The sequence below is a fragment of the Hevea brasiliensis genome, chromosome 17, assembly GCF_030052815.1.
Source record: "Hevea brasiliensis isolate MT/VB/25A 57/8 chromosome 17, ASM3005281v1, whole genome shotgun sequence".
NCBI classification, from domain to species: Eukaryota; Viridiplantae; Streptophyta; class Magnoliopsida; order Malpighiales; family Euphorbiaceae; genus Hevea; species Hevea brasiliensis.
Window position 1 is genome coordinate 24625006 of NC_079509.1, and position 72089 is coordinate 24697094.

The 72089-nt window shown below is 35.1% G+C and overlaps 1 non-coding gene across 1 annotated transcript; it reads left to right on the top strand.

Annotated features, from left to right (window-relative positions):
• The first annotated feature begins 31626 nt into the window (after window positions 1-31626).
• LOC131175774 (small nucleolar RNA R71) lies at window positions 31627-31731 on the top strand. The gene has a single exon (XR_009145964.1). It is a non-coding gene; the product is annotated as a small nucleolar RNA R71 (small nucleolar RNA).
• Window positions 31732-72089: the final 40358 nt, after the last annotated feature.

Below are 72089 nucleotides of genomic sequence, written 5' to 3' on the forward strand. Positions count from 1 at the left end.
TTATTTGAGCAGTTGTATAAAAACTCTTGTAAAATATTTTGGTATGTAATTAAATGCAAATCATTGTAATATAAATTTGAGATTTTATTTACCTGTATAGTTTTGTAATATTAATTTTTGAGTTTTGTAATTAATGAAATGTTTCTTTTATAATTTGATTATTGAGATTTGAATTGGAGGTGAAATGAAGTTTATTGGAGTTGTATTTGAGAAAACATATTGGGAGTGTTTTCTTTTTCAGGTTTGAAGAACTGTTTTCTCAAAACATAGCCGGCACTTTACCGAAATTTTGAAAAAATTTTTGTAACACCAGATTTTAATCGATGATTTAAATTTCATGAAAATTGTTTTAAAATCTCTTATAGTATATCTAATGGGTTATCGGTAGGTAAAGTACGGTAATTCATTAGGTGTACTACAGGATCATGTTACATCTTACAGAGGAGTAGGGTGTGACAGTTATTGTGTACAAACCTGATGTGAGTCACCTCTAGGCCTTGACTCAGTTTGCCCTATCATTTTCCAGGTCTTTTTCAGCTGAAACACGCAATTTAAAGTGTTTTAGTATCTTATCTCATAACAAATCCAATAATTTATTTATATATACTTAATTCTAGCCCCAATATGCTTAAACTAACGTTCTTAGAAATTTTCATTTCGGGGTTACTATTCATGTCAATATGTTGACTTTCTTATGTTTAATAGGTATGGGAAATTCAATTATACCCACATACCACATTTTGGGTGCCAAATTTGTTGATTTTGATTGTTTCTTCAAATTTTAGGTCTCTTAGGTACAATTTCAAAATTTCTAGATTTGATGTCCTGTATTTTACTATTTCATTGGTCATGTTACTGTGGGAATTTGGCAAGTGTTCTTCATAAAACTTGTTCCTTATTGTCTTAAATTTACTGCCCTTTTTGAATTACTCCATTTGGAGTTTTGTAGCCCAAGATATGGCTACTTGAACATGGTTGGTCGGATTGGTTTAACCCAGATTTCTGGGCACCTAATTTGGTTATGGCAGTTTTAGACCACTAGGCAAAATGACTGGGTTATGGATAGAATTTGGGTTGGTGTTCTTCATGAAAGTTATAGTGCTATGTCATACCTTTCCAATGCCACAAAAATTAGGTCATTTGGACCTGTATAGCCCAAGTTATGGCCAAATGAACAAACACTGTTTATTCGGTCATTTTGGTACAGTGGCAGTGCACTACACCCGGGTTTGACCTAATTGTTCACTATGTTATGGTCATTTTCTGGGCATGATTCCTAAATGAAAAATATGCCATTATATGTCTATTTTCATTCCCAATTGGCCTCACACCAATTCGGTTAGTAAATTTTTAGTTTTGGTCCCTGAAAGGGACCTAGGTCAAGCTGCCAGAATATGAACACTAACCAATCCGAATTGAAATCTCATTCTACCAATTCACACACACCACCAATGGTCCCAATTGATCATTTCTCAACTCAAGTAAGGTCAATTGCATCAATTGACTAATTCTCTAAATTTTTCCCAATTTTCAAAATGTTTAAGAACCCTAATTACATAAATTTAATATCTAATGAAATCAAAGTATATATCCATGGTCTACATACATAATTCAACCTAAACAACCATTCAAATGCATCAAATTTATTCAATTCCAACTCCACCTTTGGCTGGCTGAAATCCCAATCAATCCCCCATAGGTGTTTTCTTTTGATTTTTAAGTTGAGTTCTAAATTAATTGAACTAAACACACACACAATAAACTAAAATTTTCAAATTAAATTGCTTACCTTCGCTTGACTTTCAATGCTTCACTTTTTTCCTTTTCTTCTTTTCGTTCCTCTTCTAAAGCCTGCTCAAGTGAAGAAAACAAGTTTTTATGGATTAATTTTGGGAAATTTAGGGTTTTGTTAAGTGAAATCAAGCTTGTATTCAAGCTTTAATGGAGTTCATCAATGGTGGAGAGAAGTGGAGCAAGCAGGCCAACATATGGAGAAGACAAGAAATGAATTTTTTTTTTCCTTTTTTTGGTTATTTTAGGTGTTTAATAATTCGCTTTGACTTAGTCAATAATTGGGGAAAAAATAAAATTAATTTTGACTTCACCCATGTTGTCATCCAAGTGATATAATAACACTTTTTCTTTTCTTTTTTTTTCATTAGTTCTTTAATTTAATTCTCAATCCCAAAATTTTCAATTTACCAATTTTATTGGACAGTTAGGTCAGGAGTCAGCTCTAGGGGTGAATTGACCAAATTGCCCCTCACTGATTCAATCCGGTTAGCAAATTATTTGATATTTCTTCTGAATCCCTAACCTAATTATTTGACCTGCTTAAAAATTCTTTTTCATGATTTTCTCTTTTCCACTGTGTTCGCAATAGTCATAAGAACCGCGGTGCCACATTTTTCGATTCAAAATTCTGGTTAAGAATGACCTTGCAGTTACTTCCCGGGAAGGTCACCCATCGCTGTGACTCCCGGCTCATTTAACCTTTTATGTTCTATTTTTCTTATTTATACTTATCTATCAAGTAGTCACTATTTATTTGCATTCAGGGATTATCTAGGTGTCTCAGATGTGGTTCTAATCCCCTTAATTGTCCGGACCGACACCGGTCACTGGAACAGTAACATATACCAGGCTATGCAAATAGGGATGTTACAACTTTAGCCAAATACTAGATCTATCTAGACATTCAACTTCTGATATACCAAGAGCCTCTATGCAAAGCCTCAATTTTACTACAATTATCTCGAAGCCTATTTATTCCACCCTTGAAGAACAACCTAGACCTACATCTCCACTTTCTCCTCTGTTACTGAGAATGTAGATGCTGAAATCAATGTTCTTTAAAAGGATTTTCAAGTTGACAAAGCTTATTTTAAAAAAGATTTTTACACTCCTCATAATGATAAGAAAAAACTTTGGTTTTTTAAGAATTTTCTAAATCAAAGTCATCAAATCCAAGAAAAGTTTTATGCATTTATTCATGAGCACCAAGCACACATTTTCTTTTTTGATTAGTTTGAAATTTATGCCTCTAAAAACAATTTTGGAATATCCTTTTGCAAAATCCCTAAACTTAATCTTTGATATACCTTCCTAGTAAACCCAAAAGAATGAATGGATTCAGTATGTTCATCCACCCCTTAGAGAACTCTAGTTCAAATACCACAAAGCCACCCTTATTGCTTCACCATTTAAAGTCAAAAGTGAGAAAGATGTGAATAGAGATCATGAGAATATCATCCAACAAAATAACTAGGCCAATAACCACCTCCATACTATTGGAAACCAGTTAAATGACATCCAAAAGCAAATCCAGCACCCCATTATGATCACTTCATCCCCTGAAACAAAAATGAAAGCCCCGGTCTTTAAGCCCTTTGAAGTCTCAAAGACTAATCTATCTCAGTTCCAAAAGAAAAATAAAGAAGAATTTCTACAAGCTATTCAAGATTGCTTGAATCAACTTGGCCCTTCAACTTCCACGAAGTTAAATATTGTGGTCCTAGATACTCCTGAAGCCTCTATCAATGTAATAGAACTATCTTCTAATGAAAAAAATGCTTTCCATGAAAGCTCTTTAGCAGAAATTAACAAAGTCTATTGGCAGAATCCCCAGTAGCTTTACTATCCAAGAGCCACAATACTGGTAATTGACCTTGAGGATAAGCCTAGTGCTATTTCATAAAGCCAATACAATGCTACTTCTGTCTATGAATGGAACATAGATGGAATGTCTGAATACAACATCCTGAATATCTTTCAGCGGATGATTATGGCAGCTAACATCTATTGAACCCAGATAGGCACTTCAGACTGGGCCATTGCTGAACTTCTTTTAGTAGGATTTTTAGGACAACTCAAAGGATGGTGGGATTATTAATAGAAGTTAGAAATTTTAAAGTAGTAGAACTTGATGAAGACCAAGAATTGATTCTTGATGAAAATGGTAGACCAATTTAGAATGTTATTGTTACATTTATCCTTTCACTTACTCTTCACTTTGTTGGAGATCCATCGCACCTCAAAGACAAAAAAGCTGAACTCCTTTCAAAACTTAGGTGTAAGAAGCTTAGTGATTTTAAGTGGTATAAAGACACTTTTTTTACAAGGGTTATGATTTGTGAGGACTTAAACCAACACTTTTGAAAGAAAGATTCCTTGCTTGTCTTCCTCCTCTCCTTAGAGAAAAGGTTTAGAGTAAAAGTAAAGAACAATACAATGAGCAGATTCCTTATGCTCTGTTAACTTATGGCAAGCTCATCAGTTATATGCAAAAGGAAGGCTTAAAAATTTGTCAATGTAACACCCTCCCTGTAGCAACTCCGTACATTCTACTGTTTCAGTGACCAGTGTCGGTCTGGACAGCTAGAACGTCCAGAAAAATATTTAAACTAAAGTGAGAAACCATAATTAACTCAAATATTAATAAGAAAAATTTAGAAAAAATTTTAGAAATAAAATACAACCAAGTTAAATGAGCCGGTGCCCTAGCGATGGGTAAACCAGTAGGAAGTTGCGGTTCTCGCAACTAGGATCCCTAGACCCAGGGGAAAATTCATAAAATAATTTTTGAGACTTTAGAGAAGGGTCATTGAGGTTTCTATGGCATTAGAATGCCAAGAAAAGGTTTAGAAAAATTTTTAAATCGGTACAGACAATTTTAGTCTGTTAAGCAAAACGGAGGGCATTTTGGTCATTTCGTCTTCAGAGATGATTTTTGGCTGTCTTGTCCAGTTAAGTAAATAATTATTATGACATAAAATGTGAATAAATATTGCTAAAAATTAAATTGAAATTTAGTATACAAGAAAAAGGAAAGAAAATTAAAGAATTAGAATTATGACATCATTATGATGTCATTAAAAATCCTCCCACCCAATCAAACTTTGACACATGGTATTAACTTATTTAAAATGACTTAATGGGAAGAAAAAAAGAAAGAAAAATCAGTTGCTTCTTCAACCTTTGGGGCAGCCAAAAACGTGGAGAGAGAGAGAGAGAGAGAGAGAAAGGAAAACTCCATTAAAGCTCACCTAAGCTCCCAACCTCACCAAATCTCACTCCAAAACCCTAGCCTTCTTCACAAAAAATTAACCTAGCACTTTGAGAAAGCTTTGGGCAGCAAAAAGAAAGAAAAATCAAGAAGTTTTCTAAGCTAGGGAAACTCTCCAACAAAGGTTAGTGTCAATTAATTCTTTAAACTTGTATATGCATCATTAGGAGTATGAATTGATCCATTGATTGTATGTGTTAGAAAAATTGAAATGGTAGAGTTAGGGTTTGGACCCAAAATTGAGATGTTGATCATGTAATGGTGAAATTAAGTTTTAATGGTCAATTAGTGACCATTTGGTTATGTGTGAATGAGAAATGAAGTGGTTTATGTAGTGGGAAATGAAGTTGGTGTGGCTGCCCTTGGTGACTTGCAGGGCTGGGCATGAGTCTAGCAGGTTTGGGCAGTAATAACTTGAATTGTAGAGGTTCAATTGGTGCAAGGCCAATTGGACATGAAACTAGACACATAATGGCACAACTTTGGCGAAGAAACCATGCCCAAAAAACCAAACCAAGTTGACCAAAAGTTTGCCCTAATCCGAGTGACCTGCAGTCTGCCTGGGCAAAATGACAAAATGAATAATATTTGGTCATTTGGCCATAACTCAGTGTAGAAAGGTCCAATTGACCTAAAATTTTACCAGCAACAAGCTGAGCCTAACCCAAATTATGACCAGAACATATTCAAAAAGTGAGTAGCAGTCACTATTCCTAACACTGTAGATTTGGTCAGTCCAGAAATTTTAGAAAAATTTCAATCCGGCCAGTTGTGGTTTTTAGGCCATAACTTAAGTTACAAAACTCCAAATGGAGTGATTCAAAAAAAGAAATTCAACTAGACAAAATAAGGAACAACTTTCATGTTGATCATTTTGCCAAATTTCCACTACAAAAATGACCAATGGAACAGCAAAAACAAAGCATAAAAACTGAAAATTCTGCCCAATTAACATTAAGCTTAGAAATGGTATTGGCAACCAATATCAACAAATTTTGAATGCAAAATGTGGTATGTTGGGAGTATTAGAACCAATGTGTCTATTACCTATGCAAAAGTCAACATTTTTTTTGACTAATGAATGGAATAGTAACACTAAAACTTAAATTCCAAAAATTGTGAAACTTAAAAGTGTTAAATGCCCTAGTAGGCCTAATGTGATTGGTTTGGATAGGTTGGCATGCCAATAGGGTTCAGTTAGCAGTACTGCACATGGCATTATGCCATTCTGTGATTTCATGGCTTTTAGCCATTCTGACATTGTGTTGATATTTGGCCTTGTGCCTATTGTTATTACAGCTTATTAGCTGTTTTGTTGCACACCGGGAGATGCATATGTGACCGATGGTGTGACGGCCCGAGGTACTAGATACCCAATGCCAGTTTACCCATTTATCCAGTCCAATCATCCAGTATAGGTTACTTGGGCACCCAAAAATGAAAGTGAACAAATTTAATGAAATAATGAATAGAACAAGTACATAATAAATAAGATTACCAATAATGATAAAAAAAATTGTCTGCATAAGACATCAAAACATGCACTGCATATTTACTTCCTGTTATTTCTTTTTATTTTATTATTGGTACCACTAAGCATTATTGCTTAGCGCGTTGCTTTTGCCATGCGTAGGTTCTGGAGATACTGACCGAGAGCCCAGTAGACCACAGACTGGGTGAGACCTCCTGCAGCTCTGCATAGTGTCCGTGTCACCTCACCATCTTCAGTGCATTGGTAGGACACTAGGTTTCATTTTGGTATTTTGTAACTAACTTTTATTTTCTCTTGTGTAATTGAGACTTATATAATGTATTTTGATGTTAATGTAAATAGTGGAAATTGTGTTTATGAATGGAAAATTGAGTATTTGTTTATTGCTTATATATGAATACCATGAGAAATGAATGATTGAGAAATGGAAATGTTGTTGAAAAATATTGAGATTTTGATAATTATTGGAGTTTGAGAATGATTGGAAATGATTATTGGAAGTGTTTTTCACAGGTTCCGAAGAACTATTTTCTCCATTTTTAGCCGATACTCTGCCGGATTTTCTATAAAATTTTCAGAACCTCAAATAAATTATAATTTCAATAAATGACTTAAATGAATTATATTTCACAAATTATATTCAAAACTATGATAAAAATAAATTAAGAAAGAATAAAAATGATTGAGATAAAATAGAGTGTTCCGGTACACTGTGTGACATATCTTACTCGGATATACTGTAGACGGGTAAGGGGTGTCACATTTAGTGGTATCAGAGCATGGTTTAGGCGTTTCTGGGCCTAGATTGAGTCCATGCCATGCATTGCATTTGTAAGAGTCGAGGTGACACTAATGCAGATCTGTTTGTCTTTGTTATTTTGAATAGGATATGGACCCTACATCTCAGAGGGCAGTTGAGGAGGAAGTGGAGAGTCATGCTCCACCTGCAGCACTGAGGCGGGGGTAGGGAAAACTCGCTCACGACTCATGCGAGCACCTGCTCGACCTCCGCAGGCCATGTTCCAGCAAATGGCCGAATTCTTCAGACAAATGGTTGGGGTAATGCCACCACCACCACCACCTCCACAATAGAAATCACACCTGAAAAGATTGAGAAAATTTGGAGCAGTGGACTTCTTTGGCAAGAGAGAAGATGATTCTATTGCAGCCGAAAATTGGTTGAACAGAACAGGAAGGGTTTTAAAACAACTCCACTGCACTCCAGAGCAAAACCTAGAAGCTGCTATATCTTTGTTGCAAGATGATGCATATGAATGGTGGGATACAATGTCCAGTGAAGTACAGCCAGAAGTAATAACTTGGGACTTCTTCCTCTCAGAATTCAAGAAGAAATATGTGGGTAGTGTATACCTGGAAGAGAAAAGAAGAAAGTTCATTAACCTGAGGCAGAGACAGCTGACAGTGGCCGAATATGAAAAGGAATTTGTCAGACTAAGCCGGTATGGAAGGGAGATAGTCCTTAATGAAGCGGAAAGGTGTAAGAGATTTGAAGAGGGATTGAATGACAACATAAAGATCATGATCATTGCCTTGGGAATTACAAACTTCACTAAGTTAGTGGAAGCTACATTAAAAGTGGAGAAAGTGAGAATAAATGAGCAAATCAGAAGAGAGAGACAACAGAAGAGGGGCCCGGGTCAGTCTAGCTCATCCTCTGCACCAGGAAAGAAGTTCAAAGGTCCACCTACACAGAGTTCAGGTCAACCACAAGTCAGGGTCAATCCCAGGGACCCAGGCCACAGTTCACCCCTAGGAGAGGTCAGTCCACACCATCGGTGGCGCCTCTCGAGGGCGGTTCGAGGACCAGCCCCAGCATCTTCTGCATGTCCGCATTGCCTGAAATGGCATAAGGGGGAGTGTTGGAGAGTGACTGGTGCCTGCTTAAGGTGTGGGTCGACAGAGCATCAGTTGAGGAACTGTCCATGCAGAACTGCTACAGCTGCTCCAACACAAGCAGACAGACCTGCTCCTGCACCATAAAGGGGTAGGAAATCTGGTAAATCTGAGGCAGTGGGACCATCACAGAGGCCTGCATCTGAGCCAGCAGAGAGGCCTGAGGGCAGACCACCTGCCAGAGCCTATGCCATGAGAGCTCAGGAGGAGCAAGATGCCCCGGACGTCATCAGGGGTACGTTCTCCCTCTACAATACATCTGTGCATGCATTGGTGGATCCAGGATCCACTCATTCATACATCTGCATCAACCTACCTGTAGAAAGGGGGATATTAGTAGGGGAGAGTGACCAAGACATTCTGGTCACTAATCCATTGGGCCACAGTGTAGTGGTGAACAAAGTATACAAAGGTTGCCCATTAAGGATTCAGGGGTATGAATTCTTGGTAGACCTGATTGAGTTGCCTTTCCATGAATTTGACGTGATTTTGGGAATGGACTGGTTATCACGTCATCAGGCAATAGTTGATTGTAAATTGAAGAGAATTTCTTTGAAAACTCCTGAGGGTAATGAGATTACAGTTGTGGGGGAAAGGACAGATTTCTTGTCCAATGTCATCTCAGCCACAGTTGCAAGAAAACTGATGAGAAAAGGCTGTGAAGCCTACCTAGCACATGTGGTGGATACTAGGCAGGCTAAGCCAGATCTGTGTGACATACCCACAGTAAAAGACTTCCCAGATGTGTTCCCTGAAGAATTGCCTGGTTTGCCACCAGAAAGGGAAGTTGAATTTGCTATTGAGATACTGCTGGGTACAGCACCAATCTCTATTGCTCCTTATAGGATAGCGCCCACAGAATTGAAGGAACTGAAAATCCAGTTATAGGAGTTGCTGGATAAGGGGTTTATACACCCCAGCGTGTCACCATGGGGAGCTCCAGTGCTGTTTGTGAAGAAGAAGGATGGGACTTTGAGGTTATGCATTGATTACCAGTAGTTGAATAAAGTGACAGTGAAGAATAAGTATCCATTACCTAGAATTGATGATCTGTTTGATCAGTTGAAGGGAGCAGGAGTATTTTCCAAAATTGATCTCAGATCAGGGTATCATCAGTTGAGGGTGAAAGATACAGATGTGCCAAAGACTGCATTCAGGACTCAGTATGGGCATTATGAGTTTTTGGTGATGCCATTTGGCCTAACAAATGCACCAGCAGCATTCATGGACCTTATGAACCGTATCTTTCATCCATACCTAGATCAGTTCGTAGTGGTCTTTATTGATGATATTTTGGTGTATTCTAAGACCAGTGAAGAACAGGATGAGCATTTGAGGATTGTTCTGCAAACCCTGAGAGAAAAGAAGGTGTATGCTAAGTTGTTTAAGTGTGACTTCTGGTTGAATGAGATTGCATTCCTTGGACACATAGTGTCAGCTGATGGGATTAGGGTGGATCCCAAGAAAATAGAAGTAGTGATGGAATGGAAGCCTCCCAGAAATACAACTGAGTTCAAAAGCTTTTTGGGGCTAGCTGGGTATTACAGAAGATTTGTGAAGGGATTTTTCTTAATAACTACTCCAATGACCAAGTTGTTACATAAGAATGTCAGATTTGACTGGAATGACAAGTGTCAAACTAGTTTTGAGAAGTTAAAGGCTATGTTGACAGAGGCACCAGTGTTAACACAGCCAGTGTCGGGAAAGGACTTTGTGGTCTATAGTGATGCCTCTCATAATGGTTTAGGGTGTGTATTGATGCAAGAGGGGAAGGTGGTCGCTTATGCTTCCAGGCAGCTAAGGCCACATGAACAGAATTACCCTACCCATGATTTAGAACTTGCATCAATTATCTTCGCACTGAAGATATGGAGGCATTACTTGTATGGTGAAAAGTGCTACATGTACACAGACCACAAAAGCCTGAAATACTTGCCAACCTAGAAGGAGCTCAACCTTAGACAGAGGCGATGGATTGAGTTCCTAAAGGACTATGATTGTGTAATTGACTACCATCCTGGGAAGGCAAATGTAGTTGCAGATACTTTGAGCAGAAAATCCATCACAGCTCTGAGATCATTGAAGGCCCACCTATCTTTGGCTCAAGATGGAGCTATTTTGGTTGAGTTGCAAGTGAAGCCAAACCTGCTACAACAGATTTTAGATGGGCAGAAGGTAGATGAAAAGTTAATGACTACTGTGAGTAAAGTCTCAGAAGGGAAAGCAACTGACTATGAGATGAAAGCAGATGGGTGTCTGTACTACAAAGGACGAGTATGTGTACCAGATGATGAGGAATTGAAAGCCAGTATTCTAAAAGAGGCACACACCAGTATTTATGCTATGCACCCAGGAAGTACAAAAATGTATCATGATCTGAAACTTTAGTATTGGTGGCCTGGTATGAAGAAGGACATAGCTGACTATGTGACTAAATGCTTGACATATCAGCAAGTCAAGGCAGAACATCAAGTTCCATCGAGTTTGCTACAGCCTATACGCATACCTGAATGGAAATGAGATCGGGTCACCATGGATTTTGTAAGTGGTCTACCTCTCACCCAGAAGAAGCATGATGTAGCATGGGTGATAGTAGTTAGATTGACGAAGTCAGCACACTTTCTGCCAGTAAGGACTGACTACTCATTGGAGAAGTTAACAGAATTGTATATCAATGAGATAGTGAGACTGCGTGGAATTCCACTTTCTATCATATCTGATTGAGACCCAAGGTTTACATCGAGATTTTGGAAGAAGTTGCATGAGTCCTTGGGTACACAACTCCACTTCAGCACAGCTTTCCATCCTCAGACGAATGGGCAATCAGAAAGAGTAATTCAGGTAAACAATTGAAACCAATTGAACTAATACAAATATTGAACTGAAATGATAATAATAACGTGAAATATATGTTAGGTCCTTGAGGATATGCCGAGGAGTTGTGTCATTGAGTTTGAGGGAAGTTGGGATAGATACCTCCCACTGGCAGAATTTGCATACAACAATAGCTACCAAGCTAGTATCCAAATGGCCCCATATGAAGCATTGTATGGGAGGAAATGTAGAACTCCAGTGTGCTGGACTAAATTGGGCGAAGATAAATTGGTAGGGCCAGACCTAGTGAAATAGACTGAGGAGAAGGTAAAGATAATCAAAGCCAATCTGAAGGTTGCCTCAGACAGACAAAAATCTTATGCCGACCTAAAGAGGAAAGAAATAGAATATGCGGTTGGCGACAAAGTGTTCCTCAAGGTGTCACCATGGAAGAAGGTACTGAGGTTTGGAAGAAAAGGTAAGTTAAGGCCTAGGTTCATTGGCCCATATGAAGTCATTGAACGTGTGGGTCCAGTGGCCTATAGGCTAGCTTTACCACCAGAGCTGGACAAGATCCACAATGTGTTCCACGTATCTATGTTAAGAAGATACCGCTCAGATCCTTCACATGTCATCTCCATGGAAGAAATTGAAGTACAACTGGATTTGACATATGAAGAAGAACCCATACGGATCTTGGCTCGGGAGGTGAAAGAGTTGAGGAATAAGCAGATTCCACTGGTGAAACTGCTTTGGAGGCACCACAACACCGAGGAGGCAACTTGGGAAAGTAAAGAGACGATGAGGCAATAGTTCCCTCAACTGTTTGCATCAGGTAAATTTCGAGGACGAAATTTAAATTAGAGGGGAAGAGTTGTAACACCCTCCCTGTAGCAACTCCGTACATTCTACTATTTCGGTGACCAGTGTTGGTCCGGATAGCTAGAATGTCCAGAAAAATATTTAAACTAAAGTGAGGAACCATAATTAACTCAAATATTAATAAGAAAAATTTAGAAAAAATTTTAGAAATAAAATACAACCAAGTTAAATGAGCCGGTGCCCTAGCGATGGGTAAACCAGTAAGAAGTTGCGGTTCTCGCAACTAGGATCCCTAGACCGAGGGGAAAATTCTTAAAATAATTTTTGAGACTCCAGAGAAGGGTCATTGAGGTTTTTATGGCATTAGAATGCCAAGAAAAGGTTTAGAAAAATTTTTAAATCGGTACAGACAATTTTAGTCTATTAAGCCAAACGGAGGGCATTTTGGTCATTTTGTCTTCAGAGATGATTTTTGGCCGACTTGTTCAGTTAAGTAAATAATTATTATGACATAAAATGTGAATAAATATTGATAAAAATTAAATTGAAATTTAGTAGACAAGAAAAAGGAAAGAAAATTAAAGAATTGGAATTCTGACATCATTATGATGTCATTAAAAATCCTCCCACCCAATCAAACTTTGACACATGGCATTAACTTATTTAAAATGACTTAATGGGCAGAAAAAAAGAAAGAAAAACCAGTTGTTTCTTCAATCTTTGGGGCAGCCAAAAACGTGGAGAGAGAGAGAGAGAGAAAGGAAAACTCCATTAAAGCTCACCCAAGCTCCCAACCTCACCAAATCTCACTCCAAAACCCTAGCCTTCTTCATAAAAAATTAACCTAGCACTTTGAGAAAGCTTTGGGCAGCAAAAAGAAAGAAAAATCAAGAAGTTTTCTAAGCTAGGGAAACTCTCCAACAAAGTTTAGTGTCAATTAATTCTTTAAACTTGTATATGCATCATTAGGAGTTTGAATTGATCCATTGATTGTATGTGTTAGAAAAATTGAAATGGTAGAGCTAGGGTTTGGACCCAAAATTGAGATGCTGATCATGTAATGGTGAAAGTAAGTTTTAATGGTCAATTAGTGACCATTTGGTTATGTGTGAATGAGAAATGAAGTGGTTTATGTAGTGGGAAATGAAGTTGGTGTGGCTGCCCTTAGTGACCTACAGGGCTGAGCATGAGTCTAGCAGGTTTGGGCAGCAATAACTTGAATTGTAGAGGATCAATTGGTGCAAGGCCAATTGGAAATAAAACTAAACACATAATGGCACAACTTTGGTGAAGAAACCATGCCCAGAAAACCAAACCAAGTTGACCAAAAGTTTGCCCTAATCCGGGTGACCTGCAGTCTGCCTGGGCAAAATGACCAAATGAACAGTATTTGGTCATTTGGCCATAACTCAGTGTAGAAAGGTCCAATTGACCTGAAATTTTACCAGCAATAAGCTGAGATATAGACCATCAACTTTCATGAAAAAACCTAACCCAAATTATGACCAAAACATATTCAAAAAGTGAGTTGCAGTCAGTGTTCCTAACACTATAGATTTGATCAGTCCAGAAATTCTAGAAAAGTTTCAATCCGGCCAGTTGTGGTTTTTGGGCCATAACTTGAGCTACAAAACTCCAAATGGAGTGATTCAAAAAAGGAAATTCAACTAGATAAAATAAGGAACAACTTTTATGTTGATCATTTTGCCAAATGTCCACTACAAAAATGATCAATGGAATAGTAAAGACCAAGCATAAAAACTGAAAATTCTGCCCAATTAACATTAAGCTTAGAAATGGTATTGGCAACCAATACCAATAAATTTTGAATGCAAAATGTGGTATGTTGGGAGTATTAGAACCAATGTACCTATTGCCTATGCAAAAGTCAACATTTTTGTTGACTAATGAATGGAATAGTAACACTAAAACTTAAATTCCAAAAATTGTGAAACTTAAAAGTGTTAAATGCCCTAGTAGGCCTAATGTGATTGGTTTGGATAGGTTGGCATGCCAATAGAGTTCAGTTAGCAGTACTGCACATGGCATTATGCCATTCTGTGATTTCATGGCTTTTAGCCATTCTGACATTATGTTGATATTTGGCCTTGTGCCTATTGTTATTACAGCTTATTAGTCATTACATTGTACACCTGAGATGCATATGTGACCGATGGTGTGACGGCCCGAGGTACTAGATACCCAGTGCCAGTTTACCCGTTTATCCAGTCCAGTCATCCAGTATAGGTTACTTAGGCACCCAAAAATGAAAGTGAACAAATTTAATGAAATAATGAATAGAACAAGTATATAATAAATAAGATTACCAATAATGATAAAAAAAAATTATCTGCATAAGACATCAAAACATGCATTGCATATTTACTTCCTGTTATTTCTTTTTATTTTATTATTGGCACCACTAAGCATTATTGTTTAGCGCGTTGCTTTTGCCACGCGTAGGTTCTAGAGATACTGACCGAGAGCCCAGTAGACCACAGACTGGGTGAGACCTCCTGCAGCTCTGCATAGTGTCCGTGTCACCTCACCAACTTTAGTGCATTGGTAGGACACTAGGTTTCATTTTGGTATTTTGTAACTAACTTTTATTTTTTCTTGTGTAATTGAGACTTATGTAATGTATTTTGATGTTAATGTAAATAGTGGAAATTGTGTTTATGAATGGAAAATTGAGTATTTATTTATTGCTTATATATGAATACCATGAGAAATGAATGATTGAGAAATGGAAATGTTGTTGAAAAATATTGAGATTTTGATGATTATTGGAGTTTGAGAATAATTGGAAATGATTATTGGAAGTGTTTTTCACAGGTTCCGAAGAGCTGTTTTCTTCATTTTTAGCCGGTACTCTGCCGGATTTTCTATAAAATTTTCAGAACCTCAAATAAATTATAATTTCAATAAATGACTTAAATGAATTATATTTCATAAATTATATTCAAAACTATGAAAAAAATAAATTAAGGAAGAATAAAAATGATTGAGATAAAATAGAGTGTTCCGGTACACTGTGTGACATATCTTACTCGGATATACTGTAGACGGGTAAGGGGTGTTACAGTCAAGATCTTAAGCTTCAAAAGCAATTGAAATGGGAAATGCATAAAACCAAAAAAGAACTTGGAACCTTTTGCCAACAGTTTGATACCTACTAAAAGCCACTCTCTTCCGATTCCCAACCTTGCCAAGATTGCCAAACCAAAAAATGCCGAAAGCACAAAATGTCCTACTCCAAAGAGAAGCCTTTCCATAAACCAAAAAAATCCTATAAAAAGAAAACTCTAGATAACATCAAAAGTTTTGCACTAAACAATAAGAATCCACCCCTAAAAAGGCTGTCATTTATTATAAATGTGGTAAGAAAGGTCACATTTCAAAATATTGTAAGCTCAACAGAAGACTTCTTGAACTCCAACTTGAAGAAGGCACCTTGAGTAAAATTGAAGCTCTCTTGATCGAGTCATCGAATTCTGAGGTTACTGTCTCGAATTCTTCACAAGATAATCAAGCCCTCCAACTTGATGAAGTTCTCTCTGATTCCTCTTTTGATATGGAATTAGAAAAGCAATTAAATATATTTACCAAAGATCAAAATTTTCTTCTTAAAGTCATCAATCATATTCAAGATCCTCAAGTCTAGAAGGACTATCTCACAAAGCTCCAACAATTTTTAAAGCCTCCTCATCAACCACTAATCTATCAAAAGCCAACAATACTTATGACCTCATAACCATCTTACAAAAGGCCAAAACAACAAAAGCCAAACCTCCTACTTCTGCCATCCAAGAACTTCAAACTGAGATCAAAACCATAAAAGCCAACCTTAAACAGCTCCAAGACAAGCAGAAGAAAGATTCTGCTATCATCCAACTTCTTGTAAATAAATTCTCTGAAGAAGAAGAAGAAGAACCTGAAATTGAAGCTGAAACTCCTCAAATATCCAACCTTGAAGATGCTCCAGAAAATTTTCTTTCAATTTTAAATCAAGTCCCTTCTCAAAAGTATTTGATCAAAATTATTTTAAAATTTTTTAATGATTTTAGACTAGATATTGTTGCTCTCTTTGACATAGGTGCTGACTTTAATTGTATCAAGAAAGGAATAATTCCAAAAAATTTCCATGAAGCCATAAAAAACTGTCTTAAAGCCGCAAATAACTCTTATCTTAAAATCAATTTAAAGACTAATGCATATGTTTCAAATAATGATTTCCATATCAAAACTTCATTTCTTCTTATGCATAACATTCATCACATTATCATTCTAGGCATTCCATTTATTAATCTCATCACTCCTTATTCTATCAATTATGACCATATCTTTACAAAGCTTAAAGGTAAAAAGCTTGTTTTCCCTTTTATAGAAAAGCCTCAAACTAGGAATTTAAATATTATTAAAGCCTATTCTATTTATAAAACTAATTGAATTGCATGATTCTATCAAAAGAAAGAGAACTCTAAGTTCTAAAAAAAGATATTTCTTTTCATAGGATAGAGCAACAACTCCAATGAATTTCTGATTTTCAAAGCCATATAGAAAGAACTGTTTGTTATGATCTTCTAAATGCTTTTTAGGAAATAAAACAACATGTTGTTGATCTTTCTTATGAAAATGATTTTCATGAGTCTCAAATTCCAACTAAAGCTAGACCTATCTAAATGAATAAAGATCTTGAACTTCATTATAGAAAAGAAATTGATGATTTAAAAACCAAAGACTTAATTTCTCCTTCTAGGTCCCCCTGGAGTAGTGCTGCATTTTATGTTAACAAATCCTCTAAGATTGAGAGAGGTGTTTCAAGACTTGTTATAAATTAAAAACCTCTTAACCAAGCTCTAAAATGGATCAGATACCCCATCCCAAACAAAAAAGTTCTTTTACAAAAACTTTTTACCATCAATATTTTTTTAAAGTTTGATATGAAATCCAAATTGTGGCAGATCCATATAGCTTGTAAAGACCATTATAAAATTGCTTTTACTGTCCCTTTTGGCCAATTTGAAAGGAATGTAATGTCATTTGGATTAAAAAATGCACTTTCTGAGTTTCAAAGAATCACGAATGACATTTTTAATCCATATTTTGCATTTTACATTATTTATATTGATGATGTTTTAATTTTTTCAACTTCTATTGAACAAACATTTGAAGACTTTTTGTTTGTCGCCAAGAAAATGGTCTAGTTATCTCTAAGTCTAAGATGAGTCTTTTTTAGAGTAAGATTAGATCTTTAGGACACTACATTTCTAATGGCACAATTTTACCCATAAAGAGATCTCTTACTTTTATTGATAAATTTCTTGATAAAATTATAGAAAAAACATAGCTACAAAGACTTTTAGGTTGCCTGAACTATGCTTTAGACTTTTATCCAAACCTTAATAGACTTCTCTAACCTCTCCATGAAAGACTGAGAAAAAACCCAAAGCCTTAGATGTAAGAATATACTATTGTTGTTCAGAAAATCAAAGCCCAAATTAAAGAACCTCCATGCCTGCACTTAATTAATCCTAGTGCATTTAAAATTATTGAAATCGATGCCTCTGAACTATGACATGGAGGAATAGTAAAGTAAAAGAAAAATAACAAAGAATATATAGCTCAGTATGTTTCTGAACATTGGAATTGTAGTAAAAAAACTACTCTACCAATAAAAAAGAGATTTTATCTATTGTTATATGTATTCAAAAGTTTTATAGTAGTTTGTTAAATCAAAAGTTTCTTCTGATAATAGATTATGAATCTGCAAAAGAAGTTTTGAGAAAATATGTTCAAAACATTGCTTGTAAACATATTTTCGCTAGATGACAAACTATTTTGAGTATTTTTTTTTATTTTGATATCGAATATATTAAAGGAGACATGAATTTGGTTCCTGAATTTTTAACTTGTGAATTTCTATAGACTCCTCATCATGATTCTTAGAAAACCTCTAGGAGATCTATCTAAGGAATCTAAGTCAAAGCCTTCTTCCTCTAAAACATCCAAGCAAAAATCTCAAAGCTAGTCTCAATGTCTTCTTCTAAGCCAATCAAAGCCAATCTTTGAAAGTCCAATTATTTCCTAGAATACCTTACTCTAAAAAGAAATTGATCAGCTCCAAATTGAAAGCCAAAGCCCATCCACTTCACAGAATACAAAGCCTTCAGAAAGCTAGTTGCAAAAGTGGTTAGCCAACATTATTAACTCTCCTGAACTTTGCCAAACTCTTAGGGATTCACTCTTCTAGGGTCTCCATAAAAAAGCTATTATTGATATTTGTTTAAAAAATGTTGAGAAAGAGATTTTTGTTCATAAGCTAAAAACTTTTTCTCAACCAAAAGTTATTTTCTCAGCTAATTTAACTTCAAAATTGAAAGAGCCAATTATTTCACAAAATTTTCCTCAAAATATTGGCCCTCCTTCATAATATTTTTTAAGAGAATCTTATCAAAGCATTTTAACTATTAAAGATGATTTTTATGATGCTAACCCAAGTTTATGTGTAGTAAAGCTCTTCGATTCTTAGAATCATAAACCATGGGACCGCTCAAAGACCCATTTTACTATCAAAGCATTTGATTGAAACTAATTCAAAAATCAAACACTTCCCTGAAAATGCCTCTATCCCAAATTACCTAGCTTGCACAATCTAAAAAGTCATTCACCCTATGGATTGGGGGCAAGACCTTTACTTTTTAGGAAATTCCAAGCCAAATTTGGGAAAAGCCTACCTTCTAACCAAACTTTCACTTATTAGGGTTACCACTAGCCTAGATTAATGCCTTTCATCCAGAATCCTAACAAAACACACACATGACTCTTCTTCTTCAACACGATTTCCAAGTTTTATTTCCCTAAGTGGTTTGCTTAATGGTGGAATTGGGTAGGAGCCACCCTAAAATCCTACCTCCTGAAGTCTACCAGGGATGCACTACTTTTAAACCTAATTATTCTCCCACAATTAATGAAGATATCTTTCACTTATTAATTCTTTTTGCTTTAAATTCTTTGTCCCATGGGTTCTATCTTAGGATAATAGTTTTAAAATAGATCCTCTTTTGCAAGGCCCCATTTTAATTAAAAAATTCAAAGTAAAATAGTGGTCAATGTTTCAAAAGTCTCAGAAAGCTTCCTTGGCAGTTGTGGAAGAACGGTTTCTCCAGTAAACTATGACCTAATAAAAATAAATTGCCTCTAGTTCTAGCTTCCTTGCACAAAAGTCCCATGCAAATTCTGTGCCAAAATCGAAGGAGAGCATTTTGCAGTCATGAAATAACTTTTGTCAAGTAGAACAGAGGCCTCTACCTCAGCAACTTCTAGCAAAGCCATTTCTTCTTTAGAAGTAGTCAACCTTGGCAATGACAATGAAGGTGACTATTTTGGAATTTTCACTTCCCTCAGACATTAGTAGTTCACATGGCTACAATTTAAAGCTCTTGCAAAGTGTAAAGCACTGACAGACATATGTAGTTCACATAGCTATAGTATAAAGCACCTATAGACATCAGTAGTTCTCATGGCTATAGTTTAAAGCCCTTATAAAGTATGATAGATACAAATAATTTTGTCACAGTAAAAGCTAAATTATTCTCTCAACTTTTTCCAGCTGCTCTCCACCAATTCTTCACATGCCCACAATAAAGATCAATCATTTAATTGAAGACTTCAAGGCTTTTACTCTATCTATAAAGCAAAAGAGGCCAGAAGAAAAGGATCATCTCTCCAAGACTTCCTTTAGTTTTAGGAAACCCTCTCTCACCTTCCTCTTTGGAACTCCCTACCAAGCCTTTGTAATACTTCTTAAAAGTCCTTATATTCTGTCTCTTATATGTAAGTATCAAAGTTTTAAAGTAGAAGTAAAAGTTCAAAGCATATTTTGTTTTTCTTGTTTATGCTTGATCTGTGGCTGGTTCTACTGCCAATCTTTAGTTTTGCTTTTAACTATTGATTTTATTTTATGCGTTTTATATAGATTATTTATAATCTTTAACTATTAACCTTCTCTATTGCCTACCCTTTGATCCCGAGCAAGTATATTTTACTTATATCTATATCTATGGCTAGTTCTACCGCTAATCTTTAATATTTAAAAGTTTTGTTTATCTTGTTTATGTTTTATCTGTGGCTACTTATGCCGCCCATCTTTAATCTTTCCTTTTAATTATCAATGTTATTTTATATTATTCATAATCTTTAACTGTTGGGTAAGCAATAGAGAAGATTAACTGTTAAAGATTATGAACAATCTATATGAACATATAAAATGACATTGATAATTGAAAGGAAAGATTAAAGATGGGTGGTAGAACCAGCCACAGATAAAATATAAACAAGATAAACAAAACTTTTAAAAATTAAAGATGAGCTGTAAAACCAGCCGCAGATATAGATATAGGAAAAATATACTTTGATTAATGCTTCAAAATAGATACTTACATAAAAGGGATAGAATTATAAGGGCTTAAAAGGCCTGAAAGGACTTGTATGGAAATTAATACAAAGTGTAGGCTTTGGGAAGGAAATTAAAAAAAAAGGAAAATTTTCTTTTAAAAATAAGTGATAATCCATTTTAGGGCTAAGGTCTCTTTAAATAAATGAGCTGAGAATCTTCAACATGATTGAGCTTTACTGTGGGCATGTGAAGGAAGCAAGTGTCATCAGTTAAGAGGATGATTAAGCTTTTGTCTGTTTGCTTTTTCATTATTTTTTAGTGCTTTATTGCTTAGTACTATAGCCATGTGAACTACTGAAGTCTGCAGGTACTATAGTTTTGTGAACTACTAATATTTGTAGGTACTTTATACTATAGATTTAGAGTATACTTTCAAAGTGAAATAGTTGAGAATTGCTTTCTTCCAGATTTTGTGGCCTTCTACTGGTGCTTTAAAGAGGGAAAAATTCCAAAATAGTCCTCTTCATTATCATGTCCAAGATTAATTATTTCATAAAAAGAGCTAGCTTTGCTAGAGGTGGAGGCTTCAAATCAACTTAATAAGAGTTGCTTCATTATTGTAAGATATTCATCTTCAGTTTTAGCTTAAGTAAAAAGAGAGCTTATCTGGGACTTTTGGGTAAGAAAAGTAGAACAAAAAGTGATTTGCCTCTGTTGATCTTTAGATTGCTCTAGAAACCATTCATCCACAGTTGCTTTGGAAGCTTTCTGAGACTTTTAGAATTTAGACCCCCATTTTACTTTAAATTTTCTAGTCAAAATGGAGCCTTGTAGGAAAGGGTCAGTTTTGTATCCATAATCCCAAGAAAGGACCCATGGAACAAAGAACTTTGAAGAAAAAAGGATTAGTGGGTGAAAGATATCTTCATTAGTTATCGAATTGTATGTAACACCCTCCCTGTAGCAACTCTGTACATTCTACTATTCCGGTGACCAGTGTTGGTCTGGACAGCTAGAACGTCTGGAAAAATATTTAAACTAAAGTGAGGAACCATAATTAACTCAAATATTAATAAGAAAAATCTAGGAAAAATTTTAGAAATAAAATACAACCAAGTTAAATGAGCCAGTGCCCTAGCGATAGGTAACCTAGTGGGAAGTTGCGGTTCTCGCAACTAGGAGCCCTAGACCTGAGGGAAAATTCATAAAATAATTTTTGGGACTCCAGAGAAGGGTCATTGAGGTTCCTATGGCATTAGAATGCCAAGAAAATGCTTAGAAAAATTTTTCAATCGGTACAGATAATTTTAGTCTGTTAAACCAAACGGAGGGTATTTTGGTTATTTTGCCTTCAGAGGTAATTTTTGGCCGACTTGTCTAGTTAAGTAAATAATTATTATGATACAAAATGTGAATAAATATTGCTAAAAATTGAATTGAAATTAAATAGACAAGAAAATGATGGAAAATGAGAGAAATTAGACTTATGACATCATTATGATGTCATTATAATTCTTCCACCAATCAAATTTGAGTAAACATTTTATAAGGGATAAGGAAGACAAAAAAATCGCTTGATCTTCCTCTTCCTTTCATGGCAGCCGAAAACTCTTCCTAAGCACTCCACCATTTTTTTTCTTTCAAACTTGAGTATTTCAAGCTTTTCACCATAAAAGCTATACTTGTCTTCACAAAAAAAATTCACTACACCTTGGGCAAGCTAAAGATAACAAAAAAAAGTAGAAAGGAGGAACTTTTACAAGCTTGGGATTAGCTCCATTAGAGGTTAGTGACTAAATTTGATCTTTCTCTTTCCATTCATATTGGAGAAGTGAAAATGAGTGTAAATTTATAAAGAAACTTAATAAACATCATGTGTATGCCCATCCTAAATTTTTGGTAGCCTTAAACTTGGTTGAGTTTTGAAGATTTCTTAGAATTAAAATGATATTGTGGCTACCTTTAACACTAATAAATTGTTTAGGATAATGAAAGGAAAGTAAATGTATGATTGGAGATAGTAGGGTTAGGGTTTGAGCATGAAATTGAGACTTTGATCATGCAATGGTGAAAGTAAGTTTTAATGGTCAATTAGAGACCATTTGGTTATGTGTGAATGAGAAATGAAGTGGTTTGTGTAGTGGGAATTAAAGTTAGTGTTGCTGCCTTGGCTGACCTGCAGGACTGACCATGAGTCCTGCAGGTTTGGGTAGCAATAACTGGAGTTGTAGAGGTTCAATTTGTGCAAGGCCAATTGGACATGAAATTAGACACATAATGGCACAACTTTGGTGAAGAAACTATTGTTGTGACTGATCCGCAAGTATACGGGTCGTCTCAAGTAATAAAGTGATGAATCAAGTATCGTTCCCACGAGGATTTGCTGTTTGATTACTAAACTATGAATGAAGCGATTATTTGGGCTAATGATTAATGAATAAAAGGTAAATGTAAATGAGCAAAGTAAATGAGCAAGGTAAATTGATTAATCTAATTGAAATGGGTAAAGAGCAAACAAATAAATTCTAATTCTAGCTCGCAATTAAACTAAAATTAACAATGGGTAATTTAAACGAAAGTCTAATTATGGTAAAAGTGATTCGAGTTGGGGTTTATGCATAAATTAATTGGGATTTGTCTTGGGCGTTCCAATTTTTAGGGAAAAATAGAGTTTGAAGGAAATTGATTCTAAATCCCTTTGATATCTTTTTCAAGCAAATCAAAGCGTATTCTAAAATAACCAAACCTACTTTCGTATGTATTTGATTATTTTAAAACCCATTAAGTTTTATAACCAATAATTAATTCCTCTTAAAGTCCTAGTTTATTTCTAAATCTAGGTGATTTTAAGTTCCAATCCTTGATTAACTATCAATGACTTTCACCTTTCGGTCCTTCAATCAAAGATTAACACAATACCCAATGGGTACCAACATTAGGCAAGTAAATCAAGCACACAAGGAAGGAATCAAAACTCATATTCATATAAAATAAGGAAATACCCAGTCCAAATCCACAAATTAATCTAAAACATATTTCCCAACTCTGAAATCTAAAGAGATTACTCACTCATTATGGTATTTACAAGAAATATAGATGGAAGAATAAAGAAAAACATGATAAAAGGACTGAAATAGGAAAACCCAGGTGGAAGAACCAAGGTCTCTGGTTTCTGGAGCTCCAAACTCGTGCAACAGCTCCTTCTTCCTAGAGAATGGCGTCTTCTCTCCCTCTTTCTATATAATTTTCTTTCCTTTTTTGTTTTTCCTCCCTTCCTCCTCTATCCTCCTCTTAGAGAAAATAAGGAAATGATGAATTGATATGGTCCCTAAAAGTTACCCTAAAAGTAAATAAAAGACAAGGAGTGGATAGGAAATGAGGTGTAAAATTATACAAGTCAGCAGCACTATTCACGTTCTGGGCATTCTGCTTAGGGTTCGGCTTAACCCTAAGCAGCTTCTTAGCAAATTTCAGCTTCTGGTCGCACTGTCTGCTTAAGGTTAAGCAGACCTTCAGCAAATCTCGACAGACTTAGAGTAAAATAGACTTTTCTGCTCATGCTTGACTTGTGCTGCACCTTAAGCACTGCCGCTTTACCCTAAGCATGATCTTAAGCAAAGCCTCAAGCAAATTTCAGCTGGTTTGCTTTTTCAAGGTTTGATTTCTTTAACTTTCCTCCATGCTTAAAGAACTCCAAATTTCTTCAAATCACTTCCTATTGCACTCATTGATCTTCGATTTGCCACAAAATCCTATCAAAAACAACAAAATTACAAAAATCACATATAAAGTATTTAAATTTAACAAATAAGCTAAAATAAAGCTAAAAACATAAAATATACTAAAATATAAGGGCAAAATGGATGCAAAACTACCCTAAAATGCCTATATGAAATGAGTGTAACAAATTCCCCCAAACTCAAACCTTTGCTTGTCCTCAAGCAAATTAAAACAATTAATGCAATTTGGGGTACCTTACCTTAAATTTATGAAAATTACTTATCCAAACTTTCAAGCTTACCTTTAGCCACCAACAAACCATATACCCACTTTGAAGATGCAAAGAATTCAATTCTTCCCAAAGTTATCACCGCTTAGCCTTGGGTCAATTATCCATATCATCAAGCCCAAACCAATCAATCACAAAGAATAATCATGCCTAAATAGACTATAGGGTAATCCACAAACTAAAGTGTCTCAAATAATGATGGAAGTAAATGAATGGATTAATGATATCACAATCCCATAGGCAATTCTCCTATTCCAATCTCCACTAATGTAGCAAATCACCATCAAAAGATCAAAAGGACTTTCAAGGGTTGTAGGGGCTAAGGGGGTGATAATGTGGCTAACAAGAAAGGGATAAGGGTAACAAAATATGAGAATAGTCAAATTATTAAGAGATCAAGAAACACAAATTCCTTTTTTTTTTTTTTAATATATATATATATTTTTTTATTTTTATTTTATTTTATTATTTTTTATTTATGAATCAATTGGGAGAAGGAATTTTACAACTATTCACCAATGCTAGCATATAATTTTGAAGCTTTTAGAGGGACTACATAAATAACATTGACTTTGAATTACAATTGTCCCTTTCAATTCACCCCCAAACTCATTTCTTTGTATACTTGAGTGGTGAATTACTTTACATACCATAATTGAATTTGCTAGCCTTTTTACTTTAGCCACTTCTCCCAACTAATTATTATTATTATTAAATTTTTTTTTTTAAGTGTATCTATCACTCAAAGAATTATTCTCATGGAGGGTAGGTAAGTGTTTGGGTTTATGGCTAGGCATTAATGTGGGTTCCAAAGAAATAAGAGGGATAAATGTAGGCTCAAATTGGTTTCAAAGGAAATTTTGAAGTGAGGTTGGCTAAGGCTAAAATATGGGTTTAAAATTCAAAGAATGCCTAGATCATTTCTTTTTCAAGTGCATGCTATGATTTCGCCTTGAAAGGTTTAGGAAGATTGTTCTAGGATTGGTGAGACATCAATTAGCTACTTCTCACCCTAGAGTTTTCTCTAGGCACTCAAAGTCAACATAATTGATTGGGTGCCCCTTGGCTAAGAAGATATAAACTAAGGCAAGTATCTAATAACTTTGCACCTATCTAGGACTTTCAATCCATCAAACCCTTCTAAAAGTAAGCTCAATTGCTCTTCAAAGCAATTCTCAATCCTCTAAGGACAAGGTAAAAAAAATTATTTTTTTATGATATGCATGATCCTAAAATGAATGCATAAATCAAATTAAAACTAAGTGTAATCTATATGAAAACTATATGCAAATGTATGTATGTGGGTATAGACATGTGTGTGGTATATGTATAAGTGTATGGATTATCTATATATGAATGAATGAAATGCAATAAATGAATGAATGAAAATTTAAAAAAAAAAAAAATTTGCAAAAATATTGCCCTCACCCCCAAACTCAAATGAAACATTGTCCTCAATGTTTAAAATGAATGCAAAGATGGGCAAAATTGTGTGAACTAATCAATTAATGAAGTATATACAATTGGGGATTAAATCAATATAAGCTCAAGTATTTCAAAATTAGCTCAAAATGATATTAACAATGAAGCTTTAGAGAGAAAAATGTGAAAAGGTATCCCAAATGTATGAATTTACACTGCTTAAGATGTTGCTTAACCTGTTGCGTAGGGTAAAGCGAAAGCATAATCATTGGCAACATACCATAGGCATAACTGGTGTAAGGGAAACTGTTACCTTCAACTGATGTGGAACAGTTGCAGCTCAAAGAAAATTTGTGCAACTCATCAATGTCAACAAAATTAGGATTGAAGAAAAGATAAAGTGCAAAAATAATGTGCAAGAATATGAAAAAGTGTAAAGAAATAAAATGTAACAGTTAAATCAAAAATTAAACAAAAAAGCATTCACAGAGTAACTATGTTCATAGCAGAAAATAAAATAGAGTAAACTAAAAGAAGGAAGTGCAGGTATAATCATAAAAACTAATTACCAAAGTATTACAACCATGACCAAAGTTTGGAAATTAAAATAAACAGATTACAAAATAAACCTAAAACAGAAATTAGAACTATTACTCTTGATCAAGCTTTCTTTGTCAAGGATTTCTTCTTTGAACAGGTGTGCTTCATGTTCTGCAGCGGAGTTCATTGTGATCCAAGCTTGAGCAGTTTCAAGTTTTTACGTTAAGTCTTTCATTTCTTGAAACATGGCTTGGCCCCAATGATATAAATTATTGTAGGATTGGGCGGTTTGTTGTAAAGCTCCGACATTTGAAGTTGATGTTGCTTCTGTTTCTTTTTAAGAGATAAAAGTCTCTTTTTAAGTTTCTTTTCTAGCTTCTTCTTTTGGTTAACCTGCTCCTGACCCATGGTTTCAATTTTGATTTCTAAGCTCTTCAAGGTAGCAAGAATTTCTATGGTGTCAGGTGAGGGAACAGATGGTTGGACAGTGAAGCTTGTTATTCTGGATTCCAAGGATTTTAAGAGGGATAAAATGTCTGCTGAAAACTGTGGGGTAGAGGTTGGTTGTGGTTCTGCTGGTGCAAAGGTGGTGGGGTTTACAGTACCAGTGGTATCAGGATGTTGCTGTAACAGGGTATAGGTGTGGCCCATTTTCTCACAAACATCCATATGCAGCAACATTGTGCTGTCTATATATGATTCCCCAGAAACTGGCAGCAATTTATATAGACTAGCATCAAAGCTAAATGAGTTTGCTATAGCAGTGATATACCCCCCAAAAACAATACTACCTTTAGTATGCTTTGTGACAGTTTGGTGCCAATGGGTAGCTATGAAATGGGCTGTGCTTACTGGTTTTCTCTCCTTCATGCACCACAAGAGAAACAAATCCCAAGGCACCATATCATTCTGTGTCCCCTTCCTAAAACAGTGTAAGTAATGAACCTATGGAGGTATTTTAATACATGGTCAACTATCCTAGAGGCTTTTGCAGTCCTCTGTCTATAATAACCTCCAAATGGTGCAATATCTTTCCAGAATTGAACAGGGTCATAAACAGTTTGCTGCCACTCAATGTTTTTATACCCCGAATCCTGAAAACCAAAAAATGGCATTCAAAGCACCCATGTCTAACTCCCTATCAGTTCCAGCACATCGAAAATATATCATATCTCTATGTTCAGGCACTGCTGGTTTGAAACTCAGCCTTAGGGAACTCAAAAATTCCAGGGTTAGATCTTTGTACACTGGTTCCCTAATTTTAGCAAAGTCAGTCTAGCTAACAGCATTCAAATAGGCAAATACAGAATCATAAATGCCTAATTCTTTCAAAATCTGCTCATCCATATACTTGTTTGCCAAAATTGTTTTAGAAACTAATTTCTCATAAGCCTTTTTCATACCCATATCCCTAAAAGCCCAAGGTAATGGAGAAATTACCTCCTCGATATTATCTGCAGATGATGCAGGTGCTGGAGAGTGTAAGGGAGGCGAGGTGCGGTGTTTGGACCAGGTGTTGGGGTTTGCGAGGAAGACCTAGTCCGTTTGCTAAGCTGGTTGAGAGGGCGGTGAGGTGGAGTTCATGTCGAAGGAGCAGAAGGTACTCGTTTCCGTTTTAGAGAGGGTTTTCTTAGGTTTACTTGCAGCCCTTTTGTTTTGCCTTTTGTTTTTGTTTGAGTAGACACGAGTTCAGCGCTGGTTACGGGAATGGGTGTCGGGTGGTGTTTCATTTTGTGGCTCGGATTGCGGCGAGAGGGGAGTAGGCGGAATGAGAGGCGGTATTTGGCTTGGGGGTGGTGGCGGTGACTGAGGTGGTGGCGATTGTGGTAGTGGTGGCGTTTGTGGTGGTGGGGACTGAGGTAATGGCGGACTGGGGCTGGGGTTAGGGTTTGTGGGTAATGAGGATGGAATACCCATTTTAGATTTGACAGAATGTCGAAGTCCACTGAGTTTGGGTTTGTGAGAGGACCACATTTTGGTTCTTACCATTTTAATGAAAAGGAGGAAACCTTTCGGCTCCCTGTAAAAATTACCAGAAAAAATGGCGTGAGGAAGGAAGTCGACGAGGTTTATCGGGAGTGTTGGCGAGGTTTTTGGAAAATTGGCGGAAGTGCTGGGCCTTTTAAAATGTGGGGTAGACATGTGGTATTTTGGGCCATGCTTAGGGTTAGGCATAAGGTTCAGCAAAATTTGCTTAAGACTTTGCTTGACAAGCAATGTCATCAGCAAGTTTCGGCAGGTTTTGGGCAAAATTGTGGTTTTGCTTACCAAAATCAGTCCAAAAGCTATGGAATGCTATTGCAACCTTCAGCAATTACCAAATACACACAAACACCATAAAATTGAGGGATTTAAGTTCATCTTTCTCATAAACTTACTAAGCATAGCACATGTTCATTTAGCTTTTGCAATCGTTGCTCATTTTAGGCACCAATTGTGACTATCCTTTTTGCACATTCAATGAAATGGTCTCCTTTCTAAACTTACACCAAAAGCATATTTTCAGCAGCATTTCAGACAAGTTCCAATCAACCAAGAATTTCAGAAAAAATGTAGAAATTGACCTTTTTAGCAGCATGAACAGTAGCATGAACAGTAGCAAAAATCTGCAGATTGCAGAAATTAGCGGCAATTCCAACAAAAGCATGCAAATTCCTATCAGACTACAAAATTGTATATACACTAAAAGGTGAAACTTAACAAACATTATTTTTGCACTTCAAATAAGCTCTCATCAGTCCTAAATATCAAAATTGATCCTCATTCAAGTTGCATTTCACATAATTTACACAAAACACAAAATCAAACATGTGCTATCAAGTAGACTGCAATTTGAGCAATTTAGCACAAGTTTAAAGGTGTTACTGTTCACAGGCACTGCATAAAGTGCAGAATGTTGCTTATACTTGCTTCCCTTTAATTCTTTGTTTTTGCAACAAGTGTAAACTTGCCCAATCTTCATGAATGGCCTACAAAAGATAAACAAATGTCACTTTTGAGATTAATGAGGGTGAAAACTGAAAGTGAAATGAAATGGAAAATTAATGAACTATAAAAGGATACGCTTGGGTTGCCTCCCAAGAAGCGCTTGTTTAAGGTCTTAAGCTTGACCTTCCTTTCAAAGCTCATGGTGGTTGGAATTGGAAAATATTACCTCCCTTCACAATAGGTGCTGAAATGAATTTATACTTCAACTTTTTCCCATTATATGTGAAAATACCTGTTGCTTTGTTCAGAATCCCAACTATGTCTTGAAGAATATTCTTACAAACTTTAGATGAATCTCCTCTTTTGAGTGATTTTGATGGAGGCTTGAGCTTAACTTTTGAAGCTTTATTGTTAACCAAATGAGATGGTGAAGCTGACTTTTTCTTTCGCACTTTATGCTGATTGCATTGCATTGGAATAGCTTGATTTTCCTCTAGTTTAGTAACCGGTTTGACATCATGCTCTATAACATCTACCCTATAACAAGAATTCATCACACTGGTTCCTTGGAATGTTGGAATAAATTAAACTCTATTTCCTCCTCCCCCCTTTGTCAACTTCAATTTCCCATTCTTTACATCTATATTAGCTCTGATGGCTAAAAATGGCCTTCCAAGTATGATGGGCGTTCTTACATCCTCCTCCATCTCTAGTACAATAAAATCCTTTGGAATGAAAAACTTCCCAACTTTTAATGGTACATTCTCTAAAACCCCAATGGATACTTTATAGATCTGCAACTGCAAAGAAATAGTTGTGGGCTTTAGATCTCCAACCTTCAACTTCTCACATATGGAAAGTGGCACCAAGCTGACACTAGCCCCAAGTCACATAATGCTCTCTCAATACTTGTTTCTCCAATGTGACATGGTATGGAAAAACTTCCAGGATCTTTCAGCTTAGGTGGGAGCTTGTTCTGCAATAAAGCACTGCACTTCTCAGTAAGTGCAACAGTTTCATAATCTTCCAACCTTCTTTTATTTGATAAAATCTCCCTCAAAAACTTAGCATAAGAAGGCATTTGAGAAATGACATCGGTGAATGGAATGTTGATATACAACTTCTTCAAAACTTCAAGGAATTTCCCAAACTGCTTATCTAATTGTGCTTTATGAAACCTCTGAGGAAAGGGCAATGGTGGCTTGTACGGTGCAGAAGGCACATATTTCTCTTCTATTTTCTTTTTATCCTCTTTCTCTTCATTTGCTTCCTTACTAGCTTTAGCTTTAGTTGAAGTGGATTCACTCTCACACTCATCTTTCTTTTCTTTCAACTTTACTTCAATTTCGTGTTCTTCCCCCATTACCTTTCCACTTCTTAAAGTAATAGCATTGCACTGCTCCCTTGGATTCTCAGGTTGGCTAGGAAGCTTCCCAAAAGCTTTGCTATTTGAAGAGCTAGCCTGTTGAGCTATTTGATTCTCTAACATCTTGTTGTGTGTTGCCATTTGATCTACTTTAGATGCTAATTGAGAAATCATTTCTTGTTGACTTTGATGGCTCACAAGTAGAGTTTCAATCATAGATTCCAATCTAGCTGTCTTGTCTAGTTGTGCTTGTTGTGGTAGAGGTGGAGCAGGTACATTTTGAGGTTTAGAAATTCCAGGAGGAGGACCTCTATTCTGCTGAAAATTCTGATTTTGTTGATATCCAGAAGGTTGCTGAAAATTCTGATTTTGCCCTTGTCTACCTCCCCAAGAGAAATTTGGGTGGTTTCTCCATCTTTGGATCATAAGTTGCGAGAAAATGGGTTACCACACAGTCTTTGATTGTAGTTCCCCATAATCCACTTGCTCACTTGAAAAATCTTGATTAAGTGCAGAAAAATCTCTTTGCACAATTGACATTTGCGACTCAATTTCTAGTGTATTACGGAACCTCCTTTGAAGAATCTACTTTCATACTTAACTTGTCCATCTTCTTTGTCAAAGCATCAAACTTAGCATTAATCATATTCATGGCGTCAAGCTCAAACATACCAGCTGGTTTCTTGATCTCATTCCTCTCACAACTCCATTGGTAGTTGTTATAAGCAATTTTATCAAGAGCAGAAAAGCTTCATCTTGATTTCTCCATAAGGTCACCTCCGGAAGATGCATCAATTGTACTCCTAATAGTGGTGAAACTCCATTATAAAAGTGTTGAACAAGCATCCACTTAGGAATCCCATGATGTGGACATCTCCTTTGCAAATCCTTGTACCTCTCCCATGCTTCATATAAGATCTCATCATCACAAGGTTTAAAAGAAGTCACTCATTTCTCGACTTAGGTCTTGCTTGGTGGAAAATATTGAGCTAAAAATGCTTGAGAAAGTTCATCCCATGTTGTGATAGAACCCGGTGGCAAAGAATGTAACCACTCTCTAGCTCGGTCCTTCAGAGAAAAAGGAAATAATCTGAGTCGAATTGCATCATCAGAAACTCCATTTATCTTCAACATATCACTGATCTCAAGAAAGTGTGCCAGATGCACATGTGGACTTTCACTTGGATTTCCTCCAAATTGTGCTTGTTGTACAATTTGACAATGTTCAGGCTTCAATTCAAAATTATTAGATTCTACCCTTTGTAGTGTGATACTTGGCATGAAATCTCCAATGTTAGGATAGGCATGATCCTTCACAGAGCGGTTGTTATTATTGTTGTTGTTGTTGTCAGCCATTTCTTCTTGTACTTGCTCTTGCTCTTGTGCTCTTTCTTGTTGTTGTTGAGCTTTAATTTCAGCTTTTCTCCTTTTAGATTCTGCTCTTAAAGCCTTTGCTGTCTTCTCTATTTCTGGGTCAAAGAATAAATTGATTTCTTCACTTTTTGTCCTTCTCATAAAATAAAGCACCTGAAAAACAAAATAAACAAATTCTCAAAGTAAAATGGTAAAAAGAAAATAAAATAAAATGCCCAAATTAACCAAACAAACAATTGTTCAATATCAAACAAAAATCAAATCCCCGGCAACGGCGCCAAAAACTTGTTGTGACTGATCCGCAAGTATACAGGTCGTCTCAAGTAATAAAGTGATGAATCAATTATCGTTCCCACGAGGATTTGCTGTTTGATTACTAAACTATGAATGAAGCGATTATTTGGGCTAATGATTAATGAATAAAAGGTAAATGTAAATGAGCAAAGTAAATGAGCAAGGTAAATTGATTAATCTAATTGAAATGGGTAAAGAGCAAACAAATAAATTCTAATTCTAGCTCGCAATTAAACTAAAATTAACAATGGGTAATTTAAACGAAAGTCTAATTATGGTAAAAGTGATTCCAGAGTTGGGGGTTTATGCATAAATTAATTGGGATTTGTCTTGGGCGTTCCAATTTTTAGGGAAAAATAGAGTTTGAAGGAAATTGATTCTAAATCCCTTTGATATCTTTTTCAAGCAAATCAAAGCGTATTCTAAAATAACCAAACCTACTTTCGTATGTATTTGATTATTTTAAAACCCATTAAGTTTTATAACCAATAATTAATTCCTCTTAAAGTCCTAGTTTATTTCTAAATCTAGGTGATTTTAAGTTCCAATCCTTGATTAACTATCAATGACTTTCACCTTTCGGTCCTTCAATCAAAGATTAACACAATACCCAATGGGTACCAACATTAGGCAAGTAAATCAAGCACACAAGGAAGGAATCAAAACTCATATTCATATAAAATAAGGAAATACCCAGTCCAAATCCACAAATTAATCTAAAACATATTTCCCAACTCTGAAATCTAAAGAGATTACTCACTCATTATGGTATTTACAAGAAATATAGATGGAAGAATAAAGAAAAACATGATAAAAGGACTGAAATAGGAAAACCCAGGTGGAAGAACCAAGGTCTCTGGTTTCTGGAGCTCCAAACTCGTGCAGCAGCTCCTTCTTCCTAGAGAATGGCGTCTTCTCTCCCTCTTTCTATATAATTTTCTTTCCTTTTTGTTTTCCTCCTTCCTCCTCTATCCTCCTCTTAGAGAAAATAAGGAAATGATGAATTTATATGGTCCCTAAAAGTTACCCTAAAAGTAAATAAAAGACAAGGAGTGGATAGGAAATGAGGTGTAAAATTATACAAGTCGCTGACACTATTCACGTTAGGGCATTACGCTTAGGGTTGGCTTAACCTAGCGACTTCTTAGCAAATTTCAGTGCCTTTATGCAGCTAAGGTTAAGCGGACCTTCAGCAAATCTCGGCAGACTTAGATTAAAATAGACTTTTACTGCTCATGCTTGACTTGTTTGCACCTTAAGCACTGCCGCTTTACCCTAAGCATGATCTTAAGCAAAGCCTCAAGCAAATTTCAGCTGGTTTGCTTTTTCAAGGTTTGATTTCTTTAACTTTCCTCCATGCTTAAAGAACTCCAAATTTCTTCAAATCACTTCCTATTGCACTCATTGATCTTCGATTTGCCACAAAATCCTATCAAAAACAACAAAATTACAAAAATCACATATAAAGTATTTAAATTTAACAAATAAGCTAAAATAAAGCTAAAAACATAAAATATACTAAAATATAAGGGCAAAATGGATGCAAAACTACCCTAAAATGCCTATATGAAATGAGTGTAACAACTATGCCCAGAAAATCAAACCAAGTTGACCTAAAGATTGCCCTAATCCGGGTGACCTGCATTCTGCCTGGGCAAAATGACCAAATGAATAGTGTTTATTCATTTGGTCATAACTCAGTGTAGAAAGGTCCAATTGACCTAAAATTTTACCAGCAAATAGCTGAGACATAGACCTACAACTTTCATGAAGAAACCTAACATAGACCTATAACTTTCATGAAGAAACCTAACCCAAATTTTGACTATAACATGTTCAAAAGGTGACCTGCAGTCACTGTACAAAACACTGTAGATTTGGTCAGTAAAATCTGGGAAGTTGGCAATCTGGCCAGCCATGGTATTTAGACCATAACTTGAGTTACAAAACTCCAAATAGAGTGATTCAAAAAAAGAAATGTAACTAGACACAATAAGGAACAACTTTCATGTTGACAACTTTTCCAAGTTCCCACTGCAAAAATGACTAATGGAATAGTAAATGCAAGGCTCGAAATCTGAAAATTTTGAACAACCAACATTAAGCTTCGAATTGGTATTGGCAACCAATACCAACAATTTTAGAATGCAAAATGTGGTATGTTGAGAATATTAAAACCAATGTACCTATTGTCTATGCAAAAGTCAACATTTTTGTTGACTAATGAAATGAATAGTAACACCTAAACTTAAATTTCAAGAATTGTATAAATTATGAGTGTAACATGCCCTAGTACACCTAACAAGATTGGTTTGGATAGGTTGGCATGCCAATAGGGTTCTGTTAACAGTATTGCATATGGCTTCATGCCATTCTATGTTTTATGGCCTCACGCGTCATTATGTGATAAAATAGCCTTTGGCTATGTTGATTGAGTTATTATACTTGGGTTTTATCCCTGATAATTATTACAGCTTATTAACTGTTTTGTTGCACACCGGGAGACACAATGTGACTGATGGTGTGATGGTCCGAGGTACTTAGTACCCAGTGCCAGTTTACACGTTTATCCAGTCTAGTCGATTAGTATGGGTTACTCGGGTAATGATAATGAATCTTATCAAATTTTAATCGAATAATACTATAGTAAATGCCAGATATTAAGTCTACCAAAGATGTAAACATACATTCTGCATATTCACTTTACTTTAGTTATTTTATTTTATATTGTCACCGCTAAGCAGAATTGCTTAGCGCGTTGCTTTTGCTACGTGCAGGTATTGGAGACATAGCTGGGGAGTCCAGCAGACCTCATACCGGGTGAACTTTCAGATTTGCACACAGAGCCCAGAGTCACCTCACATTTGCAGTGCATTGGTAGGACATTAGGCTACTTTTGGTCTTTTGTATTTTGTAAACTTTTGTAATGTATATTATAAACTCATGTAATTATGCTTTTGATGTAATTATTTATGAACCATGTTCAGTAATAAATTTGAGTATGATATGAAATGAATTGAAATTTGAGATATTGAAGTCATTTGAGAAATTGTTGAAAAGATGTTGGCGATTGACTGAGATTGATAATATGATTATATTGGAAGTGTTTTTAACAGATTTAGAAGAACTGTTTTTCCAATTTACAGCCGGCACTCTGCCAGATTTTCTATAAAATTTATGAAAAATTCAGATTAATCAAAAATTATAAATAAATGAATTAAAAAGGGTAAATTGTAATGGGAATATGAATTGGTGCTCCGACACACTGTGTGGCATATCTTACTCGGCTACACTATAGACGGGTAAGGGGTGTCACATTGTATCTACCTTTAAAGGTGGTATAGCCTTGGAAAACTTTAGGGGGAAGGATTTCAAGAGTGGCTCTTAACCAATTCCACCATTGTGCCAACCATCTAGGAAAGCTAAATTTGAGAATAGTATTGAAGAAGAAGAAGAAGAAGAAGAAGAAGAGCCATGTATGGGTAAGGTTAGTGTTTTGGATGAGGAAGGCATTAATCCAGGCTTTGTGGTAATCCTAATAAGTGAAAGTTTGGTGTGAGGGAAGGCTTTTTCTGAATTTGGCTTAAAATTTTCTTGGTAGTGAAAGGTTTTATCCCCAATCCATAGGGTGAATAACTCTTTAAATTGTGTATGTTGAGTAGTTTGGGATAGAGGTTTTTTTTTAGAAGTGTTTAATTTTAATTGAATTGGTTTCAATCAAAATGCTTTGGTTGTAGGTTGAGACTTTAGAATAATCCCACAGCTTATAATGCCAAGAACCAAATAGTTTTGCTGCACAAAGAATTGGGTTAACATCATAAAAGCCATCTTAACAATTAAAATATTTTGATAAAAATCTTTTAAAAAGTATTGAGAAATGTCCAAAATTTTGAGAAAAATTTTGAGAAACATTTGGCTCCTTCAGCTTTGAAGATAAATCAGTTAAAAAAACACTTTTAGGTTGAGAAAGAGATTTTGGTTTATGAAGAACTATCTCTTTCTTGGTGTTCTTTAAACAAATGTTTGTAACAGCTTCTTTATGGGGACTTACAGAAAGAGAATCCTTGAGAGATTAACAAAATTCAAGATGGTGGATTATGAAAGTTAACCATTCATGTACTTATTGCTCTGAAGTTTTTTATGAAGTGTAGGGATTTTGGCTTTAATTATCAAGTTGATTAATTTCTCTTTGGAATAAGGTGCTCTAGGGAACAATTGGTCTTTCAGGGGTTGGCTTTGGTTGGATTAAAATGGGGTTTTGGGAATGATTTTGAGATTGGCCTTCCATTTTTTACTTGGACGAGGAGGAACCCTTTGACTTCGATTCCTTTGGTGGATCTCCGGGTGGTTTTCTAAGGATCATGGTACGGGGTCTGTAAGAATTCGCGAGTTAAAAAATCAGCAACTTAATTTATGTCTCCTTTAATATACTTAATATCAAAATAAAAATTACTCAAAATGATTTCCATTTGAAGCAATATTTTGGATTTATCTTTTTAAAACTTCTTTCACTGATTTACAATCTATTCTTAAAAGAAATCTTTGATTTAGTAAATCACTTTAAAATTTTTGAATACGAAGAATAATAGAAAGAATTTCTTTTTTAATAGTTGAGTAATTCTTTTTGGGTACTATCCTAATGTCCAGAAACATATTAAATAATACATTCCTTATCATGTTTCTTTTGCTTTAAGATTCCACCATATGCTAGCTTAGAAGCATCAATATCAACAAGTTTAAAAGCACTAGGATTGGCTAAATGTAAAGAAGGGATTTCTTTAATATGTGCTTGATTTTGTGAACAACAAAAGTATGTTCTTATGTTCAGGGCTTTGGATTATTTTTATGTCTTTTCATGCAAAAGTTGAAGGAGTCTATTAAGATTTGGGTAAAAATCTAGGACATAATTCAAACAACTTAGAAATCTTTTTGTAATTGTGTTTTGTCAATAATTTTATCAAGAAACTTATCAACAAAAGCAAGTGATCTTTCAATGGGTGAAATCATGCCATAAGTGATATAGTGTTCTTAAAAATCTAATTTTAGTCTGAAAAAGACTTATTGTAGATTTGGAGACAATTAAACCATTTCTTTTGGCAACAAACAAGAATGTCTTTAAATGCTTAAAATGCTACTCAATGGAAGATGAAAAAACTAAAATATCATCAATGTAAACAACATAGAATTCAAAATAGGGATTGAAAATATCATTTATAATTCTTTGAAATTCTAGAGGTACATTTTTTGAACCAAATGGCATGACGTTTCATTCAAATTGGCCAAAAGAAACAGTGAAAGTAGTTTTGTAATGATCTTTAGGGGCAATTTGGATTTGCCAAATTCCGGATTTCATATCAAACTTTGAAAAAATATTAGTGGCAAAAAGTTTTTGTAGAAGGTCTTTTTTGTTAGGAATGGGATACCTTATCTATTTTAAAGCTTGGTTAAGAGGCCTATAATTTATAACAAGCCTTGGTACGCCTCTTTCAATCTCAAAGGATTTATTAACATAAAAAGTAACGCAACTCTAGGGGGGATCTGAAAGGGGAAATCAAACTTTTAGTTTTAAGATCCTCAATTTCTTTTCTATAATGATGTTCAAGGTCCTTGTTTGTTTGAATAGGTCTAGCTTTAGTTAGAATTTGGGACTCGTGAAAATCATTTTCATAAGGAAGATCAACAACATGTTGCTTTCTTTCCTAGAAAACATTATGAAGATCAAAACATACAGTTTTTCTATCTGGCTTTCAAAATTAGAAGTTCTTTTTTTGTAAAACAAGGCTTCAAAGTTGTTATTCTATCCTATGAAAAGAAATATCTTCCTTTAAAATTTGAGGTTCTTTTTCTTTTGACAAAATCATGCAGTTCAATTGGTTTCATAAACAGAACAAGCTTTAATAATATTTAAATTTCTACTTTGAGGCTTTTCTATAAAAAGGAAAACAAGTTTTCTTCTTTTAAGCTTTGTAAAAATATGATGATAACTAACAGAGTATGAAGTGATAAGATTAATTAATGGAGTGCCAAGGATAATAATATGATGAATGTTATGCATAAGAAGAAATGAAGTCTTGATATGTAAGCCATCATTTAAAACATATGCATTAATCTTTGAGTTGATTTTAAGATAAGAATTATATGCAGCTTTCAGTCGTTCCTTTATAGCTTTGTGAAACTTTTTTGGAATTATTTCTTCCTTAACATAATTGAGATTGGCACCTATATCAAGAGAGCAATAGTATCCAATCTAAAATCATCAGAAATTTTCAAAGTAATTTTTATCAAATACTTTTGGATAGTTGAGGGGTTTTGGTTCCAGTCTCATCTTCTTCTTTTTCTTCGGAGAATTTCTTTAAAAGATGTTAAATAATAACATAATCTTCTTTCTGCTTATCTTAGAGCTATTTGAGGTTGGCCTTTATGGTTTTAATTTCAGTTTGGAGTTCTTGGATAATAGAGGTATGAGGCTTAGCTTTGTTTGTCTTGGCTTTTTAAAGAATGGTAGTGAGGTCATAAGTGTTATTAGCTTTTGATGATTCAGCAACAAAAGAAGAGGCTTCAAAAGATTCTTGGAGTTTTGTGAGGTAAGATTTTTGGATTTGTGGGTCTTGAATATGGTTGATTACTTCAAGAAGAAACTTTTGATCTTTGGTAAACATATTCAACTCCTTTTCTGGCTCTATATCAGAAGAGGAATTAGAGAGTACTTTCTGAAGCAGAAAGGCTTAGTTATCTTTAGAAGAGACTAAAAAAGTATCTTTAGAGTCAGAGGACTCTATTAGAAGAGCTTCAATCTTGCCAAGTGCATCTTCCTCAAGTTGGAGTTCATGGAGTTTCTTTGAAAACTTATAATACTTTGAAATGTGGCTTTTCTTTCTGCACCTGTAGCAACTAACATCTTTGATAGAAAGAGCTTCTTAGGGTTTGGAATAGGATTTTTAGTGTCTTTTGGAATAAGGCTTTTTTGGTTTGTGGGAAGGTTTGTCTTTAGAAGAGTCTTTTCTATGTTTTCGGTATTTCTTGATTTTGCAATTTTGAAAAGGTTAGGAAGTGGATGGATTGTGAAAGGAGATATCAAACTATTGGGAAAAGGTTCCAAGTTCTTTCTTTATTTTGTGCATCTCCCATTTCAACTATTTTTGGAGCTTAAGATCTTAATAAATCTTTAAACCTTATTTCTGGGTATAACTGATATGCTCACTATAAGTTAACTGAGCATAAGGAATTTTCTCATTGTAATGTTCTTTAATCTTACTTCGAACCTTTTCTCCGAGGAGAGGAGAGAGACCAACAAGAAATTTTTCTTTCCAAGAAGGCTAGTTGGAGTCTTCACGAAGCATAACTCTAGTAAGAAAGGTATCTTTACACCACTTTAAGTTACTAAGCTTTTACCAATGAAGGTTGGAAAGAAGCTTAGCATTCTTGTCTTTGAGCTGTGATGGATCTCCTACAAAATGGAAAGTGAGTGCAAGAATCAATGTAGCAATAGCATTTTGAATGTGTCTGTCGTTTTCATCCAAAATGGGCTTCTAATATTCATCGAGTTCTATGGACTTTAAAATCTCCATTTTCTATTGGGCTATAAGATCATAATCCCACCATCCTTTTAGTTGGCCTGAAAAGCCGACTATAAAAAGTTTAGTAATGGCTTGATCTGAAGTGCTTGTCTGCGTTTGATAGGCATTGGCGGCCATAGCCATTTGCTAGAGAATATTGAGATGTTGTATTTATAATACCCACTATTTTCTGATGTTGAAATATCTGTCTTTGACAGAATATTTGGTGAAAACTAAAACTGATAAGAGAGTGGCAATAAAATGTGAAAATATGTTTATGTATGTGTATATGTTTATTTATGTGTGTTTGAGATGTTCAAAATGTATTTAAAAATGATAATATTTTAAAAGTTTTCTTTCCTAAAAGTTTTAAAGTGTGTGTCTTAGGCAGAAGGAGTTTTGATAATCAAAGGATGGACTTTCGGTAACTAAAGTCCCTTTTCCAGTTTAAATGCCCATTTAGACAAAATGGACTCTAGCAACCAAAATCGAGGCTTCCTGCAGTTGAAAGTCCCTCAACCTTGAGGGTATAAAAGGGACCAAAGCTCATTTTTCTTCCAAAACACTTGAGTTTTTCTCCTTTTCTCGTCCTCAATTGCTGAAGCATACAAGGAGCTCTTTAAAGAGATTTCCCTGCGTTTTTCAAGATCTGAAGTAAGATTCTTCCATTTAGAAGTTTGGGATAGTAGATTCAAGCTTTGGGGCTTTGATTCTCTCACCTTCAAGCTCTAAGAAAAGAGGTAACAATCTTTTCTTGATCTAATAGGTAGTCTAAGAAAGTTGATGAGTGATTAGGTCTCTATAACTTTAATTTCATGAAAAGTTCTTTTTAAAATGAGTTTCGGGAAGTTTATGCATGTTAGGGTTAGGGCTTTGTGATTTTATGTTGAAATTGCATGTTTTATTGTTAGATTAATTATGTTTAATTGTTATGGGCCTTAAATGGCTAGTTCCCCTTGATGGATACGAAGAAATCCATGTATATACTATGCTGGGTTTGGGAAAAACCTAGGATTTGAGTTTTTGATTAATATATGTGGGTATTAAGTATGATTTCAAGTATACCTAAGTGTGTAAGTTTGTTGGGTTTTGAATTTCATGTGATTTTTACATGATTTTAAGTTTTTATTTTGAGAAAAAGGTTGCATGTGAGTTTTTTGAATGAAAGTATGTTTCTTTAATGTGTTTTGGGTATTTAATTGTTAAATGAAGTATTGTTTTTGTTTACATCAAGTCCAAGTTTTTATGGACCTAGAATGGTTAGTTTCCTTAGTTAAACCTAAGGATTTCTTATTTTAATATTGATGGAAGTTTGTTGGAGTCTTAAATCCTAGCTTTTAATTGTTGCATGTGAGCTAGAAGCATGGATTCAAATTGTTTTGGGCCTTAGGAATGTGTATATGTGTTTGGATTGAGTTTTGGAACTTTAGAGTGAATTTGGGTGTTGATGGGAGTGGAATTTTACAGGTTTTCGACTTAGAAATTCTAGAAATTCTCAAGTTCGGCTACAAAAAACCATAGGTTTAGCAACCAAAGCATGCAGTTTCTCAAAAAATCTAGAGAAATTACATATTTGACAGCCGAAGTCCAAGCCTTCAGCAGCCACAATGGCTACTACCCAAAATGGGCACTCGATGATCAAAAGTTCGGTAGCCAAAGTCCAAGACTGTAGCAGCCGAACTTGGTTCTGCTAGCTTTATTTCTTCTTCGATTCGAAGGTTTCAAAACATAATTTTATGGTTCCTAAGGGCCTAGAATAAGATGTTTGATATGTGTATAAAGTTTCAGAGCTTTGAATAACTCATTAGATTCCAATGGCTATAGAATCAGACTTCAGGGATTCAAAAAGCTAAGGATTCGAGGTTAATTACTGTTCATGTTAAGTGGTTGATAGGCTTCAAGAGATGAGTAATTCTAACCTTAATAAATGTAAACTTTTAAATTTAATTTATGATCATCCTCAAGCATCATATCGTATTTATTTAGGATGTATATATCTAGAATATGAAGATATTGCATATGTATGAAATGAATATAATAATTAAATGCAGTTAGTTTACTTGCCAAGCTTGTGTAAGCTCACCTCTTTCCCTTAACCCCAGGTGTAAACACATAGGAATAGAAGAGTTCTTTGGAGCTTAAGTAGCCAGGATAGTTGTGGAGTGTTTACATGTATATTGTATGATTAGTGGACATATAATATGTAAAGGAATAATTACTATGCTAGTGTTCAATTTTGATAAATGTTTTTTTTTTATTAAGCATAAGTAATATAATTATGTATGTTTTAAATCTAAGCTAATTCCTCGTGTAAGAATGTACATACGAACCAATTAGCGTTTTATGTATGAAAATGTTCAAATTTTGAACTGATTTTATGTTGATAATGAATGAGAAATCTAAAGTGTAATGGTTTGGAGTTTGCTTGGATTGTGAGATACGGGATAATGTTCATGATTAATAGGTTTTTAGGCTTTCTATGGGTTCCGATAGCATTAAGCTCACACGATCCTTAGTGCCAGTAATGACCCCTCAGTTGGTTCATTACAAAGTTAGTATCAGAGCTTGGTTTTGATTCAGGGATGTGTAAGTTATGTTTGTTATGTGTATTGTTTTAACATTTGAGAATGAATGTTCTTAAGGGAGAGAGAATGTAATACCCACCATTTTTTAATGTCGAAATATCTGTCCTTGACGGAATATTTAGATGAAAATTAAAACTTCACTGATAAGGGAGTGGCGATAAGATGTGAATGTAACACCCTCACTTTAGCTAGTCTGTGCATTCAACTGTTTCGGTGATTAATGTCGGTCCGGACAGTCAAAATGTCTGGAACTATATGTAAACTAGAGTGAGGAGTCATAAATAGACCAAATAATAGTAAGAAAAATTTAGGAAAAATTTTATAAATGAAATACAACAAAGTTAAATGAGCCGATGCCCTGGTGATGGGTGACCCTAACGGGAAGTTATTGTCTTTACAGCTAGTAGCCCTAAACCCGAGGGAAACCTTGCGAAATAATTTCTGGGATGCCAAAAAAGAGTTACGGTGCCCTAGGTAGCATTAGAATACCAAGAAAAGGTTAGGAGAATTTTTAAGATTGGTACTGACAGTTTTGGCTCCTTAAGCCAAACGGAGGGCATTTTGGTCATTTCATCTTTAGAGACGATTTTTGACCAACTTGTCCATTCAAGTAAGTGAGAATTATGTCTAAAAATTTGAACTTGGACTTGAAAGAAAAGCAATAGAAGTTTTGGGGTAGAAAATAGGATTTTTAAAAAGTTGAGGGATCAAAATGAAATTTGAATAAAAAAATGGACAGTAGCTGCACATCCACATGAGCTGGTTTCTCTAGCAGTTTCTATAAATAAATAAATACATAAAAGAGAAGAAGAGGACAGCAGAATTAGGAAAGAGGAGATGAGGAAAAAGAAAGGAAAAGAAAGAAAGAAAGGAAGAAGGAGAAGAAGAGAAGGGAAGATGGAGTTGGTGCTGGATTTTTCTGAGTTTCTCTAGCAAGAAAGAACACTAACAAGTGGAAAAGAAGGATGGTCTAAGATACAAGAATTAAAAAGAGAGAAATAGAGAAGGACGTGAACAGTAGTAGAAACAGGGGTTCAGCAAGGGCAGCATGTTTCTCTTCCGTCCAGGTGAGTTTGGCTCAACTTTTATCATTGATTTTTGGATATGTTTGAGGTATGTATGTGTAGAAGTTATAGTTAAAATTTGGTGATTCTTCAATGGTTGGATTTAGAGAAATATATTGTTGAACACAAGCTGTCTGCAAGTTGAATTCTGAATTTTGGCTACAAAAATTTGAGAAAAATAAATGGTTAGGATGCTTAGAAAATTATGAAATATGGTACAGATGATCTTTAGGATGTTAAGGCTGTTGTGTAAAAATTTGGTGAATTTTATACATGTTGTTTATGAGATATAAATTAATTTGTAAGAGTTATCTGACTAAGAATTATTTATGAAAAATTTAGAATTTGAAGGGTTGGATAAATATGTTGATATCTCATGATGTATTGATAATTTTAGGCTAAAATTTTTACCGATGTTGTATATGGATGTCTTGAATATATGGTTAAAATTTGGAATTTATTTGACGGTTGGATCATTATATATAAATATGAATGTATAAACGGCTAGATTGGGTATTAATGGTTGGGTTAAATTGAACAAGTGATTTTGATGGAACTAAGATTATTTTGAGATAGAATATGAAGTTGTTGAATTATTATGTGGTTGTGGAATATTTTTTGAGAAATATATATGTGGATTTTAGTTGAATTTTTGGTGTATGAGTATATTTTAATGATTGAGGAATTATGGAATTGAGTATTATTTTTGATATTATAATTTTATAGAGCTATAGGTTGGATAATTGAAAATATTGATATGATTAATGGCTTGTGGATTTGAGATTTATGACGGGGAGTTTAGCCCAATTTAAGGGAAAATACTATTGAGTTTTTATTGGATATTTAATTTGGGAAAGTAAAGTTATAATTGATTATGATTATTATGATTCTAGGAGAAATCTTGAAGATTAACAAGCTTAAGTTTGGTTTCAAAAAGGTTAGTGCTAATTTTACCTTTCTCCTTCTTTTAACTTTGAAATCTGATAGAATTATAAGGAAATTACTTGAAAAACCAAAGAAAATGTCCATGAAGGAACAACATAAAAATTTCGGCCAGCCTTGGTATATGGCTAGTTTGATGTGTTTGATGAGTTTATATATGTTTATGAATGATGAAGGATGCTTATATATGCATTAGAAGGGAAGATTGAATGAGTTGCATGAATTATGGGAGAAGGTGAGTTAGGGTTTGGGGCAAAATTAGGGTTTTGCTCATGTGTTGGTGAATGAAAGTCCTAATGGACAATTAGTGACCATTTGGCTGTGTTTGATGAGGAATTGAAGTGAATTGTGGCTTTGGATTTGAGGTTGGATATGCTGCCTCATAGGACCTGCAGGGCTGGATGTGAGTCTAGCAAGTTTGGACAGCTGTAACTTGAGAGGTGTAGGTTCAATTGGTGCAAGGCTAATTGGACATGAAACTAGATACATAATGGCACAACTTTGGTGAAGAAACTTTGCCCAGAAAACAAACTTAGAATACCTTAAAAATTGACCAAATTTGGGTAACCAACCTGCTAATCCTAAAAATTGACTAAATGAATAGTGTTTGTTCAAATGGTCATAACTCAGTGTAGAAAGGTTCAATTAACCTAAAATTTATATTAATGGAAAGTTTAGACAATTTAGAACAACCTTTATGCAGAACGTAAACTCAAATTCTAGACTTAACCTAATGGAATTGTCCACCAAAGTCAAGACACCAAATATGGCAGAACCAATTTTGCCCAGAATTCTGGGTACAGGTCAATCTAGCCAGTTATGGTAAAATGGCCATAACTTGAGTTACAAAACTCCAAATGGAGTGTTTTAAAAAGGAAATTAAAGAAGACACATAAAGGAACAACTTTCATGAAGAAAATTTTGTCAAATTTTTACTGTAACCAGGTCCAATGGAACAGTGAATTTGGACTTCAAATTTTGAAAATTTGAAATTAAACCTAGGAGGCTAGGAATTAAGTTTGGCAATCAATGCCAACAAAAATAAAATGCAAAATGTGGTATCTTGGTGAACTTAAGCTTAACAAATCTATTATGAATTAAAAAGTCAATATTTGAAGGGAAATGGTCAAGTGAATAGGAACCCCAATGATATAGGAAATGGTATACTAAATTAGAAAAACTATTAGGATGGTTAATATAGATAATGTGATTAATGAATTTAAATTCTTGAAGTTTAGTGACTCTAGGATTTAAGGAAAATTTAGTTAAAGTTGAAATCCATGAAATGTTCATGGATTACTTGGAATATGAATGATAATTTATATACATAGTGTAATGAATAAATGAATATATGAATGAGACTTTAGTTCTCATTATTGGAGAAAGGATAAGGAAAAATGCTTTGAGTACAATTACACATGAAAATAATTGTTATAAATTGTGATCAATATGAATGAAATAATGAATGAATAAAAGGATGAATGTGTAATTTAGGTAGAATTGTATTTTAGACATTTACGCTTCTGCTAGTAATAAAAACTAAAACGTTATAAATTATAATTGTAACATATAATGAAATAATGATACTTATGAACCTTTAAAGGTACTAATGTGCCCATGTATTGCCTAGACACATGTGTTAGATTGGATAGATTGGCATGCCAATAAGGTATTATTTTAGCAGTATTGCGTAAGGCTTTATGCCTGTATTCATGGCTTTATGCCTGTATTCATTGCTTTATGCCCGCATTTATGGCTTTTATGCCCGATTACTTGTTATCATGGCTTTTAGCCATACTGATATGTTATCTTGGCTTTTTAGCCATACTGACTGCATATGTGGTTGACGTTCTGCATTTCATGTCCCATGGTATGACAGCCCTAGGCACGAAGGTGTCCAGTGCCAACGACCCATTATCCAGTTTAGTCAACCTGTCATAGATTACTTAGACAGTGAAATTTATTGAAATAAGTTAAGAATATTAGCAATTAAAAATATTAGAAATTAAATAAATGAGTAAGAAGACGTAAAATAAATTAGATTAGTTATTTAGTAGAAAGAATTGAAATGAACTGGACTGATGTTAAAAATTTATCTATTATGAAATGATTCTGAGAGCTTTAGTTATTATAAAATAATCAAAGATAACCTAGAAAGTATTAAATTAAACGATACAAAAGATTAGTAATAGAATTATAATTTAAATAAATGTTACAATGAACTATGTTTTATTTTCATCTGTATTTTATATATTATTTTCTTTGTTATATTATTGCACCACTAAGTAGAAATGCTTAGCGCGATGGATTTGTTTCCCTCGCGCAGGTACTAAAGTTAAAACTCAGTGGACATTAGACTGGGATTTTTGGAGTCCGAATCTGCAGAAGTGTCAGAAGTGCTCAAGGTTGTCACCTCCTCAGCAATGCATGTAGATAGGGCTCACATTAGTCATTTTATGTATTTTGTACATTATAATTAGTTATTAATTGTAATGTAAATTATGGAATTGTAATTAATTTGTACATCATGTAAATTGTGAATTTATGAAATTAGCTTGTAAATCATGTAAATTATGAAATTTGAGAATTTTGATACATAAATTGAGTATGAATGGATATGTATGCAAATGAGTTGCAAGAATTGAATGTGTGATGAGATGATTATGAGAATAACTGATGAGATTTTTATTATAAAATATTATTGAATTTTCAAGTAGGTAAATAGCGAGACACGCTAAACGGTATTAAAATAGGGGAACTCCGCTGGTTTCTCCATAAAAAATAATTGATATTAAAATATAACGAGAAAAAATTAATAAAGGAATAAAGTAAGATAAGAAAGGGTACTCTGGCACCGAGTGTGACATGCCTTGCTCGGCTACACTGTAGTCGGGTGAGGGGTGTTATAGTGAAAATATGTTTATGTATGTGTATATATTTGTTTATTTGTATTTGAGATGCTCAAAATGTATTTAAAAATGAAAATGTTTTAAAGGTTTTCTTTCCTAAAAGTTTTTAAGTGTGTGTTTTAGGTAGAAGGAGTTTCAACAGTCAAAGGATGGACTTTCAATAGCTGAAGTTTCTTTTCCAATTCAAATGCCCATTTGGATAGAATGGACTATGGTAGCCAAGACTAAGGCTTCCGACAATCAAAAGTCCCTCGACCTTGAGGGTATGAAAGGGACCAAAGCCCTTTTTCTACCAAAACACATGGGTTTTTCTCTTTTTTTTTTTTTTTTTTTTTTTTTTTCTCTCCCTCAAGTATTAGAGCATACAAGGAGCTCTTTAAAGAGATTTCCTTGGATTTTTCAAGATTTGGAGGGGATTCTTCCATTTAGAAGTTTGGGAGAGTAGATTCAAACTTTGGAGCTTTGATTCTCTCACCTCCAAGCTCCAAGAAAAGAGGTAACATTCTTTTCTTCTTGATCTAATAGGTAGATCTAAGAAAGTTGATGAGAGATTAGGTTTTTATAACTTCAATTTCATGAAAAATTGTATTTAAGATGAGTTTTGGGAAGTTTATGTACATTAGGGTTAAGGTTTTGTGATTTTATATTGAAATTGCATGTTTTGTTGTTAAATTAGTTATGTTTAAGTGTTATAGGCCTTAAATGGCTAGTTCTCCTTGATGGATATCAAGAAATCCATGTATTTACTATGTTGGGTTTGGGGAAAACCTAAAATTTGAGTTTTTGATTAATATATGTAGGTATTAAGTATGATTTCAAGTACACCTAAGTGTATAAGTTTGTTGGGTTTTGAATTTCATGTGATTTTTTCATGATTTTAAGTTTTGATTTTGGGAAAAGGGTTGCATGTGAGTTTTTTGAATGAAAGTATGTTTCTTTAATGTGTTTTGGGTATTTGATTGTTAAATGAAGTATTATTTTTGTTTATGTTAAGTCTAAGTGTTTATGGACCTAGAATGGTTAGTTTCCTTAGTTAAACCTAAGGATTTCTTATTTTAATGTTGATGGAAGTTTGTTGGAACCTTGAATCCTAGCTTTTAATTGTTGCATGTGTGCTAGAAGCATGAATTCAAGTTGTTTTAGGCCTTGGAAATGTGTATATGTGTTTGGATTGAGTTTTGGAACTTTAAAGTGAGTTTGGGTGTTGATGGGAGTGGGATTCTGCAGGTTTTCGACTTGGGAATTCTGGAAATTCTCAGGTTTAGCTACCGAAAACCATTGGTTGGATAGCCGAAGCATGCAGTTTCTCAGAAAATCTAAAGAAATTTTAGGTTTGTTAGTTGAAGTCCAAGCCTTTAGCAGCCGCCGTGGCTATTGCCCAAAATGGGCACCTGATGATTAAAGGTTCAACTGCCAAAATCTAAGACTCTAGCAGCCAAACTTGGTTCTCCCAACTTTATTTCTTCTTTGATTTGAAGGTTTCAAAACATGATTTTATGGTTCCTAAGGGCCTAGTATAAGATGTTTGATGTGTGTATAGAGTTCTAAAGCTTCAAATAACTCATTAGGTTCCGATGATTATAGGATCAGACTTGAGGGATTCAGGAAGCTAAAGATTCGAGGTTAGCTACCGTTCATGTTAGGTGGTTGACAGGCTTCAAGAGATGAGTAATTCTAACCTTAACAAATTTAAACTTTTAAATTTAATTTATGATCATCTCCATGCATCATGTTATATTTATTTAGGATGTATGTATCTAAAACACGAAGATGTTGCATAACTACATAATTGTTATTGGTGCATTGATGGATAATGGATGCCCATTGAATCCCCCCATGTTTATGATCATATTATGTTATGTATGTTATAGATCCATAAAATCTAATAGGAGATCTTATGATGCCTCTTGGTGCATAACACATGTCATGTTATAGGCGAAAGTCCTAAGGAGCTTCTGTATGAACCAAGCATATTGAATATATTAAGAGAAAGTCTTGAGGAGCCTTTACATGAGTCAGACATATTAGATTAGGGGAGTCACTAGTGACATGTTTATCCTATGTGAAATGTTTATGATGTGAAAACTCATCTAAATGATGCATTGCATATGTATGAAATGAATGTTATAGTTAAATGTTGTTCGTTTACTCACTGAGTGATGCGCCACATGATGACATGACATACGAGGGCCCATTGACCAGGTCCAAAAGTAAGCTCATTACTTTGCTTGCTTGTATTCAGAATTAAAGAAGTTGGGTTGGGCTTGGCAAGTCCATGGGGCATGTGAGATGGGTGCATATTAAAATATTTGGGCTTAAGTTAAAGTAAAGATAATGGGCTGATTATGAAGAAAACAAGACCATATGTGTGTAAAAGGCCCCTATTTGCTCTTTGGAATTGACCAAGTCAAAGAAATCAGAAGAAGATGGAAATATCTTTCATATAAGGAAGGAAATAAGGTTAAAGTCACCAAATCTCCTCAAAATTCATGCATCACTATATAAGTAGATTTCTGAAGCATTTTTTTTTTTAATAAAAAATTTAATATTATTTCCTCTTTAGAAGACTATTCAAACTTCTTACTTAGTAACCTTACTATCTTTCCTTTATAGTGCTTGTAATCAACCTATATAAAGGCTAACTCTTATAAGCTCAAAGCATTTTGAATTTTAATCATAATAGTAAGTGTTGCTTTTTCTTTCTTATCAAGCATTATTTGTTTGTGGTGAAATTCTGACTTATCATGAGTTCCTTGTGTGGTTTCTTCATTGGGATTGTATTCTTTATGGCAAGATTACTCTTATCAAAGCTTACATTCCTTAGTTATCCTCTTATTTTTGTCTTTGATTACTGTTGCATCTTAAATCATTAAATACCAAAAAGAAATCCTTTCTTTTTTTCTATTGAAGTTGATTTGGGTGTTATATTGCTTAATTTTGGCTTATGCTTGTTCCTTTATTCATTTTAGCAGAATTTCTTATCTTTCATAACTAATCAATTCCATTCTCTCCTTCACAAGGCATATCAGTTTGGTATTAGAGCCTTAGTTAAGCAGCACTTTGAAGCCTTTGGAGTGTAAACACGTGAGGGAGTGAACCAACTTGTCCTTTAACCCAGTAAAATACTTAGTGAGTTTGATTGTGATAGCAACATGTCTAATGAAGGAGAGTTGCCTCCACCAGTTTCAAGAGGTCTCACATTGGATTAAGCACATATGCTGAGACTTGAAAGACAATAGAATGCAACGCAAGAGCAAATTGCTCAGATCACACAAACTTTGGCAAGACTAGTTGCACTCTAGCCATAAATAGAGCACAATGGTCCTAGGCAATAAGGGCGTGGTGATGATGATGATGATGAACCTGGAGTTGAAGAAGGTGCTTATGATCAGCACCTACCTAAGTGACCACATGGTCAAAGAGATAACACCAAGATGAAGATTCCAACCTTTCTAGGTACCAGCTCACTTGAAGAGTACCTAGAATGGATACAAAGAGTTGACAAAATCTTTAAGTAACAGGAGTACAATGAAGCAAAGAAGTGCAAACTTGCTGCCATTGAGTTTATTGATTATGCAAACTTATGGTGGGAGAATGTAAAGGCTCAAAAACATAGGGATGTGCTTGATGATGTACAAATTTAGTGTGAGATGAAAATAATCATGGAAAAGTGATTTGTACTTAAACATTACAAACAGGAGTTGTATATCAAACTCCAAAGTTTGCGCTAAGGTGGAATGTGTGTGGAAGATTATGTTAAAGAATTTGAGATGCTGATATTGAGATGTGATATGAGGGAACCACAAGAACAAACCATTGCCCATTTTCTTAGTGGTTTGAATTATGAAATTGCTAATACTATTGAATTGCAATCATATGTGCTTTTGCAAGATGTGATCAAACTTGCCATTAAGGTTGAAAGGCAAAGAATGAAAGTTGGATACAAGGGCATTGCCACCAAAACATTCACAAAACCTTCTAACACTAACACCCCACTTACTAGTGATAAAAGGGGCATGAAGAAGCATGACAAAGGGGAGAGCTCTACCAAAGCACCAGTTAGTGTGAGCAAGGGCAAGGAGAAAGAAGTAGATCCAGCCCCTCCTTAAAGAAGTAGAGACATAAAATGCTTCAAGTGCCTTGGCCATGGACACATTGCTTCAGAATGTCCCAACAAGAGAATAATGGTGTTGAGGGAAGCCTAATGGAAGTTAGAGAGTGAATATGAGACTTGTGAATAGGAAGAGAATCACGAAACATATGGTGATGAAGAAGTAAAGTATGCTGATGTTGGGGAGATGTTAGTAGTCAGAAGAACCTTAAGTGCACATGCAAACAAAAGAGGAAGAGTAAGAGAGGACATCTTCCATACTAGATGTACTATTCTCAATAAGGTATGTAATGTCATTATTGATGGTGGTAGCTGTACTAATGTTGCTTCTACTACCTTAGTTGAGAAACATAATCTGCTCACCTTAGTGCATCCTCATTCTTATAAATTGCAATGGCTGAATGATGATGGTGATGTTAAGGTGACTAAGCAAGTAGTTGCTCCTTTCTCCATAAGCAAGTAAAAAGATGAAGTTGTGTGTGATACTATGCCTATGAATGCTAGTCATTTGTTGTTAGGGAGGCCATGGCAATTTGATAAAAGGGTTGTGCATGATGGTTTTAAAAATAATTATTCTTTTATGAAGGATGGGAAAAGAATTATATTAACCCCTCTTGAAGGAGCGGAAGCATAAAAAATATAAGTTTAGAACATTGAATTCAAAATTTTTCTTCTAAGGTCTCATGCATCATGCAAGATTCATTATTTATCTATTTGATTTTAATGTTAAACAGTATATTAAAACACTTTTAATATGTTTTTTGGATCTACATTTGCCATTTAAGATTTTAGAATTAACAGATTAATTCATTAGAACCCTAGATTAAATCAAGAATAAGTGCACTAACCTTTTGATGCACCATAGTTGTGTTTGGTATCTTTGGGATGCACTTAGGACACCAGATGTTGTCCCTTTAGCTTGTCCACACCAAGATCACCAATGGCAACCCCTTGAACAGCTTCTCAAGCCTTTCCAATCAATTAGAAATTCAGGTTTTGCCTTTAGAGAGATTACAGATGTATACAGGACATTAGAAACGATTTCTAGCAATTTTAATTCAAGAGAATGTTGGCAATTCTCTTTGAATTGATGAGAGATGAAAAGAAGAGAGGAAGAGGTCTCTTTGGGTGGAGGCACAAAAGAAAGAATAGCAGATTGTATTTTATTCTTTTATCCTTTCCCTTATATAGCTAGGTCATCACTTAAAACTCTTGCCACATATCATCTTCTGATTGGCTCTTAGTTTAATTGACCCAATCACATTGTGCCAAGTGTTAAACTTAGATTTAATCTTGACTTTGATCATCTTACATGATTAAAAGATAAATGGCAATCTTATGTGTAGTGCTATGTGTCACCATCTCATGGTGCCACATGTCACCCTGTGAAATGCCAAAATACCCTTGTGTCTTAATTTTGAGTTCTCAACTCAAAATAATTATTTCTCTTTTTCTAATCAATTTATATCAAATATAAATTAATTAATTAATCTCTATTAATTAATTTCTCATAATTAAATTCATATTTAAACACTTTAAATATAAATTTAACTTGTACTATACATCCAATAACCTAAATTTGATTTCAAGCCATGCTAAGGACTTTGCAATCTAATTGCAAACAAAACCTATTTAATTAATCAATTAAACTCTTTAATTAATTAATTAAATCAGATTTAACTTGGTGATTACTTGTGTATGTGTGTGACTCACTAGGCTCATCACTAATTGGCAATGAGATATGATATTAACTCTTAATATCATCAGAACTCTTTCTTACCATAAATGATTTCTCTAAATCAAAGAACATGGCATTCAGTACTCAAGTATTCACCTCCTCGATCTGATCGAAGAGCTTTAATACTTTTTCCTGTTTGATTTTCTACTTCAGATTTAAATTCTTTGAACTTTTTCAAAGGATTCATGTTTGTATTTCATCAAATACAAATACCCAAACCTTGATTTATCATCAGTAAAGGTAATAAAATAATGAAAACCGCCTCTAGCTATTTTTTTAAATGGGCCACATACATCACTATGTATTAGATCCAAAATATTTTCAGCTCTTAGCCCTTGTCCAATAAAGGGTGATCTAGTCATTTTTCCTTGAAGGCAGGATTCACAAGTTGGAGTAGGTTCAAAACCCAATGAGGATAGAATCCTCATTTTCTCTAGTTTTGCAATCCTATCTTCTGCAACATGATCTAACCTTAAGTGCCAAATATATTTTGTACTTCAGTTGATTTTCACCATGGCATTGCATTCATTTTGATTACTTGCATTCAATTTGTGTTTTTCATTATTATCCAAATAATAAAGGCCATCATTCATATAACCTGAACCAACATATTTATTTCCAAAATAAATATTGCAAACATCATCTGTGAACTGAAATTCATAACCATCTCTAGTCAAACTAGATATCGAAATGATGTTTTTAAAAGTATCAGGTACATATAAAATATTATTCAAACATAAAACATGTTCATACATGTAAAAAGATTTAGATCCTATGGCTAAAGCTTCAACAGTTGAGCCATCGCCAATCCGGAGTCTAACATCTCGAGAACGCAAGCTGCTACTGTTTACTAGTTCCTGCATATCATAAGAAATGTGAGAACTGGCACCAGTATCTAAAACCCAAGCTGTAGATGAACTATGAGTATCATCAGAATCTAAATAACAAGATATGGACATACCTTTCGAAGGTGTATCCTTCTTGTCCTTCAGAGCTGGACAGTTTCTTTTTCTAGTGCCCTTCCTGCTGGTAGTGAAAACACTTTCTTTTTCCTCCATTAGCTTTAGTCTTCCCTTTCTATTTAGCTATCTTCTTGGAAGGACTAGGAATTTGAGATTTCTTTTTCTTATTGCCCTTCTTCTTGTTGGACTTTTCAGCAGAAGAAGATGCAATCAAAGCTACCTCTTTTCCTTTATTGCCCGACATATTCTTTTGGGCAATAACCAACATGTTGAGTAAACCAGCCAGGGTGTATTCCTGGTTAGTCATATGGAAATTTGTCACAAAATTCCCAAATGACTCAGGAAGGGACTAAAGGATCAAATTCGTTTGCAGTTGGAAATCCATGTTAAAGTCAAGATGTTTCAGCTGCTCAATCAGCCGAATCATCTTATGGACATGATCCCCAACATTCTGTCCCTTAGACATCCTCATGCGGAATAGCTGTCTAGATATCTCATACCTAGCATTCCTGCTGTGCGCACCATACAACTCTTGTAGGTGAAGAAGGATCTCACTCGCACTCTGCATGTTCTCATGCTGCTTCTGTAACTCATTACTCATAGAAGCAAGCATGTAACACTTGGCTCTCATATCATGCTCCTTCCACTTGTCCAAAGTTTCATGTTCCTCTTGAGTGGCCTCTAGAGGTAAGGGACCAGGAACATTTGAGTCTAGAACATATCCTATATGTTCAAGGTTCAGGACAAGTTTTAAATTTCTTAGCCAATCAGATAGATTAGGTCCTGTCAACCTATTGCAATCAAGTATGTTTGCAAGGATATTGGATGGTGGTGGTTGTGGTGTGCTCATTATTATCAGAAAATTAACTACAGAAAATAACCAGATTAATTAGTAAATGTATCATGTATATAACCAAAATTATTATGGTCCTTTAATCAAATTGGTCCTCCCACTAACTTAGCGAATCCTACACTTCCAAAGTAGAAAACTGAAATCCTAGTTGGATGGATTTCTAGTGGGTGATTGAATTCTTAGAGTCTTATTGATCATCTTCAGGCACATCCATTATTGGAATTACAATAAACTATAAGTGAGCAACTCCTTGCCCATCACATCTCATGTGAGGTTCAATATTTACCTAGCCCCTAACGCTCAAAATCTCAGGCACATCCATTATTGACTTATCATGCATTAGTTAAGTTGATCCCATTGAGTCAGTAAACATGCAAATAATTTTAATGTCCTCAGGCACATCCATTATTGGCCACCAAACCATTTACATATTTACAACATCTCATGCTTAACAATTATTCTTAAGAAAATCTCTTAAATTAATTGCATCATATGCAAGTATTTAAAATTTCTTAAAATAATTACCTCAATGTAGGGCCCATGTTATAATTACTTTAATTATACTATTTCTAACTTAATCATTTGTTTGGAAGATTTTGTGATCGTCCTAATTACTATTATGGTATCACTTTGCACATTATCCATTTAGCATACATATATCATATACTTGCATACAATCCTATACATCTCATGCATTCATGGATAAACAATAAATATGGTATGATCATGGACTTTTTAAGGGATTCAATTTTGCGCTACCAAGAATTGAATCAGGGCATTCCTAGGTGCATTTCATTCATTCATATTACAAGAGTTGCTGAAGGAGTACATAATCAACACTTGATCTTGAATTCCTCCCACTGGTCCCACCAATGCTCTTAACCTCCTTGATCTTCTTGCAATCCAATTATATAGTAATCCTTGGCATACCAAGGTGAATTTACAAGAACCAAATAAAAGAAATTACAATCAGAATATTACAACCTTTATAATACATGCCACTAAAATAAAATAAAATAAATTAATTAATTTACAACCCAAAGAAACATAAAAGAAATAAATTCAATCACATTGGTCTTTTATTGTCTATGATCATCCATCATGCATATCACTATTTAACAATTAAATAAAACATACATACTTTAATTAAATTGAATATCTCATATTCAACTTAAAAATTCATATTTGAATATGATTCAAACAAATTTAAAAATTCAGATTTGAATCACACACAAACAAATTTAAAAATTTAGATTTGAATCATAATTTAATTGTGTGATTATAATTTTAATTAAACAATTTAATTAGACATAAAATGGACCTTAGATCATACAACAATTGCACATTCAATATCCATCTACCTTGCACACCATAGTGGTGCCAAAACCATGCGCACCAAGGGCACAACCAAGCATGCCGCCATCTATTCTTTGCAACCAGCAATGAATCAATCATCTCATGATCAAATCACACAATTAAATCATATAATCAACAATCTAAATGGCAAATATAGTGGCTCTTGTACCAATTGAAGGAGCGAAAGCATGAAAAATATAAGTTTAGAACATTGAATTCAAAATTTTTCTTCTAGAGTCTCATGCATCATGCAAGATTCATTATTTATCTATTTGATTTCAATGTTAAACAGCATATTAAAACACTTTTAATATGTTTTTTGGATCTACATTTATCATTTAAGATTTTAGAATTAACAGATTAATTCATTAGAACCCTAGATTAAATCAAATCAAGAGCAATGCACTAACCTTTTGATGCACCGTAGTTGTGTTTGGTACCTTTGGGATACACTTAGGACACTAGATGTTGTCCTTCTAGCTTGTCCACACCAAGATCACCAATGGAAGCTCCTTGAACAACTTCTCAAGCCTTTCCAATCAATTAGAAATTCAGGTTTTGCCTTTAGAGAGATTACAGATGTATACAGGACACTAGAAACGATTTCTAGCAATTTTAATTCAAGAGAATGTTGGCAATTCTCTATGAATTGATGAGAGATGAAGAAGAAGAGAGGAAGAGGTCTCTTTGGGTGGCGGCATAAAAGAAAGAATAGCATATTGGATTTTGTTCTTTCATCCTTTCCCTTATATAGCTAGGTCATCACTTAAAACCCTTGCCACATGTCATCTTCTGATTGGCTCTTAGTTTAATTGACCCAATCACATTGTGCCAAGTGTCAAACTTAGATTTAATCTTGACTTTGATCATCTTACATGATTAAAAGACAAATAGAAAGCTTATGTGTAGTGCCATGTGTCACCATCTCATGGTGCCATATGTCACCCTGTGAAATGACCAAAATACCCTTGTGTCGTAATTTTGTGTTCTCAACCCAAAATAATTATTTCTCTTCTTCTAATCAATTTATATCAAATATAAATTAATTAATTAATCTCTATTAATTAATTTCTCATAATTAAATTCATATTTAAACACTTTAAATATAAATTTAACTTATACTATACATCTAATAACCTAGATTTGACTAAAATACTCAGTGGTGCACAATAAAATATAAAATGCAAAATATAAAATATTTGTCATTAATTCACAATTCAAATATTTCACAATCACATTTTGCAATTTTTCAAATCACGTTTATAACAAATCATAATTTAAATATTTTGCAATTTTCAAAGCTTAATATAACACAAATTTAATCAAACAATTTAATAATCATAGCGTTGCCAATCAATAACACAACTTAGGCCGTGACCAGCGGTAAAATTCATAAAATAATGTTTGGGACTCTAGAGAAGGGTCATTGAGGTTCTTATGGCATTAGAATGCCAAGAAAATGCTTAGAAAAATTTTGCAATAGGTATAGACAATTTTGGTCTGTTAAGCCAAATGAAGGGCATTTTGGTCATTTGGCCTTCAGAGGTGATTTTTGGCCGACTTGTCCAGTTAAGTAAATAATTATTATGACACAAAATATGAATAAATATTGCTAAAAATTAAATTGAAATTAAGTAGACAAGAAAAGGAAAGAAAATGAAAGAAATTGGAATTATGACATCATTATGATGTCATTAAACTTCCTCTCACCCAATCAAACTTTGACACATGGCATTAACTTATTTAAAATGACTAAATGGGCAGAAAAAAAGAAAGAACAAAAATTAGTTCTTCTCCTTCCCCATTTCCAGCCGTTTCCTCTCCTAGCCCAAAACCACCATTAAAGCTTATATAAGCTTTCTAACTCACCAAATCTCACTTGAAACCCTAAGTCTACTTCAACAAAATTTATCTATACAACTTAGCAAGGTGATTGGCTGCCAAGAAAAGCTAAGAAATTGAAGTTTATGAAGGGAGAAAATTCTGCACCAAGTTGTAAGTGACCAAACTCTTGCTATTTTTAGTTTAATTCATGTTTAATGGCATGATATGTGTAGGCAATATAAGAAAATAAAAACAAACAAGTGTGTGTGTGCACCCTACAAGTTTAGGCGGCTAGGGTTAGTTAGGGTTGGTGATTTTGCTTGATAGCAAAGTGCTGATGAGCAGCCCTTAGTGCTAAATGCATGATTGAACTTAGTTGTGTAGGTGAAATGCAAAGATTAGGCATGTATGAACATGAAAAAATATGGACACTTAACAACATTAGGGTTTGCTCATGTGATGGTTCATTAACCTTGTAATGATCAATTAGTGACCATTTGAATGTGTATGATGTGGAAATGAAGTGAGTTGAGGCTTGGCATTTGTGTATGGGTGAGCTGCCTTGGCTGACCTGTAGGACTGAGCATGAGTCCAGCAGGTTTGGGTAGTTATAAATGGAGTTGTAGAGGTTCAATTGGTGCAAGGCTAATTGGACATGAAACTAGACACATAATGGCATAACTTTGGTATAGAAACCCTGCCCAGAAAACCAAACTAAGTTGACTTAAAAATTGCCCTAATCTGGGTGACTTGCATTTTGCCTGGGCAAAATGACCAAATGAACAATGTTTATTCATTTGGTCATAACTCAGTGTAGAAAGGTCCAATTGACCTGAAAGTTTACTAGAAGAAAGCTGAGATAAGACCTATAACTTTTATGAAGAAAGCTAACCCAAATTTTAACCATAACATGTTCTAAAAGTGACCTACAATCACTGCACAAAATACTGTAGGTTTGGTCAGTCTAGAAAATTTGGAAAGTTTACAATCTGGCCAGTTATGGTGTTTAGGCCATAACTTGAGCTACAAAACTCCAAATGGGAGTAATTCAAAAAAATAAATGTAACTAGACACAATAAGGAACAACTTTCATTTAGACAATTTTGTCAAATTCCTATTGTAAAAATGACCAATGGAATAGTAAACACAAGGCTTGAATTTTGAAAATTTTGAATAACTAACACTAAGCTTAGAAATGGTATTGGCAACCAATACCAACAACTTTAGAATGCAAAATGTGGTATGTTGGGAGTATTAGAACCAATGTACCTATTGTCTATGCAAAAGTCAACATTTTAGTTGACTAATGAAATGAATAGTAACACCTAAACTTAAATTTCAAGAATTGTACAATTTAAAAATGTAACATGCCCTAGTACACCTAGCAAGATTGGTTTAGATAGGTTGGCATGCCAATAGGGTTCAGTTAGCAGTACTGCACATGACATTATGCCATTATGTGATTTTATGGCTTTTAGCCATTCTGACATTATAATGATAGTTGGCTTTGTGCCTAATATTTATTACAGCTCATTAGCTGATCTGTTGCACACTGAGAGATACATATGTAACCGATGGTGTGATAGCCCGAGGTACTTGATACCCAGTGCCGTTTACCCATTTATCCAGTCCAGTCATCCAGTATAGGTTACTTGGGCCATCAAAAATGTAAGTGGATAAATTTAATAAAATTATGAATATAACAAGTACAAAATAAATAAGATTACCAATAATGATCAAAAAATTATCTACAAAAGACATCAGAACATGCACTGCATATTTATTTTCTGTTATTTCTTTTTATTCTATTATTGGCACCACTAAGCATTATTGCTTAGCGCGTTGCATTTTTGCCGCGCGTAGGTTCTGGAGAGACCGATAGAGAGCGCAGTAGACCACAGACTGGGTGAGACCATCTGCAGCTCTGCATAGTGTCCGTGTCATGTCATAGACATCAGTGCATTGGTAGGACACTAGGTTTCATTTTGGGTATTTTGTGATTAACTTTTATTTTCTCATATGAAATTGAGACTCATGTAATGTATTTTGTTATCAATGTAAATAGTGAAAATTATGTTTATGAATGAAAAAGTAAATATTTATTTATGACTTGTACATGAATATCCTATAAAATGAATGATTGAGAAATGGAAATGTTGTTGAAAAATATTGAGATTTTGTTGATGAAATGGAGTTTGGGATTGATTGAAAATTTTGAAAGTGTTTTTCACAGGTTCCAAAGAACTGTTTTCTCCATTTTTAGCCGGTACTCTGCCGGATTTTCTATAAAATTTGCGGAACCTCAAATAAATTATAATTTCAGTAAATGACTTAAATGAATTATATTTCATAAATTGTACTTCATAACTATGAAAAAAATAAATTAGGAAGAATAAAAAAATGATTGAATTAAAATAAGGTGTTCCGATACACTACGTGGCATATCTTGCTCGGCTACACTGTAGACGGGTAAGGGGTGTCACATTTAGTGGTATCAGAGCACGGTTTAGGCATTTCTGGGCCTAGATCGAGTCCATACCATGCATTGCATTTGTAAGAGTCGAGGTGACACTAATGCAGATCTGTTTGTCTTTGTTATTTGAAATAGGATATGGACCCTACATCACAGAGGGCAGTTGAGGAGGAAGTGGAGAGTCATGCTCCACCTGTAGCAGCTGAGACTGGGGGTAGGGGAAAACCTACTCCACAAGCTCCAGCAGAGCCTGCTCAGCCTCCACAGGCCATGTTCCAGCAAATGGCCAAATTCTTCAGACAAATGGCCAAGGTAATGCCACCACCACAACCACCTCCACAGCAGAAATCACATCTAAAAAAGATTGAGAAAATTTGGAGCAGTGAATTTCTTTGGTAAGAGAGAAGATGATTCTGTTACAGCTGAAAACTGGTTGAACAGAATAGGGAGAGTTCTAAAATAACTCCACTGCACTCCAGAACAAAATATAGAAGCTGCTGTATCTTTGTTGCAAGACGATGCCTACCAATGGTGGGATACAGTGTGTAGTGAAGTGCAGCCAGAAGTAATAACTTGGGACTTCTTCCTCTCAAAATTCAAGAAGAAATATGTGGGTAGTATATACCTGGAAGAGAGAAGAAGAGAGTTCATTAACCTGAGGCAGAGACAGCTGACAGTGGCAGAGTATGAAAAGGAATTTGTCAGACTAAGCCGCTACGGAAGGGATATAGTCCCTAATGAGGCCAAAAGGTGTAAGAGATTTGAAGAGGGATTAAATGATAATATAAAGATCATGATCACTACCTTGGGAATCACAGACTTCACCAAGTTAGTGGAAGCTGCTATAAAAGTTGAAAAGGTTAGAATAAGTGAGCAGACCAGAAGAGAGAGATAGCAGAAGAGGGGCCTGGGTCAGTCTAGTTCATCTCCTGCACTTGGAAAGAAGTTCAAAGGTCCACCTGCACAGAGTTTAAGTCAACCACAAGGTCAGGGTCAGCCCTAGGGGCCCAGGCCACAGTCCACCCCTAGGAGAGGTCGGTCCACACCATCAGTGGGCAGCTTTCCAGGGACGGGGTTCAGGGGACCAGCCCCAGCATCTTCTGCATGTCCGTATTGCCTGAAATGGCATAAGGGGGAGTGTTGGAGAGTGACTGGTGCCTACTTAAGATGTGGGTCGACAGAGCATCAGTTGAGGAACTGTCCATGCAGAACTGCTATAGCTGCTCCAACACAAGCAGACAGACCTACTCTTGCACCATAAAGGGGTAGGAAATCTAGAAAATCTGAGGCAGTGGGACCATCACAGAGGCCTGCATCTGAGCCAAAGAGAGGCCTGAGGGCAGAGCACCTACCACAGCCTATGCCATAAGAGCTCAGGAGGAGCAAGATGCCTCGGACGTCATCAGGGGTACGTTCTCTCTCTACAATATATCTGTGCATGCATTGGTGGATCCAGGATCTACTCATTCATACATCTGTATCAACCTACCCATAGAAAGGGGGATACTAGTAGGGGAGTTAAGGATTCAGGGGTATAAATTCTTGGCAGACCTGATTGAGTTACCTTTTTATGAGTTAGACGTGATTTGGGGAATGGACTGGTTGTCACATCATCAAGCAATGGTTGATTATAAACTGAAGAGGATTTCTTTGAAAACTCCTGAGGGTAATGAGATTTCAGTTGTGGGGGAAAGGATAGATTTCTTATCCAATGTCATCTCAGCCACAGTTGCAAGAAAACTGATGAGAAAAGGCTGTGAAGCCTACCTAGCACATGTGGTGGATATTAGGCAGGCTAAGCCAAATCTGTGTGACATACCCATAGTAAGAGACTTCCCAGATGTGTTCCTTGAAGAATTGCCTGGCTTTCTAGCAGAAAGGGAAGTTGAATTTGCTATTGAGATACTGTCGGGTATAGCACCAATCTCTATTACTCCTTATAGGATGGCGCCCATAGAATTGAAGGAACTAAAAATCCAGTTATAGGAGTTGCTGGATAAGGGGTTCATATGCCCCAGTGTGTCACCATGGGGAGCTCCAGTGCTGTTTGTAAAGAAGAAGGATGGGACTTTGAGGTTATGCATTGATTACCGGCAGTTGAATAAAGTGACTATGAAGAATAAGTATCCGTTGCCTAGAATTGACGATCTGTTTGATCAATTGAAGGGAGCAAGAATATTTTCCAAAATTGATCTCAGATCAGGGTATCATCAGTTGAGAGTGTAGGATGCGGATGTGCCAAAGACTGCATTCAGGACCCGGTATGGGCATTATGAGTTCTTGGTGATGCCCTTTGGCCTAACAAATGCACCAGCGGCATTCATGGACCTTATGAACCGTATCTTCCATCCATACCTAGATCAGTTCGTAGTGGTCTTTATTGATGATATTTTGGTGTATTCCAAGACCAGGGAAGAACATGATGAGCATTTGAGGATTGTTCTACAAACCTTGAGAGAAAAGAAATTGTATGCTAAGTTGTCCAAGTGTGACTTCTAGTTGAATGAGATTGCATTCCTTGGACACACAATGTCAGCTAATGGGATTAGGGTGGATCCCAAGAAAATAGAATAAAAATAATGGAATGGAAGCCTCCCAGAAATACAACTGAGGTCAGAAGTTTTTTGGGGCTAACTGGGTATTACAGAAGATTTGTGAAGGGATTTTCTTTAATAGCTACTCCAATGACTAAGTTATAACACAAGAATGTTAGACTTGACTGGAATGACAAGTGTTAGGCCAGTTTTGAGAAGTTGAAAGCTATGTTGATAGAGGCACCAGTGTTAACACAGCCAGTGTCGGGAAAGGACTTTGTGGTCTACAGTGATGCCTCTCATAATGGGTTAGGGTGTGTATTAATGCAAGAGGGGAAGGTGGTCGCCTATGCTTCCAGGAAGCTAAGGCCACATGAATAGAATTACCCTACTCATGATCTAAAACTTGCAGTAATTATCTTCGCACTGAAGATATGGAGGCAATACTTGTATGGTGAAAAGTGTTATATTTACACAGACCACAAAAGTCTGAAATACTTGCCAACCCAGAAGAAGCTCAACCTTAGACAGAGGCGATGGATTGAGTTCTTGAAGGACTATGATTGTGTGATTGACTACCATCCTGGGAAGTCAAATGTAGTTGCTGATGCTTTGAGCAGAAAATCCATCACAGCTTTGAGATCATTGAATGCCCATCTATCCTTGGCTCGAGATGGAGCCATTTTAGCTGAGTTGCAAGTGAGGCCAAACCTACTACAGCAGATTTTAGATGGGCAAAAGGTAAATGAGAAATTAATGACTACTGTGAGTAAAATCTCAGAAGGGAAAGCAACTGACTATGAGGTGAAAGCAGATGGGTGTCTGTACTACAAAGGAAGAGTATGTGTACCAGATGATGGGGAATTGAAAGCCAGTATTCTGAAAGAGGCACACACCAGTGTTTATGCTATACACCCAGGAAGTACAAAAATGTATCATGAACTGAAGCTTCAGTATTGGTGGCCTGGTATGAAGAAGGACATAGCTGACTATGTGACTAAATGCTTGACATGCCAGCAAGTCAAGGCAGAACATCAAGTTCCATCGGGTTTGCTACAGCCTATACGCATACCTGAATGGAAATGGGATCGGGTCACTATGGATTTTGTAAGTGGTCTACCTCTCAACTAGAAAAAGCATGATGCAGTATGGGTGATAGTAGATACATTGACGAAGTCAGCTCGCTTTCTGCCAGTTAGGACTGACTACTCACTGGAGAAGTTAGCAGAATTGTATATCAGTGAGATAGTTAGACTGCATGGAATTCCACTTTCCATCATATCTGATCAAGACCCAAGGTTTACATCGAGATTTTGGAAGAAATTGCATGAATCCTTGGGTACACAACTCCACTTCAGCACAGCTTTCCATCCTTAGACGGATGGCCAATCAGAAAGAGTAATCCAGGTAAACAATTGAAACCAATTGAATTAATACAAATATTGAACTGAAATGATAATAATAACATGAAATATATGTCAGGTCATTGAGCATATGTTGAGGAGTTGTGTCATTGAATATGAGGGAAGTTAGGATAGATACCTCCCACTGGCAGAATTTGCATACAACAATAGCTACCAAGCTAGCATCCAAATGGCCCCGTATAAAGCACTGTATGGGAGGAAATGTAGAACTCCAGTGTGCTGGACTGAATTGGGTGAAGACAAACTGGTAGGCCCAGACCTGGTGAAACAGACTGAGGAGAAGGTAAAACTAATAAAAGCCAATCTGAAGGTTGCTTTCGGACAGACAGAAATCCTATGCCGACCTGAAGAGAAAAGAAATAGAATATGCGGTTGGCGATAAAGTGTTCCTCAAGGTGTCACCGTGGAAGAAGGTACTGAGGTTTGGAAAAAAGAGTAAGTTAAACCCTAGGTTCATTGGCCCATATGACATCATTGAACGTGTGGGTCCAGTGGCCTATAGGCTAGCTTTACCACCAGAGCTGGACAAAATTCATAATGTGTTTCACGTATCTATGCTAAGAAGATACCACTCAGATCCTTCACATGTCATCTCCATGGAAGAAATTGAAGTACAACTATATTTGACATATGAAAAAGAACCCATACGGATCCTGGCTCGGAAAGTGAAAGAGTTGAGGAATAAGCAGATTCCACTGTTGAAAGTGCTTTGGAGGCACCACAACACCGAGGAGGCAACTTGGGAAAGTGAAGAGATGATGAGGCAATAGTTCCCTCAACTATTTACATCAGGTAAATTTCGAGGACGAAATTTAAATTAGAGGGGAAGAGTTGTAACACTCTCCCTATAGCAACTCAGACATTCTCTTTATTCGATGACCGATGTCGGTCGCATGACTAGAACGTCCAGAAAAATATTTAAACTAAAGTGAGAAACCATAATTAACTCAAATATTAATAATAAAAATTTAGGAAAAATTTTAGAAATAAAATACAACTAAGTTAAATGAGCCGGTGCCCTAGCGATGGGTAACCCAGTGAGAAGTTGCAGTTCTTGCAACTAGGAGCCCTAGACCAGGGGGAAAATTCATAAAATAATTTTTGGGACTCCAGAGAAGGGTCATTGAGGTTCCTATGACATTAGAATGCCAAGAAAATGCTTAGAAAAATTTTTCAATCGGTATAGACAATTTTGGTATGTTAAGCCAAACGGAGGGCATTTTGGTCATTTCCCTTCAGAGGTGATTTTTAGCCTACTTGTCCAGTTAAGTAAATAATTATTATGACACAAAATATGAATAAATATTGCTAAAAATTAAATTGAAATTAAGTAGATAAGAAAAGGAAAGAAAATGAAAGAAATTGGAATTATGACATCATTATGATGTCATTAAACTTCCTCCCACCCAATCAAACTTTGACACATGGCATTAACTTATTTAAAATGACTAAATGGGGAGAAAAAAAGAAAGAAAAAATCAGTTCTTCTCCTTCCCCATTTCTATCCGTTTCCTCTCCTAGCCCAAAACCACCATTAAAGCTTATATAAGCTTTCTAACTCACCAAATCTCACTTGAAACCCTAAGTCCACTTCAACAAAATTTGTCTATACAACTTGGCAAGGTGATTGGCTGCCAAGAAAAGCTAAGAAATTGAAGTTTGTGAAGGGAGAAAATTCTGCACCAAGTTGTAAGTGACCAAACTCTTGCTATTTTTAGTTTAATTCATGTTTAATGGCATGATATGTATAGGAAATGTAAGAAAATAAAACAAACAAGTGTGTGTGTGCACCTTACAAGTTTAGGCAGCTAGGGTTAGTTAGGGTTGGTGATTTTGCTTGATAGCAAAGTGTTGATGAGCAGCCCTTAGTGCTAAATGCATGATTGAACTTAGTTGTGCAGGTGAAATGCAAAGATTAGGCATGTATGAACATGGAAAAATATGAACACTTAACAACATTAGGGTTTGCTCATGTGATGGTTCATTAACCTTGTAATGTTCAATTAGTGACCACTTGAATGTGTATGATGAGGAAATGAAGTGAGTTGAGGCTTGGCATTTGTGTATGGGTAAGCTGCCTTGGCTAACCTGCAGAACTGAGCATGAGTCCAATAGGTTTAAGCAGTTATAAATGGAGTTGTAGAGGTTCAATTGGTGCAAGGCCAATTGGACATGAAACTAGACACATAATGGCACAACTTTGGTATAGAAACCCTGCCCAGAAAACCAAATCAAGTTGACCTAAAAATTGCCCTAATCCGGGTGACTTGCATTCTGCCTGGGCAAAATGATCAAATGAACAGTGTTTATTCATTTGGTCATAACTCAATGTAGAGGTCCAATTTACCTGAAATTTTACCAGCAGAAAGCTGAGATATAGACCTACAACTTTCATGAAGAAATCTAACCCAAATTTTAACCATAACATGTTCAAAAAGTGACCTGTAATCACTGCACAAAACACTGTAGATTTGGTAAGTCCAGAAAATCTGGAAAGTTTGTAATCCGGCCAGTTATAGTGTTTAGGCCATAACTTGAGTTACAAAACTCCAAATGGAGTGATTCAAAAAAATAAATGTAACTAGACATAATAAGGAACAACTTTCATGTAGACAACTTTGTTAAATTCCTACTGTAAAAATGACCAATGGAATAGTAAACACAAGGCTTGAAATCTGAAAATTTTGAATAACTAACACTAAGCTTAGAAATGGTATTGGCAACCAATACCAACAACTTTAGAATGCAAAATGTGGTATGTTGGGAGAATTAGAACCAATGTACCTATTGTCTATGCAAAAGTCAACATTTTAGTTGACTAATGAAATAAATAGTAACACCTAAACTTAAATTTCAAGAATTGTACAATTTAAAAATGTAACATACCCTAGTACACCTAGCAAGATTGGTTTGGATAGGTTGGCATGCCAATAGGGTTCAGTTAGCAGTACTGTACATGGCATTATGCCATTCTGTGATTTTATGGCTTTTAGCCATTCTGACATTGTGATGATACTTGGCTTTGTGCCTAATATTTATTACAGCTCATTAGCTGATCTGTTGCACACCGGGAGATACATATGTAACCGATGGTGTGATGGCCAGAGGTACTTGATACCCAGTGCCAGTTTACTCATTTATCCAGTCCAGTCATCTAGTATAGGTTACTTGGGCCATCAAAAATGAAAGTGGATAAATTTAATAAAATTATGAATATAACAAGTACAAAATAAATAAGATTACCAATAATGATCGAAAAATTATCTGCATAAGACATCAGAACATGCACTGCATATTTATTTTCTGTTATTTTTTTTATATTCTATTATTGGCACCACTAAGCATTATTGCTTAGCGCGTTGCATTTTTGCAACGCTTAGGTTCTGGAGAGACCGATAGAGAGCGTAGTAGATCACAGACTGGGTGAGACCATCTGCAGCTTTGCATAGTGTCCGTGTCACCTCACCGACATCAGTGCATTAGTAAAACACTAGGTTTCATTTTTGGGTATTTTGTAATTAACTTTTATTTTCTCATATGAAATTAAGAGTCATGTAATGTATTTTGTTATCAATGTAAATAGTGGAAATTATGTTTATGAATGAAAAATTGAATATTTATTTATGACTTGTACGTGAATATCCTATGAAATGAATGATTGAGAAATGGAAATGTTGTTGAAAAATATTGAGATTTTGTTGATGAAATGGAGTTTGGGATTGATTGAAAATTTTGGAAGTGTTTTTCACAGGTTCCGAAGAACTATTTTCTCTATTTTTAGCCAGTACTCTGCCGGATTTTCTATAAAATTTGCGAAACCTCAAATAAATTGATGTTTTCCGTAAATGACTTAAATAAATTATACTTCACCAATTGTACTTCATAACTATGATAAAAATAAATAAGGGAGGATAAAAAAGGATTAAAATAAAATAGGGTGTTCCAGTACACTGTGTGACATATCTTACTCGGCTATACTGTAGACGGGTAAGAGGTGTCACACGCCCTATCATTTTCTAGGTTTTTTTCAATTGAAACACGCAATTTATAGTGTTTCAGTATCTTATCTCACAATAAATCTAATAATCAATTCATATACACTTAATTATAGCCCCAATATGCTTAAACTAACGTTCTTGGAAATTTTCATTTTGGAGCTACTATTCACGATATTATTCAAGTCAATTTGTTGACTTTCTAATGCTTAATAGGCATGGGAATTCTAATTTTACCCACATACCATATTTTGGTTACCTAACTTATTGGTTTTGGTTGTTTTCCTCAAACTTTAAGTTTCTTAGGTGAAATTCCAAAATTTCAGATTTAGTGTCTTGTATTACACTGTTCCATTGGTCAAGTTGCTGTGGTAATTTGGCTAAGTTTTCTTCATAGAAGTTGTTCCTTATTGTCTTAACTTTATTTCCCTTTTTGAATCACTCCATTTGGAGTTTTCTAGCCCTAGTTATGGCCATTTGAACATGGCTGACCGGATTTGGTGTTACCCAGAATTCTGGGCATTCACTAGATAATGGTAGTTTTTGTACACTGACTGCAAGTGAGTTTTTGGACAGGTTATGATCAAAATTTGAGTTTATTTTCTTCATGAAAGTTGTAGGGCTATGTCTCAGATTTCTAAAGATATAAAATTTAGGTCATTTGGACCTTCCTAGACCATGTTATGGTCATTTACGTAACTACTGTTCATTTGGTCATTTTTGTACAAGGCAGTGTGCCCAATTCTGGATTTGGTCTAATTGTTCACTAAGTTATGGTCACTTTCTGGGCATGATTCCTGAATGAAAAATGTGCCATTTTGTGTCTAGTTTCATTTCCAATTGGCCTCATACCAATTGATTGGTAAATTTTCAGCTTTGGTCCCTGAAAAGGACCTAGGTCAAGCTGCCTATAGATTGACCCTAACCAATCCGAATTGGAACTTGGTTCCAACAATTCATACACACCACAAATGGTCACAATTGAACATTTCTCAACTCAAGTAAGGTCAACTACATCATTTGACCAATTCTTAACTTTTTCTCCAATTTCTTCAAAATGCTCAAGCCGTAATTACCTAAATTTTAACTCTAATGCAATTTAAAGTGTATATTCATGATCTATACACCTAATTTACTTCAAATAACCATTCAAAACCATCAAACTCATACATATCAAACCTAACCCTAGCTGGCTAAAATTCATGTTTGGTTCCTCAATAATTGTTTTTGTTTGATTTTAAGTTGAATTCTAGTTTAATTGAGCTATAAACACAACATATAAAATAAGATTTCAAATTTAATTACTTACCTCCACTTGAATCTCAACTTTTCAATTTCTTCCCTTTTCCTTTTTTCTTCTCTTCTTCAATAACCTTCTCAAGTTGGTCTAACATGTCACACCCTACCCCTCTGTAAGGCATAACATGATCCCGTAGTATACCTAATGAATTACCAACTCCGTCTACTGATAACCCATTAAATACACTACAAGGGATTTTAAAAATTTTTCTTACTTCTTTTACAGTGGTGAGCACTATTTACAGGTGTTAAAAACCTTTTTGAACTGAAGCGATAGAACTAACACATTTGAATTATTTGGAATTTCTGTAAAAATTTTGGCAGAGTGCCATCTGTATTTTGGATAAAACAGTTCTTCAGAAAACCTGTAAAAAGCACTTCAATATATATTTCCAAATCTCAACTCCGACATGTTTCTCAACACAACATATTTCTCAACTCAAATCCATAGTGATTTTTCAAAGATTGAGATACAAGAAATATAATACAATTTTTTTTTCAAGTCAACATAACTCATAATTTACTTTACAACTTCAATGTACAATTTTAATTTACAACTGCTCAAAACCAAAAACAATATGTACATACAGTGGTCATACATTACAGTACAAAATGCAAAATATTGGTATACTCATTATACCCGTAATCCTCATTGGATGTACTAGCACCTAGTCCACGCCTGTCTGCTCTCTACTGCGATAAAGAATAAAGCTATCACGAGACAATGTCTCAGTGGTGCACAACATTAACCAAATACAACTTTAAATCACAATTCATAAATCATATAAATAGTGGATACTTAAAACCATAGTTAATTTCAAGACAGTAATTGTCAACAAGAATTTAAACTCAATTTTTCAATATCACAATAATTTCAATAAGTCAGATCATGGTTGAATTCAAAAGACAGTATATGTCAATAAGAGTTTAAATTCATTTCACAATCTCACAATACATATCAATAAATCACACACAGCTTAATCATGTTCCAAAGTTCAATTCATCCCAAAAGCCGATAGCTAATGAGGTATTCAATTCATCCCAAAAGTCGATGACTAATGAGGAATAACATAGCTAGCTAGCAAAAATATGAGTACTCATTCTATTCATCCTCAACAGGCACACATCTCAACACTTCAGCCAGAGAGGGAATTCAACTCATCCCACTGGACAAGCTAGCGAGGAATACAATCAATGTACATGATAGCTGTGGTTTCAAACCATTTACAGTGCCTTTCAATCAATAAGTATCCATCAATTATCATTCAAACAATCTTTCACAGTTTCACAATTTAAAACAATAATATACAAATAGTCATAATTTATTTCAATTGAAAATAATTCAAAAGAAATAGCCATTGTGCACAAACCTCTGATAACTGTCTCCTGGTCTGGACTCAGTGTTTCCTTCCCTTTTCCTGAGTCTTTGCTAACTGAGAAACACAATTTGAAGTGTTTCAGCATTCATTTAAACTGTCTCTAACGATAATGCTTGATAAGTAATTCACTGAATTCTAATATTTGCTTAGTCAACCTAATATGTCGACCCTCGATGCATTCTAGGTAAATTAGGTTTTAATGTTATTAATATGTCACATTCGATAGTATTTTAGGGTTGGTACATGTTACCAAATTCATTTCTATGTATTTTGCGTTTTCTTGCAATTTGCTGGATTTTGGGATACTAGTTTGACCTAGCCGGACGACCTAGTTCCCTCGGTTTTCGGGTTTCAGTCAAAACTACAAACTTGTAGATCCATGTCTTATGGAATGCGGGGCAAAATTTCAGGTCATTCTGAGTTATGTAGACCAAGTTATGGTCATTTTACTATTGCTGGTCAAATTGCATCAAAATTGGTCATTTTAGGTCACTTTAGGTCATTTTAGGTTCGGCCAGTTTTTGGACCCGAACTTGTGCAAGCTGTTTGACTTGCTTATGGTCATTTCTGGGCTTTGGTTTCTTCATAAGACTTGTAGATATGGGTCTTAACTATTCATGGTTAAAATTTCAGGTCAATTGGACCTA